The sequence below is a fragment of the Polypterus senegalus genome, chromosome 2 (assembly GCF_016835505.1).
Source record: "Polypterus senegalus isolate Bchr_013 chromosome 2, ASM1683550v1, whole genome shotgun sequence".
Classification (NCBI taxonomy): domain Eukaryota; kingdom Metazoa; phylum Chordata; class Cladistia; order Polypteriformes; family Polypteridae; genus Polypterus; species Polypterus senegalus.
In genome coordinates, this window is record NC_053155.1 from 259,995,595 (window position 1) to 260,067,683 (window position 72,089).

General features: G+C 37.6%; 2 protein-coding genes and 1 pseudogene across 4 annotated transcripts in view; 2 read left to right on the forward strand and 1 right to left on the reverse strand.

Annotated features, from left to right (window-relative positions):
* Nucleotides 1-11,868: 11,868 nt before the first annotated feature.
* On the forward strand, nucleotides 11,869-13,514 carry LOC120524485 (annotated as a pseudogene).
* A 7,361-nt stretch (nucleotides 13,515-20,875) lies between these two features.
* LOC120523808 (52 kDa repressor of the inhibitor of the protein kinase-like) lies at nucleotides 20,876-50,074 on the reverse strand. 2 transcript variants are annotated; one of them, XM_039745431.1, is made up of 5 exons: nucleotides 49,744-50,074; nucleotides 30,873-30,993; nucleotides 30,590-30,697; nucleotides 24,686-24,722; nucleotides 20,876-23,247 (listed from the first exon to the last, which is right to left on the reverse strand). In XM_039745431.1, the coding sequence occupies exons 1-5, from the start codon at nucleotides 49,830-49,832 to the stop codon at nucleotides 21,353-21,355; spliced, it is 2,250 nt and encodes a 749-aa protein (XP_039601365.1). In that variant the 5' UTR covers nucleotides 49,833-50,074; the 3' UTR covers nucleotides 20,876-21,352. The 2 variants fall into 2 exon arrangements, with proteins under 2 accessions (XP_039601365.1, XP_039601364.1); XM_039745430.1 differs by having other exon boundaries at nucleotides 30,873-30,996.
* A 10,320-nt stretch (nucleotides 50,075-60,394) lies between these two features.
* Nucleotides 60,395-72,089, forward strand: part of emsy (EMSY transcriptional repressor, BRCA2 interacting) — an 89,315-nt gene continuing 77,620 nt past the window's right edge. For both annotated transcript variants that reach the window (XM_039745432.1, XM_039745433.1), the window contains exon 1: nucleotides 60,395-60,574. The gene's annotated coding sequence lies outside the window, so the exon portion shown is untranslated. The remainder of the gene's footprint in view (nucleotides 60,575-72,089) is intronic.

The following is a 72,089-nucleotide window of genomic DNA, read 5'->3' on the forward strand; positions in this document are numbered from 1 at the left end:
TAGGAACCAATTTAAATCATCAGTTAACCTTTCGTCAAGAAAATGAACTCAATAGCACTGCTTTCACAAGTGATAACTACATACGCAAAATAAAAAAAAAAATCAGCACTGCATGGAAACAAAAAGCAAATGTAATAAACAAATTAATAATGTATTCTTGACAATAAAATATTACTTCATACTCTTCAGTAATTTCACACACACATGCCTTTGGCACATGAGAGGAAAAACAAACAAGTCATAGAAAGAATGGGCAAACTCCACATCGAGTGCCAAGGCTGGTATTTCAACCAAGGACTAGATAACAAAGTTTTAGTGCAGCGAATATTGTTAGGACTAATTATTTTATGTGTGAAACAGGGGCTCTCAAGTTCAGTCTTGGGGTACTGCTGTGCCTGTGGGTTTCTATTCAACCAGTTTCACAAATAAACAGCTGTCATACTTCTAAGTGACCTAACTGTTTAATATGTCCTTTTCTTCTCTTATTTTGCATTCAGAAAAATGTAAAATATTATTTACAGAAATGTTTACATCATATCATATTGTACCCAAATACTGAAGATTAGTGATGAGCACTGCAGGCACAGGTTGAAACAGCACCAAATGTAAAAGAGAAGCAGCCATTTCAGTATAAAATGTACTTGTCAGCTAATTAATAAGAAAAGGCTTAAAAGAGCAGAGCATAAAAAAAGAGCAACATCTGCAAAAGCAACAAAAATAATAATTTTACCACACAAAAAATGCCTGCTATTGTGAAAATCTTCGACAAAAACAGGAAACGGTTTGGGGGCAGCTGCCAATATACTTGAAATAGACTGCCAACGACTGAAAGTTTGGTTCAATGAAAAACAGACTTCAGTCCAACAATAGAACAAGGCAAACATGGTGCTTTTAAAGTCAGCCAGGGGAAGTGAGGTCAGCGGGGCCAGAAAGGGAAGTGATGTCATCGGTCCTGGAACCGGAAGTGGCGTCATTGGGCCTGGAAAATGGAAAGTGACATCATTGAGTCCATGTGAAAATACTGTATCTCATGGCTGGTCTGCTGATAAAAAAAGAGGAGAGATCAGTGCACTCTGCCACCCCCTGGTGTGGCATGGAATTACCCCATTTTGAGCCATTCAGTTGCTTCCCATGCACACGAGTGTGACACGTTATTCTCCTAAACATTTAGCAAACCGATTTTGTAAGTTCTGGATTGACACATAAAAGCAGAAACTGGGAAATAACAGCTTGTTTAATAAAGGCAGGAATCCAGTTCAAATCGCCAAGGTGGTTGGGATGTTCCGCAGGCCTGAACTTGAGGACCACCTGGCCAAGCCTTTTAATAGTAATTAGCACACAAATGAATACAACATGGAAAAGGTGGCTCTGCTTTAACCTTCTGTGTCACTTACAGCTGTGTCTCCTCGCTCTCTGCACTGCTCTTCGCTAATAGACAGTATTTGGGTACACTGAAGGAAGTAAACTTCACAAGAAAATGTGAATTAAAATGAAAATGGGAAAAAGAATTTAAACATTTAAAGATATGGCAAAAAATTCAAACCTCTGAATTTTGCTTACATGTACATAGACTAGCACTTATTTTTGAATGCAAAATAAGAGACGGGAAAGGCTAATGACAGATCAATCAATCGATCGATCGATAGATAATTAATCCCAAGGGGAAATTCACATATTCTAGCAGCAGCATTCTGATTAAAAACAATATTAAAGAGTGATAAAAATGCAGGTAAAACAGACAATAACTGTAACCGTCCTCATGCATCCACCGTCGCTCTTGAGGCATGTGCACTGCCTGCTCATGTGCCCGCACACAACTCACCAAACACAGCCTCAGTCGCTTTTGTCTCTGCTACAGTCCACATGCACCTCTGAACCACGTTGACTTTTCATTGTTCTTTTAGGTTACGGCTGCTTTTCTTTTTTTTCTTTTTATTAATTTTTATTAATTTTATTGCAATCCATACAAAGCAATCAACTTTTTACAAAAAGAAAAATTGAGTTAAGAACAGATCGATTCCCACCCCTGAGAGAGAGAGCAAGCCAAACGGCATAAAATTTAAGGCTTGTAAACATACCTAAATTAATAAATTCTCTGTGCTTTATGAACTTATTTTAAAATATTACTGATTAGATCCTGCCATGTTTTGAATTATATAACACATCAGTTTCCCACTGACTTAAAAGAGGAGAGTTTGGGTTCTTCCAGTTTATCAGAACCAGGCCCAATAAAAAAGTGTTCCTTTAATTTTTGTGAGCAGTGTATATATATATATATATATATATATATATATATATATATATAGTATATAAATATATATATATACTGCTGAAAAGAATTAAAGGAACACTTTTTAATCAGAGTATAGCATAAAGTCAATAAAACTTATGGGATATTAATCTGGTCAGTTAAGTAGCAGAGGGGGTTGTTAATCAGTTTCAGCTGCTGTGGTGTTAATGAAATTAACAACAGATGCACTAGAGGGGCCCCCAAAAATGAGATGACCCCCAAAACAGGAATGGTTTAACAGGTGGAGGCCACTGGCATTTTTCCCTCCTCATCTTTTCTGACTGTTTCTTCACTAGTTTTGCATTTGGCTACAGTCAGTGTCACTACTGGTAGCATGAGGCGATACCTGGACCCGACAGAGGTTGCACAGGTAGTCCAACTTCTCCAGGATGGCACATCAATACGTGTCATTGCCAGAAGGTTTGCTGTGTCTCCCTGCACAGTCTCAAGGGCATGGAGGAGATTCTAGGAGACAAGCAGTTACTCTAGGAGAGCTGGAGAGGGCCATAGAAGGTCCATAACCCATCAGCAGGACCAGTATCTGCTCCTTTTGGCAAGAAGGAACAGGATGAGCACTGCCAGAGCCCTACAAAATGACCTCCAGCAGGCCACTGGTGTGAATGTCTCTGACCAAACAACCAGAAAGACTTCATGAGGGTGACCCAAGGGCCCCATGTCCTCTAATGGGCCCTGAGCTCACTGCCCAGCAGCATGCAGCTCGATTGGCATTCGCCATAGAATACCAGAATTGGCAGATGCACCACTGGTGCCCTGTGCTTTTTACAGATGAGAGCAGGTTCACCCTGAGCACGTGACAGAAGTGAAAGGGTCTGGAGAAGCCATGGAGAACATTATGCTGCCTGTAACATCATTCAGCATGAGCAGTTTGGTGGTGGGTTAATGATTGTCTGGGGAGGCATATCCATGGAGGGTCACACAGACCGCTACAGGCTTGACAAAGGCACCTTGGCTGCCATTAGGTATCAGGATGAAATCCTTGGACCCATTGTCAGACCCTATGCTGGTACAGTGGCTCCTGGTGCACGACAATTCCTGGCCTCATGTGGTGAGAGTATGCAGGCAGTTCCTGGAGGATGAAGGAATTGATACCATTGACTGGCCACCACACTTTCCTGACCTAAATCCAATAGAACTGCTCTGGGACATTATGTTTTGGTCCATCCAATGCCACCAGGTTGCACCTCAGACTGTCCAGTTGCTCAGTGATGCCCTGGTCCAGATCTGGGAGGAGATCCCCCACAACACCATCTGTCATCTCATTAGAAGCATGCACCGATGTTGTCAGGCATGTATACAAGAACACAGGGGCCATAAAAGTGCTGCGTACAATTTTGAGTTGCTGCAATTAAATTTTGGCAAAATGGACTAGCCTGCCACATAATTTTTACACTCTGATTTTTGGGGCGTCTTTGAATTCAAAGCTCTGTAGGTTGATCATTTTCATTTCCATCAAACGATGTGGCATCCTTTCGTTCCTAACACATTACCCAGTCTGTATCAGTATAGATATCCTGGAGGATTTCTTTTTCCCATTGAGATCTGATGTGTTTTCAAAGTGTTCCTTTAATTTTTTGAGCAGTTTATATATATATATGTATATATATATATATATATATATATATATATATATATATATATATATATATATATATATATATATATATATATATATATATATATATATATATATATATATATATATATATATATATATATATACATATATACACACACATATATATATATACTAGCAAAATACCGCACTTCAGAGAAGTAGTGTGTTAAAGAAGCAATGAAAAGAAAAGGAAACATTTTGAAAATAACGTAACCTGATTGTCAATGTAATTGTTTTGTTACTTTTATATCTATATATATCCATATATATCTATATATATATATATATATATATATATATATATATATATATATCCATATATATATATATATAGCAGAATACCAGCCGCTTGGAGAAGTAGTGTGTTAAAAAGTTATGAAAAAGAAAAGCAAACATTTTAAAAATAACGTAAGATGATTGTTAATGTAATTGTTTTGTCATTGATATGGGTGTTGTTGTCATATCTATCTATTTATATATATATATATATATTTATATATATCTGTATATATATATATATATATACCTACGATTGGCAGGAGAAGTAAAAAGAAAAGGAAACATTTTAATAATAACGTAACATGATTGACAATGTAATTGTTTTGTCATTGTCATGAGTGTTGCTGGCATATATATATATATATATATATATATATATATATATATATACACACAGTTATATATATACATATATACACATACTGTATATATACACACACACACATATATACATACTGTATATACACATATACATATCTACATATATACTGTATATACACATATATATACAAATCTAGGCTGTGTAAGAATTAATCTTGATTAATCGTATATAATCGCACACGTAAATTTGCCCCAAATTGCAAATGTTTTTTTTTTAATTTAAAAGGGTTTTAGTGGGCGACAGAATCAAATAATAGACATGGACATGAATATTGTAAACTGAAGCTGTTTTAATTTCTGAAAAAAAGCTTTAAACTGCATTTGAATTCAAAACAGAAACAAAAATATCATCCCTGGTTAAAATTGGGCAGACTTAAAATAAAGTGGTAGTTTAAGTACTTTAAGTACATTTTCAGAATAGTATTGTCTTTAAATAATAATAACCAAAATTTCAACATAAAGTGCAGTTTTTCTTCTTAAAAAATAAGTCAGAAACATAAAAGGTAATTTGACCAACTTAATCTTTAAACTCTGAGTAACATTAGCCAAAATTATTTTGTACATTAGGCTAAAACAGTGTGATCATTGAACATTTTGTAATTAGATGTAATTAGAATTACTAACGGTCACGGAAGTCCAATGATCCCCAGTAAGAGCCACAAAGTCCGCTTTCTGTAATGCATCTAATTTTGCTTGCTTTTCAGTGTGCACAAAACCATGCTTTTATCAAGGCTTCGGAAGTCGAAATGATCAGTCGTAGGAACGCGCTTTATTCCGACTCTAACATTTTTGTAGCTGTGATGTGTGCATCAGTTTAATGGATGTACCAGGAAATCATGCATTGACAAAAGTTCCCGTTTGCTTGGAATTGAAAGTGTGATTAAATGCGTTATTTTTAACGCGTTATGGAGTACATGCATTGAAGCTTCTCAGCTGTGCTTGTGCTAATAAAGGGAAACATTTTAAAAATAATGTAACATGATTCTGAGTTAACCGAATATTTTTCATACGCCCAAAACCAAGGAGATCTGAAGGTAAAATGAATCGGTAGCGCGTACATAGTCAGTACATCCCTCTCGGAATCGAACCTCAAATTCGGCATTAGAGACGAAGACTACAATTGCGCCACAGCGTGTGGCTTGGCTATGCGAGAGTATGTACTGTAGATCAGGGTATATATATACATTTATATATATATATATATACCCGCGTATCGCAGCGGAGAAGTAGTGTGTTAAAAAGGGAGAAAAAGAAAAGGGAACATTTTAAAAATAACGTAACATGATTGTCAATATACAGTAATTGTTTTGTGAGTGTTACTGAGTGTTGCTGTCATCAAGGATTTGATTATCATTATTTCTTTCAATCAGGTTCGTATTTGTAGGATGTGTTGTGTTCAAGTTACATTCCGTGTTTGTCAATCGTTGTAAAGATGACAGGTTTCATTCATCGATTAGTTTCTTACTGCATCAATAAACAGCTCGTCTTCCTCTTTATCTGAGACCTGACACACTGCATGCACGGGTTTTTTACACTGTCTTCCTTTAGCGGGACATTGACTTTGTCCAACGTGTGCTTTGTTTCCACAGTAGCTGGATTTATGAATATGCTTATCAGGCGCTTCATATTTTTGCTGCCTTTTCAATTGTGTAATTCGGTTTTGTTCAGCTCTTTGGAACTGTTGCTTTTATCTGTGCACTGCGTCAGTTCACGTGAGCCACTCGGTGTACTTGCATCGAAGGTTCCCAGCTGTGCTGGTGCCATCTCGTGCTATGTCCATAGCTTTATTTAATGTTACCTTAGTCCTGGCACTTAAAACTTTCTCTCGCAGTTTCGCTGAGTTTGTGTCAAACACCACCCTGACCATCTCATCTTCCTCTCCATAAGCACAGTCCTTCACCCGTGAATATTTACCCGTGGCAGTTTGCTATTGGATTGCCGCTGACGGACGGCCTTATATGGGCAGGCACTAAATTACAAACGCCAGCGGCAGCCTGTCTATGAACTTAAAGTGTAGGTTTACATCGTGCTTTGTTTCCGAAGTAGCAGAACTCATGAATATGGTTGTATATGTCACTCGCCGCTTCTTATTGTTTCGCTGCCTTCTCAATTATATAATGCATGTTTTCTTCAGCGCTTTTTTGATGTCTTCCTGGTTTTCTATGTACTGCGTGATTACGTGGGAGGCGTGATGATGTCACACGAAACTCCGCCCCACGGCGTTGAAGCTCATCTCCATTACAGTAAATGGAGAAAAACTGCTTCCAGTTATGACCATTACGCGTAGAATTTCGATATAAAACCTGCCCAACTTTTGTAAGGAAGCTGTAAGGAATGAACCTGCCAAATTTCAGCCTTCCACCCACACGGGAAGTTGGAGAATTAGTGATGAGTCAGTGAGTGAGTGAGTGAGTGAGTGAGTGAGGGCTTTGCCTTTTATTAGTATATATATATATATATATATATATATATATATATATATATATATATATATATATATATATATATACATACACTGCTCACAAAAATTAAAGGAACACTTTTTTATTGGGCCTGGTATGAAATCAATTAAACCTGTCTGATAATTTTCTGGTTGGTTAAGCAGCTGAGGTCATTGTTAATCACTTTCAGCTGTATTGGTGTTCATGGACTTAACAACAGGTGCACTAAAGTGGCAACAATTAGAAAACCCTCAAAACAGGACTGGTTTTACATGTGGAGGTCATTTCAAGTTTCTCCCTCTTGATCTTTTTGGCTGGTTTTCCACTCGTGCTAGTTTTGGCTTGAGTAATTATCTCTACTGGCAGTATGAGGCGATTCCTTAACCCTACAGAAGTTGCACAGGTTGTCCAACTTCTCCAGGATGGCACATCCACACGTGCTGCAGCAAGAAGGTTTAATGTGTCTCCCAGCACAATCTCCAGAACATGGAGGAGATTTCAGGAGACTGGCTGTTATTCTCGGAGAGCTGGACAGGGCCATAGAAGGTCCTCAACCCATCAGCAGGACCGATACCTGCTCCTTTGTGCAAGGCCGAACAGGCTGAGCACTGCTCGTGCCCTACATAATGACCTCTAGAAGGCCACTGGTGCGAATGTCTCTACCCAAACAATCAGGAACAGATTTCATGAAGATGGCCTGAGGGCCCGACGTCCTGTAGTGGGCCCTGTGCTCACTGCCCAGCACCGTGGAGCTCGACTGGCATTTGCTCAAGAACACCAGAATTGGCAAGTCCGGCACTGGCGCCTGTACTTTTACAGACAAGAGCAGGTTCACCCTGAGCAGCTGTGATAGACGTGAAAGAGTCTGGAGAAGACAAGGAGAACGATATGCTGCCTGCAACGTCGTTCAACATGACAGGTTTGGTGGTGGGTCAGTGATGGTCTGGGGAGGCATATCCATGGAGGGGCGCACAGACATCTACTGCGTAGGAAATGGTGCTCTGACTGCCATAAGGTATCGAGATGAAATCCTTGAACCCATTGTCAGACCCTACGCTGGTGCAGTAGGTCCTGGTTTCCTCCTAATGCACGACAATGCCCGGCCTCATGTGGCAAGAGTATGCAGGCAGTACCTGGAGGATGAAGGAATTGAAACAATTGAATGGCCTTCACGATCCCCTGACTTAAACCCAATAGAACATCTGTGGGACATTATGTTTCGGTCCATTAGGCGCCAGGTTGCTCCTCAGACTGTACAACAGCTCAGGGATGCCCTCATACAGATCTGGGAGGAAATGCCACAAGACACCATCCGTCGTCTCATTAGGAGCATGCCCCGACGTTGTCAAGCATGCATACAAGCTCGTGGGGCCACACAAGATACTGAAAAGCATTTTAAGTAGCAGAAATTAAGTTTTTGAAAAAATGGACTAGCCTGCCACATCTTCATTTCACTCTGATTTTAGGGTGTCTACACAATTGAGCCCTCTGTAGGCAGAAAACTTTTATTTCCATTAAAAGACTTTGCATCCTTTTGTTCCTAAGACATTGCCCTGTCGTTATTTGTATAGATATCCAACTTCATATTGAGATCTGATGTATCTAATGTGTTTCTTTAAAGTGTTCCTTTAATTTTTGTGAGCAGTATATATATATATATACAGTGGTGTGAAAAACTTTTTGCTCCCTTCCTGATTTCTTATTCTTTTGCATGTTTGTCACACAAAATGTTTCTGATCATCAAACACGTTTAACCATTAGTCAAATATAACACAAGTAAACACAAAATGCAGTTTTTAAATGAGGGTTTTTATTATTTAGGGAGAAAAAAAAATCCAAACCTACATGGCCCTGTGTGAAAAGTAATTGCCCCTGAACCTAATAACTGGTTGGGCCACCCTTAGCAGCAATAACTGCAATCAAGCGTTTGATAACTTGCAATGAGTCTTTTACAGCGCTCTGGAGGAATTTTGGCCCACTCATCTTTGCAGAATTGTTGTAATTCAGCTTTATTTGAGGGTTTTCTAGCATGAACCGCCTTTTAAGGTCATGCCATAGCATCTCAATTGGATTCAGGTCAGGACTTTGACTAGGCCACTCCAAAGTCTTCATTTTGTTTTTCTTCAGCCATTCAGAGGTGGATTTGCTGGTGTGTTTGGGTCATTGTCCTGTTGCAGCACCCAAGATCGCTTCAGCTTGAGTTGATGAACAGATGGCCGGACATTCTCCTTCAGGATTTTTGGTAGACAGTAGAATTCATGGTTCCATCTATCACAGCAAGCCTTCCAGGTCCTGAAGCAGCAAAACAACCCCAGACCATCACACTACCACCACCATATTTTACTGCTGGTATGATGTTCTTTTTCTGAAATGCTGTGTTCCTTTTACGCCAGATGTAACGGGACATTTGCCTTCCAAAAGTTCAACTTTTGTCTCATCAGTCCACAAGGTATTTTCCCAAAAGTCTTGACAATCATTGAGATGTTTCTTAGCAAAATTGAGACGAACCCTAATGTTCTTTATGCTTAATAGTGGTTTGCGTCTTGGAAATCTGCCATGCAGGCCGTTTTTGCCCAGTCTCTTTCTTATGGTGGAGTCGTGAACACTGACCTTAATTGAGGCAAGTGAGGCCTGCAGTTCTTTAGACGTTGTCCTGGGGTCTTTTGTGACCTCTCGGATGAGTCGTCTCTGCGCTCTTGGGGTAATTTTGGTCGCCGGCCACTCCTGGGAAGGTTCACTACTGTTCCATGTTTTTGCCATTTGTGGATAATGGCTCTCACTGTGGTTCGCTGGAGTCCCAAAGCTTTAGAAATGGCTTTATAACCTTTACCAGACTGATAGATCTCAATAACTTCTGTTCTCATTTGTTCCTGAATTTCTTTGGATCTTGGCATGATGTCTAGCTTTTGAGGTGCTTTTGGTCTACTGCTCTGTGTCAGGCAGCTCCTATTTAAGTGATTTCTTGATTGAAACAGGTGTGGCAGTAATCAGGCCTGGGGTGGCTACGAAAATTGAACTCAGGTGTGATACACCACAGTTAGGTTATTTTTAACAAGGGGCAATTACTTTTCACACAGGACCATGTAGGTTTGGATTTTTTCTCCCTAAATAATAAAACCATCATTTAAAACTGCATTTTGTGTTTACTTGTGTTATATTTGACTAATGGTTAAATGTGTTTGATGATCAGAAACATTTTGTGTGACAAACATGCAAAAGAATAAGAAATCAGGAAGGGGGCAAATAGTTTTTGACACCACTGTATCTATATATCTATATATCTATATCTATATCTATATCTATATATCTATATCTATATCTATATATCTATATATATCTATATCTATATATATCTATATCTATATATATATATCTATATATATCTATATATATCTATATCTATATATCTATATCTATAGCTATATCTATATATCTATATATCTATAGCTATATCTATATATATATATATCTATATATATATCTATATCTATATCTCTCTCTCTCTATATCTCTATATATCTATATATATATCTATATATCTATCTATATATATATATATATATATATATATATATATATAGATAGATAGATAGATAGATAGATAGATAGATAGATAGATAGAGAGAAGAGAGAGAGAGAGAGAGAGAGAATTGACAAAGTTGCATGACCATGGGTTACGCATGACACAGCACCCAACCCACCAACTCTAACCTTCCTCATGCGTCCACCCTCGCTCTCGAGGCATGCGCACTGCTTGCTCATGTGCCCGCCCTCAACACATCACCAAACACATCCTAACTCGCTTTGGTCTGTGCTACAGTCCACATACAGCTGTGAGCCACGTTGACTGTTTATTTGCCTACCATGGCGAACGCCGCAAATGTATTTCATGAAAACAACACTTCTTTCAATGTTATACAAATCCCTGCATCTGGTAACTGTTTGTTTCTGGCAGTCGGATATTTCTGGAAAAATGTCATAGATGAAACTGTTGTTCTCGAACTTTGCAATATGTCTGTTACCTTTGTTTGCCAACATTGGGATAACTTCGCCGACGTGCTGTCTGTTGTTCTTAGTCCCGGAAGCATAGTCATACAGTCTGCTCAACAATACGCTGACTACATGAATACTTTTTATGGTGGCGAGGCAGAAATTGTGGCGATGTCCCAAATGCTTCCAGCTACTATCTCCATTCACTTCCGAGAACGTTGTCATGCCTCTCCTCGAGTTTACAATCCGGGCCAACATCTCTCCATATCCCTGCTCTTTAACGGTCCTTTTGATCATGGGCATTACGAAGTTCTCCGACACTGATGTGATGTCACCTTCCCACTATCCTCTTACTGAAAAATATTTTCAAAAGCATTTCACAACGGAATTTCAATGCAACATTTGCTCAAAAACCTTCACACTCCAGAAATATCTTAAAGCACATTTAAACACACACTCCACTGAACAAACGCATCCCACACAGGACTTTCAATGCACCATTTGTTCCAAAACCTTCTGACTGCAGAGATATCTCAATGCACATTTAAAAACACACTCCACTGAACGAATGATGCAATGTGCCAGCAGTGCTTCAAATCAACTGGCGATCTAAAGAAGCACTTACAAACTAATTCCACTCACACCTTCAGTTGCACATTTTGTAATGATGACTTCACGGCTGAGATGGATCTCCTCAATAATGTGCATCTGCTGAGGCTACCACTCAACGTTTGCAAAAGGAATGTTGCTGCAACTAGACAAAATGATACGACAGGTTAATCTCTTCAACTAAGTCTTACATGCAAATGCATGACATTATCACTCACAGGAACCCTGTTGCTACTGTACGAATGGTATTCATGGAAAATCCAACTCTGGATATGAGAAGGTATAATGTCCCATCCTGTCAAACTGATGTTGCTGCTATCTTTGTAGGCGAGGACAGGGAACCTCTTGCACAACGCGACATTTGCATATACCCAAGGGGACATGCTTGCAAGTGTGTCTCTGTACTCAATATGAACTAAGACCCCATGGTTTATCTACTGCTATTCCCTTACGGAGATCCAGGCTGGCACATAAAATTGACCCATGTTGAGGAAAAGCAAACCGCGAAAAGAACACGAGTCATGCAGCTCCAATTTTATGCTTACAAGCTTGCCATGAGATCTTCATTTAGCATCTTGCATTCCAGTGGCAAACTCTTCCAGCAATACGTCATCGACGCATATGCCAGAACAGAAGGTGCACGTTTACATTACCTACGGTCCCATCAACAAGATTTGCGTGTAGAGCAATACAGGGGACTGATGGATGCTGTCGCTGCGAAAGCACAACACCATAACCTCCGACCTGGACAATTGATCATTCTTCCCTCTACCTTTCAAGGCAGTCCAAGGTACATGCAACAGAACTACCAAGACGCGATGGCAACTGTCCGGAAATGTGGAAAGCCTGACTTATTCATAAACTTCACCTGCAATCCTGCTTGGCCGGAAATCTCTAATGCCATTTCCCATCATAAGCATCATAACACAGACCTGACATTGTTGCTCGCATCTTTCATATCAAACTGCGAGATTTCCTAACAGATATTCTGGAGAGGAGCGTTTTCGACAATGTTCTCGCTTACATCTTTGTCATCGAGTTCCAAAAATGAGGATTGCCTCATTGCCATATGTTACTTACACTTGACTCACAATACAAAATAAGGACCAAGGATGATATAGACAAATTTGTCTGTGCTGAGCTTCCAAATCCAGAAATACACCCTCGACTTTTCCAAATTGTCACTAAATGCATGGTACATGGTCCATGTGGAACGCTCAACACCAACTCACCTTGCATGAAAGACGGCACGTGTACCAAAAATCTCCCAAAGGACTTCAACGCCGAGACTCAAGAAAACACACAAGGATACCCCATATACCGCCAAAGACAGGGGAAAACTGCCACTGTTGGCAAATACGATTTCGACAACCGTTGGATAGTTCCTTACAATCCCTGGCTTTCTCAGAAATTCAATGCTCATATTAACGTTGAAGTTTGTGCGTCCATTCAATGTATCAAGTATCTATATAAGTATGTCTACAAAGGACATGACGCTGCATCCATTGTACTTCACAGCGAGCCAGCCAACGGCGTTTTCCAACATAACAAAATACAGACTTTCCTTGACGGTAGGTTTGTTAGTGCTCCTGAGGCTATGTGGCGCTTGAACGAGTACAGTCTTTTAGAAAAATCTCATGTTATAATACGATTACCAGTTCATTTGCCAGAACAACAAGTCATCTTCTTTCATGAGGGTCACAAGGAACAAGCGCTACAAAGACATGCCAACAAAAACACTATGCTCTTAGCATGGTTTGAACTCAACAAGACAGATCCCGAAGCTGTGGAGTTACATTACACTGATGTTCCCCAAAATTACACATTCCAAAAGTCCTCTGGAAAATGGAAAAAGAGAATCAGAGGAGGCACAAAAGTGATTGGTTGAATGCCTGCTGTTGCCATTAACGACACCGAACGTTATTACCTCAGACTTCTCCTTACCCGTTCTGTAGGCGTCACAAGTTTCCACCATCTACGAACGGTCAATGGCGTTGAATGTGAGACTTTCAAACAAGCTTGCCAACAATTAGGTCTTCTTAAAGACGACAAGATATGGCATGATGCTCTTACAGAGGCATCCCAGATATGAATGCCACCATTCCTCCGAGAACTTTACGTTTTCATCTGTGTCTTCGGCGAACCTCACAACGTTCCAATCCTTTGGGACACACATAAACTCTCCCTTTCTGAGGACTTTCTCACAAAATATTCCACACACACTGCTTGCATGTATGCTCTCCTGGAAATTAATGACATGCTGAAACCACATGGCCTCAACCTGCACAAATCACACCTACCCCGCACTGACATTCTTCCACTTTGTTATTTATCTCCCACCTTTGACGCTCAGGCTGAACACTCACACGCTATGCAGCACTACAACAAACTCAACACAGAACAGAAACACGCTGTTGACACTGTTTTACATGCTGCATATGATTCCTATCCCCAACAAACATGCTTCTTCTTAGATGGTCTTGCAGGAACAGGGAAAACATTTGTCTACAAAACCCTGATTCATACCATCAGAGCTAGGGGGGACATTCCTACAACCGTAGCATCTACAGGAATAGCTGCAACATTGTTACCGGGTGGACGAACTGCACATTGTGTTTTTAAAATACCATTGAAGCTGAGTACTACTTCCACATGCAACATCAAACCTACCTCGCCACAAGTTCAACATCTTCTGCAATCCAAATTGATAATATGGGACGAGGCGCCAATGAGACATGCATACGCATTCCAGGCAGTTGACAGGTTATTACGTGACCTCTTGGGTGTCACACAGCCATTTGGAGGCAAAACAATACTATTAGGTGGAGATTTCCAACAAATACTCCCCGCCATTATGTGTGGCTCCTGACTGCCTTCACATTGTTTACCTTTTATTTCTGATCCCGTTCAACAATTATATGGCGACATCGACTTCTCAGCTGTCACTCTGGAACAACTCAGTACGAGAGCTATATTAAGCGTCACCAATGAAGACTCGCTACACCTTAATGAACAAGTGCTGAAACTTATCCCTACTGACGAAATAACTTTCACCAGCGTTGACTTCATCGTCACAGACGATCCTGCAGATCAACTTTCATTCCCCGAAGAATTTCTTAAAAGTCTTACTCCCACTGGCATGCCTCCACATAAACTCAAAATTAAAATTGGTTCAGTCATCATGCTTCTCAGGAACTTCACCCCAGCAAAAGGTCTCTGTAATGGAACTAGACTTTCTGTTACCAGCATTCACCGCAATGCACTGCAGTGTAAGACTACCACATCTGCTACCTCACAAACTGTCCTTATTCCCCGGATTTTCCTGACCCTATCAGATTCAAATTTGCCTTTTACTTTTACACGCAGACAATTTCCTGTTAGATTGGCATTTGCAATGGCTATTAATAAGGCACAGGGCCAACCTTTCAAAAAAAATATGCCTGTATCTGCCAAAACCTGTTTTCACTCACGAACAATTGTATGTTGCTCTCTCCAGAGTTCCATCTTTTCATTCACTGACAGTTGTATCCTCAAACCCTCCCAATTTGGACAACTGTGTCTTTCAGGAAGTGTTCACACATCAATAAATAATTATGCAGCGTATGTGTTGGCTCTCAAACTGCCATATCATTTGTTTTTCATTTTTAACTTTTTTTTTGACACAGAGATCTCACTGGGATAAAGAGACACCAGTGCCATGAAGAAACACCATCTTGAATGGAGCCTAAGCCTAGAGCAGCAGCTGTTTGACACTATTACATGGTTAAAGGAGGCCTCTAGAGAGAATGCCATTCCTGGAAAAAAAAATCTTGGAAAAACAAAGCTGTGCACAAAGCAGACTCTGGCCAGGGGCCCAGGATAAGGAGCTGTTGCAAGGGAGGGGCAAGGGAAACCAAAAGTCTGCCCTATGGCAGATCAAAAGCAGTTGTCTCAGGGGTGCAGTGCCAGCTGGCACAAATAAAGAGCAGCATTGTGAAACAGCAGCAATAATCCCAGGGAAAATGTAAAATCTGCCATCAAAGAAGGAACAAGTGGCAGAAGGAATGGAGGCTAAAGAGACATTCTTAGGGAGTATTTTAAAGTGGGGGTCCTCAGCTGAAACAGTCAGACCAAACGGGACAGAAGGCTCTGGCTTTGACATCCTTTGATATGTCTCTGTGTGGCTCTGATAAAAACAAAACTGGTTTCTGGCCTACTCACTGACTCAAACTAATAGGCTAAATGAGATATTTGCCATCTGGCATTCTACCAAAATACACAGGTATTGTTTTTATATGATGCCCAAGCCCTACCTTAAAATAATCAACGTATTTCAAATATTAAAACATGTCAGTAATAGTGTAAATATCTTCCCTGATCTGCTCTCTCCACTGGTTTCCTGTTGCTGCTTGGTTCTAAATGTAAACTCCAGACTACTGGTCCCTGCCCACTGCAGTTCTTTATTAATTCCAATCACTACATACATCCCTCCAAGAACTCCATGTTCTTTTAATGGCTACCTAACAGTCCACGTTCTCCTCAAAAAAACAAAACAAAAATGTGTAGTATCTGCAGGAGACAATCAGATCAAGTACTTAGATCAACTACTTGGATTACCACAACTTGAAGAAGTGTTAGAACTGGCCAACCCTCTGTTCTAATGGGAAATGTTTGAGCTGTCAACTAAGATGGATGAACTGTCTGCACTTATAGCAGGTCATGGAGCATACAAGTACAGTGGCGTTTTGTGGTTTACAGAGAGCTGGCTTTCACCTGATATTGCTTTAATGCTGGACGGATTAAATCTTATTTGAGTAGACAGAGACCCAGTGCAATGTGGAAAACAGACAGGAAGTGGTCTTGTCATTTATGTGAATGAGGAATGGTGCAAAAGGGAGCTGATTACAGATTAAACTACAGTTTGTAATTCACACAATGAAATTCTGGCTGTTGGAATTCATCCATGTTATTTGCACATGGAGATAAAATACATCATCTTTATTAATGTTTATATTTCTCCCTCCACAAATGGAGACTCAGGAACAGAAATCATCCATTCTGTCAACTCACCCTGACTACAGTTACATGTGGTGACTTCAACCATATGACTTTGGAAGGAACAATCACAAATTTCCATCAGTTTGTGACCAGTTCCACTTGTGGAAATAACAAGCTAGATCTGCTGTACTCAAATGTTAAACATGCATTTAAGTGTAATCTACTGGCTCTGTTAGGGAAATCTGACCAAAAACTGATTCATCTGATTATTAGATAGCAACCTGTTACCCCCAGAATACTGAGGTAGTGGATAATAGCTCTGAAGGTTGCCAGTTCAAATCCCGCAAACACAAGTGACTCTACTCCCTTAGGCACTTAAGCTAGGCCCTTAACTTGCAACTGCTTTGTCCTGGGCATGACGTTAATCTGCATCCAGGACTGCAAGCAGGTCCTCCAACTTACAGGGAAAACTTGCAGGTTGGTGGCAGAATTGGCACTCCAGTCACCGTAAAAAAAAAGCCACATTTCCCTTTGGAGACAAATAAAGTGTTCTATCTGTCTATCTAGTGAAGTTAAGAAAGGGTTAGTGGTTCAAATGTAGCAGGACTTTCTGAAGCACTTGTAAGGAACTGTAAGTTGGCAAGGGTGTCAGAACTAAACACATCAACAGCTGCAGAAAAGGCACCTGAAAGGGCAAACTCCTTGTGCCGAACATCCAAGCAGGAAAAAAAAAAAAAAAACAGACAAGCAAATTTGAACATCTGACCATAGGTGTCAATATAAACTGGAAGCAGAAAAATGTATCAAAAAGAAAACAAAGAATTCCTAAGAAACATTTTAAAACAAAAAGACAGATGGACTGCTATAATATTTCAGATCCTGTTTTTGTACATTTATAGATTTTGGAGTCAAGTCTTTGAATTATTACTGGATTTAGGCCTCTATGTATAAATTATTTATTTACTTGGTTAGAGTGAAATGTATTCACTCACTCACTTTCACTCCGTTTATCCTGATGGTTGTCACAGTGGCAACATGCCAAGGTGGGCTGACCAGACTACCCAATCCTAAGCAGCTTCTTCCAACACCTACTGAGGAATTAATTCTAAGACAATTTAGAAACATTTAGTAACATAAACATACACAATTGTCATGTTCAAGGGAAACACAAGAAAACTGCAGAGGTTTCACCACCATGAAACCATTTTAAAGGATTTAATTTTAAAAACAAGAAAAATGAATCCTGCCAGTGATGGCAAGAATGATGCCAAATATCTTGATTATATCCAATAAGTAATCATGATACTCAAGTAAAGTTCTGCAAAACAAATCAGTAACTAGATGTCAAAATAAAAGTGCGGCTGTGTCCAACAATGGCTCTCAAAATTTTGTGTCCGATTGTTTCCACTTTGTTTTAGTCCTCTATGAATTTAATTCTCAGCATTTAGCTGAATTTCATCTTTTACACAGATTTCAAATCTAGCCTTCTTAGCAACAGATGGTTGTTTAATCGGCATGAGAAGGCTGTGTCTCAGACACAATGGTAAAGAACAAACAGTACAGAAGCCATGATAGGCTAAGACAAAGTGATGAATTCAACCAAAGATACCTGGAGAATGCATTTAGTGAAATGTACTGTATCTTGGTTGCCTGTTGCACAAACAAGCTTACTTGAAAGGAGGATATGCACAGTATTTTCAACTGCTTAAATAAATGTTCTTGGTCATGGTAAAATCACAGTTATCCAAATAGCTTTGTATTACAATTACTACGCATGATGCAAAAAAAGATGCTAGTGATACAAAAATTACTTTAAAAAAAAAAAATCAATTAATAATTGTGCCATGTCCATCTAGGAGCCACACTTCTACAGGTCACTATAAAATCTAATAACTAATGTTTTCCTTTAAATATCTCTAGTGCGGAAAAACACCTGTACTAATATTCTTGCACTAAATCATTCATAATCCTTTTATATCCTTCCTCTTATTAAAATTGTATACAATTATGCATTTAATTGTTTAGAAAGTGCAGTGATATTCTCACTTGCATGTCGGTGTACTACATACAGTAGTGTGCTAAGACTGGCTGAATTGGGAGTGTAATTCAGTTCCTTGCTGTGGTCATGCAATAGGTAGCACTTCCACCCAAGATATGCTCTGGCTCCCCTGAGCCCTGTGATAAAACAGCAGGTCAGTATATGCATGGATAGTTCATTAAAAGGGGAACAACTCAATAATCTTCATTTATTACTCACTATTAATTAACTAAACAAACACCAGGGTAGTGCGAATGACTATGCTGTAAAATATAAGCCATTATATTCTATAGCCATTAATACTGCTTCCTATTTGCCAAGAAACTATGTTAAAGAATGAACATAATCATTCTGTTCAACAGACATTAAAAAAAAGTTTAATATAAAATTTCTCATCCACTATTCTTTTTAGTTTTGTATAGATTTTAGAATAATTTTAGCAAATACATCAAATAAACAACATATACATATTAAGCACGAGTCATACATACAAAGGATTCAGAAACATCACTTTCTGCACACTTAACCGTGTTGAAGATTTAGTTTTAAATGGATAAACTCCCATCAATCTGTACTCAATAACTCATAATGACTATTTGAAAACATGCTTTCAGAAAGGTTTGCAAATTAATTAAAAATCAAAAATCGAAATCTGGCATTCATACAAGTATTCAGACCCTTAATTCAGTAATTTATAGAAGCCCCTTTAGCAGCAATTGAAGCTATTAGCCTGCTTATCAACAAGCTTGGCACACCTGGATTTAGGAAGTTGATCCCATTCTTCTTTGAGATCCTCTCAAGCTCAGCTGAAATGGATTGGAAGTATCTGTAAACCACCATCTTCATGTCTCTCCACAGATGCTCTATGAGGTTTAAGTTTGGGCTTTAGCTGGACCACTCAAGGGAAGTCACAGACTTGTCCTAAAGTCACTCCAATGTTGTCTTGTCTGTATGCTTCACGTCACTGTCATACTAAAAGGTGATCCGTCACTCTAGTCTAAGTTTGTGTGCACTCTGAAGCAGCTTTTCTTCAGGGACCTCTCTGTATTTGGCAGCATTCATTCTTCCCTCGATTATGACCAGCATCCCTGTCCCTGAGAAGTACCCCCCATAGCACAATGTTGCCACTATCATGTTTCACTTTACAGATGGTAAGCAGTGCCTGGACCTCACCTGCCTTGGGGCTTGGAGCTCTGACCAAAGAGTTAAATTTTTGTCTCATCAGACCAGATAATCTTTTCATTCATGCTCTCAGAGTCCTTTAAATACTGTTTGGAAAACTACAAGCAGGCTGGCATATGCCTTTTATTCAAGAGTGGTTTCTGAAAAGCCACACTACCATATAAGCCTGATTTTCAGAGTGCTGCTAAGATGGTTGTCCTTCTGACAGATTCTCCCATCTCAGCAGAGGACCTCTGAAGCTCTGTTAGTGTGACCATTGGGTTATTGTTCACCTCCTTGATCAAGGCCCTTCTTGCATGGTTGTTCAGTTTGGCTAAATGGCCAATTCTAGGAGGAATCCTGATGGATCCAAACTTCTTCCATTTCACAATTACTGAGGCAACTGCTGCTGAAAACACAGAAAAGCTTTTGAAATGTTTTTATACCCTCGTCCTGAACTATGCCTCACTACAGTTTGATTGCTGAGGTCTAGAAGAGTTCTTGAAATGCAGGAGTTGTTTTTTTTCGGACATGCAATGTGAATTGTAGCAACTTGTATACACATGTATGTTATTCTAAACCTTGTCTAATCAGTTCAGTTTGCCACAGCTGAACTCCAGTCATGTTCTAGACACATCTCAAGAATAATTAATGCAAACAACATACATCTGACTACAATTTGGAGTGCCACATCAAAGGATCTGAATACTTACACAAATTCAAGATTTCAGGTTTGATTTTTAATAAATTTACAAACCTTTCTGAAAACATGCTTATCACTTTCTCATTATGGGTTATTGAGCGTGGACAAACAAACAAAAAAAAAAAACAACTTTGCCCAATATTTTAGGACTGACAGGTAATTATCATTGATTAAAGCCAAACTTCACCTATATTACATTCATTATGTATTTCAGGATGTACTTTTAACTATGTATTTGCTTAAAAGTGGTCTGATTCATAAACAGCTGAAGCCTATCAAGCGCCAACCACTTTTTGATGGCAGTATACTTCCATACATTGTACATACATAAACATACGATTTGAAAAGTAATTGTGAAGACAACCACCAATGCACACACTTATCTTTAATACTTCATTATGTCTGCACTTTAATTTAGGCAATGCTTTTGCTCCAAGTTTCTTTTAGCCTTTTCAGCTAAATGAGACAATGTACCAATAAACTGCTTCTTATTTACATATTACAAAAATGAAGTAACGCTGATAATAGTTTCAGAACAAATTATCTTACAAAAAGGCATCTTTCAAAAACCATATACAAAGCACTACAAGCGATGGTGAAAGCAATGCAGACAATGATAAAAAACAGTCAGTTATGCAGACACTGCTAAATGGAAATGTGATAGCAGTTCATTCCCATCTCAGGGACAACCAATCCAAACATAACCAGCACACATGCATTCATATACATTACATGTGCACAGACTGACAGAGAACAATAAATTTATTTAAAAAAATGGCCCACAATGTAGTTGTAAACAGTAAAACACTGGCATTTCCTTTTTACAAATTAATCTGCAATGAATCCGTTACTGCTGATCCGTTTTCTCTGGGTACATCTTTGTATAAGTGTCCACCATTAAATCTAAATCATGCTTAACATCATAGTTGATATTAAGAAGAGCTAAACTTTTAGACCTGTGATTTACAGGAGTATTAGAAAGGTATGCCTTTAATCTTTTGCGGCCACTCTCGTATTTATTATTTTCAACTTTTATAATTGGCAGAGTGCAAAGTACTTTTAGGAAAGAGTAAACATTGGGAAAGAACTTTACTTCTGATAAGTGCAGAGTTTCATAAATAGTTGATGGAAGCTCCACATCCTTTCCTCGATGTTTCCACTTGATTCGCCAACAATGGAGCTCAGCTGGGAGTGTATCTGGATTGGGAAGATCATTTCTGTACATATCTGCATTATTTTCCTCTGAAGTGTTAAATTTCAGCTGGCCCATTACTGAAGGGACTAAGGACAGACACTTAAGTGCTTTCAAGTGATTATCAGAGAAAATATCTTTCAGCTCTTGAATGATACGCACTACTATTGGAATGCTTAAATATTCTTTATAGAAACTTTCAGGCACTACCTCAAAGCCTGACTCCATTCGATTTCTTCTGAGGCACGTCCTTGGAAGCTTTACTGGAATTTCTAATCTTGCAGCCAATATAGTAGCCTCTTCAAACCAGAATTCATGGTAAACTTCGATGTTGTCCATAATCTCATTCAAGGAATGCAGGACTGCTGTTAAACTGCTGGCAGCAAAAAATACATCCAGGGTCTGTCCTTGCAAATTTTTCCCAAAGGCTCTAGTGAAGGACAGCGCATTTTTTAAAATCACTAATGTAACAACAAATTCAAAGTCTGCCAAACTCTCAGAAATCATGTATGCCTCAAAGGAAATGTCATTGTTCCACCTGAAACTTTCATTTTCGTTCACACTGTCCACACACAGTAGCAAGGAGTCCAGCAGATCAACAGCTGTATCAAAAGCATCATGCCTTTCTATCCATTGAGTGCGGCAAAGCTCTCGAAGTTCATTTGCTTTATCTTCATTATTTTGATAAACAACAGAAATTGAATTCTCCAATTCTGCCAAAAGAAGTGGGGATTTTGAGAAAAATGTATCTATTTTTTTCAAAGTCAATAGCACAATTTGAACACTGGGAAGTGGTAAACCTTTTGCCAACCAGATATTAAGGGAACAAGAAGAACATGGAGTACATACTGCCAATGGATATTTCTCCATGAGCTTAGCGCCAACGGCTTTTATTTTGGCTGCATAGTGTCCAGAACAAACATGAGCTTGACCTCTGCAATATTCCATGTTAAGTCCCCATTTTTCTGTGATTTCAGCATGTAGCCTTTCAGCTAAAGTGTCTTCATCTGCTTCACAAGGAAAAAATCCTATGAACTCCTCACGCAGATTGTTTGCCTCGTCTACAAACCTCAAAAACAAAGGAAGATGGCATTCCCCTGTGACTTCTACTACATCATCTGTGACAAGAGAGAAAAAGCGGCATTCTCTGACTTCCCTAAGGACTTCTTCACGAATGCAGCTCTCACAAATCTCCATCATTTGCTTCTGCTGCAAAATAGGGCAGTATTCCACATTCACTGCAGTCATTTCAAATCTTTTCCTCAAAACTTCATCACCTGCATTTATGCGGTACTCAAGGAGAGCTTGAAAATTACTGGGAGTGAAAGATTCACTGTCTTCTTCCTCATCACCATGTCCATCCAAGGGGATATTCTGCTTTCCCATCATGACTAAGATTTCAAACAACGACTTAAGATAATCTTTGATTTCCTTTTCTTCTGGAGTTAATGGTACTAGGTCCTCCTCACTTTCTTCACACTCGTGAGTCTGATTTTGTAGACTGTTTTCATTTTCCTTGTTCAACTGTTCCTGTTCAGCTAAAATTTCAACTAAAACATAAAAGAAAAATATCAAATGCTATGGAAAAGATTTAAAATGACTGCAACACAACTCTTTTATGTAATGCCTTTAATGGTAAGTAACACTATAAGGAAATCTGCATGTAAAGTATAGATGAATAAAATGCATATTTAAATAGTCTAAACACGAGCATGTTAGTGGGACTTGAATTAGCAGCATTATGTTGGTAGTGAGAAGTTAAGCAAAATGACACCTTTTATTGACCAACTAGAAAGATTACAATATGCAAGCTTTTGAAGCAACTCAGGTCCCTTTTTCCATCTTACCTGAAGAAGGGGCCTGAATTGCCTCGAAAGCTTGCATATTGTGATCTTTCTAGTTAGCCAATGAAAGGTGTCATTTTGCTTAACTTCTTACTACATCCATAATAGCTAACAGGGTACAACACCTAGTACTACAGCATTATGTTGGCAAATGTAACTCTATGCTACTAAGATGTATTCTTTTGATACCATGCCCTATCAATACCATTATATCAGTTTATTGTTGGTTAGTTTTTAATGCATATGACATTTTATAATAATTTGATCTTCACCAGTAAACAGCAATACAATTAATTTAAATACAATACACAATTAAAAGCTCACACCAACTATGTCAGTTACAATTTTTCAAATAAAAAATGTACATGTTTCTTGGGTAGGGGCTGAATTCTTGTTTTTGTTTTTTTATCTTTATTTCTCTGGTGTTGCTTCTAGATTGATTTAGAAGTATCTTGTTGCATAAGTTCTACAAATTGTATCTACTTGGTTGGATACTACATTACCTCCTTGAAATAAAATTAATAAACTCATTTTTAAAAATATATATACACGTTTACTTCCAGGATGAATTCACCTCTGTATTTAAGTTTCAGCAAAGGGAAATACAGCTTTTATTTCTCAAATATCCAAGCATAAAACAAAAGTGGAGAAACCTTAGCATTATTATTCCTATTTTGTTTCACCTGATTCACTGTTATGTTGATGCTCAACAGAAGATGGAGGGAGGGAAGGAAAAAAAAACACGCCTCCATGTACTATACATGTTATTCTTCAATTGCTTCTAGGAATTGCTAGCATTGTCTTTCCTTCCTATACAAGGGTGAATTTCACACAAACATTAGGAAGTTTTTCTTTACACAAAGAACGAGATACACTTGGAATAAATGACTAAGTAGTGTGGTAGACAGTAAGATGTTAGGGACTTTCAAAACTCGACTTGACGTTTTCTTGGAGGAAACAAGTGGATAGGACTGGCGAGCTTTGTTGGGCTGAATGGCCTGTTCTCGTCTAGATTGTTCTAATGTTCTAATGTTCTATACAAGTTAACTAAGGTCATCCAAGCATTTCATTAGTTTTGACCAAATCACACTTTTATTTTACGATAGTGTTTAAAACCATATTATATCAAAATAGAGATACTCACGCCTTCTTTCTTTCATCTTTCTTAGTTCTTCTTCAGTCTGCAAAAAAAATTTACAATTAAATATAAATAAATTAAAAACTTAGTTCCTTGAGCTAGAAAAAATGCATACTAAATCTGAACTGCATATAGGTTTACATCACTATCTGTTAAACACATAAAATTCTAAACAACATGCATTTCATCAGAAATACCACTCGACCTTGACTTGCTTTGTTCTTCAAAACAATCTAGAGTAGAGATTAAAAGATCTAAATTTGTTCCAAGTTGGAATTTCTTGTCTAACTGCTCTATAATTGTACAAATTCTTCAAGAAAGCAACATTGTTTACCATTATAAACATTAATTCAATTATTTTTAATGTAAAACATGGTAACTTTTACTCTAGCGCAAAATAATTATCAGCAATTATTATCAATAACATAATGTGTAATAATAATGATTCCAAATATAAACCATTTTCTTTAGACATTATCACTATATAAAAAATGACTTCTGGTGAATGATTGCCCACCATGTTCACCAATTTGTTACATGAAATGTATTACAATAAAATAAGTAATGTAATATAAAAGTCAATTTCAGACAGTGAACAGGTTAGTTATTAATTAAACAGCATACATCTGTCAGATATACAATAGACCCCTGCAAAATCACGGTTCAGAGTCGACGGCCTCAGTCATTCGTGGACTTTTCCTTAGAACATATCTAATAATTGTTAACAGAAACAGCAAATAGCTTCCGCAATTTTTATGGCTTTTATCGTGACAATACTGCACTGTAGAGAGAACAGGAAGCAACTGTAGAGGAAAACACGGCTTGGAATGGTGAAAGTAGCCAATAGAATTTGAAACTGCAACTCCCAGAAGTCCCTGCAGTAGCTCTGATTGGTCTTCTGCTGAGGGTGCTGGGGTTGTTGGTGTCAAAGGATGTCAGTGCGGCTTTTAAAAAGGGGGCTGGTGACCAAAAGCAAAAAAAAAGTTTTTGTAATTTGTGTTAGAATTTCCTGTGTGTCTGCCTTCTGTTGGGTTACCTGTACTTATTAATTTTGCCCTGAATCATTTCGTGGTTGGGGTATAGATTGTCTTCCGTCTGCCTGTGTACATGAGGACTGTAAGTGGATTCATGGCCATCCTGCAAAGAAAGACCGCTCCTGAACACGTCCACCAGTCTTCACCATTTCAGGAACTAGTGGTAGGACTGTCTTTACATTCACATTCAACGTGTGGATCTCTGGACTATCTATTTTCATCATTACATTTCATCTGTTGCCATTTTTCATGATTTACTGTGTGTGTTTTGTTGTATTTAATGTGTAATCGCCGTAAGGGAAACAGGGGTGGTATCGTTGTTTTCATTTATTTCATCTGTTTTCATTACATTCTTTATTTGCTGTTTGATTACTGGTTTGCTTTGTTTTTATCTCTGTTCGTGAGTGCGTGCGGGTCGGGCCAAGGCTGGGTGCGTCCCTGGAATCTCCACCATAGAAATAAATAAATCACAGTCTTTTCGACAATGTGAATCTTAGCAGCACCAGACCGCTACAGCGTTATTTATTTCTCCTTGCTGCCGATTGACTGTGATGCATCCCCAGCTGAGTGTTTTTGTATTTTCCATTTTGTTCCTTTTAACCCTTAAACCGCCACACCCGGCTATAGTCGTTTCCCATTGCCATTTGCGAGCATGCAGGAGCTGATCAGTCAGTGCCATACACTTGTTGAGCAGCCAGCTCAAGACCACTGCCAGCCCCTTGTGAGCGGGGGGGCTGAACACACCCCTAGAAGACATGGACACTCCTCAAAAAAACCCTCTTAACACTAGAATCACCAGAGCCTATAAAAAAAACTTGCAGATCTGTCCCACCTTAAATTGCTTCACACCTCTCCATCAGCGTCTTTGTCCCATAAATGTGTCAATAAGCAGCAAACAGCGCCTGCTATCACATCCCCACACCCCACACAGTTTTCTCAGCTCAAGTCTGTTTACCTGCATGTCAGTTGATTAGAGTTGTATAGAGTGAGAAGTCAAGCAAAATGACACCTTTTATAAATACTATGTCGTTATTTGGAACACATGCATTTCATGTGCGTTCCGTGTCTACAACGATCTATGTAAACACATCGTTAAAATAGAAACCTTTTCATGTTTTAGTAATAACTGACAAAATGTAGACATGAAGTGTATAATGTGTGAAGCCTGAATTCCAAATATCAAATAAACACTTTCACAAAAAGTACAAATATAACAGAACAAGTACGCTTCTACTCCATAATAGAATCCGCGTTAGGGTGTGACATTGACACTCATTTGGTACGATCGCTTCGGTGGCGCAATGGTATCAACTGTTGAGTGGTAATCGAAACTTCACGGGTTCGACCCCGGACGAGTCCGTTTTGAGAAGTGAGCTGCTCTTGTTCTTATTGTTTTAGAATAAAAACATACATTTGATTCCAGTCTGTAACAGCTGCTGTAAATTTATGATACTTGTAAGGTTAGCTTTTTTTTTTTTTTAATTTTTTTATTCAGTTTTATTCTCTCAGTCGTGTTCACGATCCCACTTAGATCCAAACCCCAAACATGCGCATGTGACACTGCTAGGGAGTTTTAGTTAAAGAATACGTGGCTGCCGCCAGTCGGGCATCGCTGTACTTTGTATATGTACATGGGAAGCTCTGCAGTATACTTGTGACTTTACGCTGTAGGAAGTAAGTAAATAAACGAAGGTAAATAAGTAAATAACATTCGATCTGGCTCTTATATACTAAGTACAGCGACGGCAGCTTCAACCTTCAGCTATAGACTATAGATCTGGATGGTGCATGTGCCCAAAACATTAACATTTATATGTTACTTACATAAAAGCCAGATCGAATGTTATTTACTTTTATTTATTTACTTACAGTGTGTTTGATCGACATGCTCAAAAAATACATGTAATGCCATGAAAAGTGCCTGCTGACACTTTAGTATGCAAGCAATGGTACGAGAATGCAGTCAGACTTCTTTTTTGGGCACATGCACAGGTCTAAACACTAGCATGGAGAGTCACTTGCGTACTGAACAGTCCATAGCTGAAGGTGGAAGCTGCCGTCGCTGTACTTTGTATTAAAGAGCCAGATCAAATGTTATTTACTTTTATTCATTTACTTACTTCCTACAGTGTAAAGTCACAAGTAGACTGCAAAGCTTCCCGTGTACATATACAAAGTACAGCGACGGCAAAAGTGCATTTCTTTTTCTCCAATGTAGAACCGTTGTCATGATCCAAGTTCACCTCTGTTATAGCGCGTCTTCATGTGAAAACAGCAGTGTCAAATGCGGGGTGGTATTGTGAACACGACAGAGAATAAAACTGAATAAAAAAAAACAAAACAAAGCTAACCTTTACAAGTATTATAAATTTACACCGGCATTTACAGACTGAAATGAAATGTATGATTTTATTCTAAAATAGTAAGAATAAGAGCAGCTCACTTCTCAAAATGGACTCGTCCGGTCTCGAACCCGTGAAGTTTCGATTACCAGTCAACAATTGATACCATTGCACCACCAAAGTGGTCGTAGCAAATGCGTGTCAATGTACACCCTAACGCGGGTTCTTTTTCTGCAGTTATATTCTTGAATAGAAGCACATTTGTTCTGTTATATATGTACCTTTTGTGAAAGTGTTTATTTGATATTAGGACTTCAGGTTTCACACATTATACACTTCATGTCCACATTTTATCAATTATTACTAAAACATGAAAAGCATTTCTGTTTTAACAATGTGTTTACATAGACTGTTGTAGACACGGAACACACATGAAATGCATGTGTTCCAAATAACGACATAGTATTTATAAAAGGTGTCACTTTGCTTGACTTCTCACTCTATACAACTCTAAGCAACTGACACGCAGGTAAAGAGACTTGAGTTGAGAAAACTGTGTGGCGGTGGGAGGATGTGATAGTAGGCTGCTTGCTGCTTATCGACACATTTACAGGACAAAAGACGCTGATGGAGAGGTGCAAAGCGATTTAAGATGGGACGGATCTACGAGTTTTTTCATAGGCTCTGGTAATTCTAGTGTTAAAAAACGCTGATAGACTACTTTCACATTGCTCCCTTACTTGCGGCTGCTCTGTTGCGTGATATGCTTCTTGCACAACGCTACGCATACTTAAAAGCCTGAACAGCACCTGTCCTTTTTGGCTGATTGCTTTGTTTCTCTCTCCTCCCCCAGACATCCTCTGCTCCTGTTGTGCTCCCCTATAATATTTGTCTATTCTTTAATCGATAACTAACTGCTTACTGAGCTCGTTTTACTTCTGAAAGAGACATATTTGTTTGAAGTGTTTGAATAAAGTTCCTGTCTCTACAAGTTACCGTGCTTCTGTGCAATTCTGTGACCCAAGCGTGACACCCTACAGAACTGCAGCTTCACTGTACCTGGGATTGAGTCACTGCACTAGACTAGCCTGCAAGCATCAGCGCTTACCTTTGTGTGCTTGAGTGCAGCCAGTTCAAGCGCAGTTGGCTCAGTGATTTACATCCATGGGGTCAGTTGCACTTTGTACATACTGTTCCAGTAGTTTTTTTAAATAGTTTTTACAGTTCATTAGCAGTGTGTAAAATGATTAGTGTTGCAGTAATTGTGATGCACTTTGCATGAAAAAAATGTGTTCCATTAAAATTTCACTTTTTCTTTGTGAATTGTGACGTTTACTCAAAGTGCAGCAAAAAAGTATTTGTTGTCCAAGGATGCATTAACCCCCAAGTATGTGGCAGTTTAAGGGTTAAAGCCCCAAGAAACGCCGAAACGCCCTGCACCTTCTACGGCTTCTGGCAATGAAAATGCGCTGGCATGAATTCTAGTCCATATAGCGGTAACATCGGTATTTTACATTCTAGCACTGCGGGTGACATATCAGTACTGTACTGTACAGTATATGCAGGTTTACCTTTACATTGCTTTTTTTAGGGAATGTAGTAAGCCAAGATTGAAATTAAAGTGTTTTGGGGGCATATTTAGGATTTAAACTATAAAAATAGACATTTTTTTTTAACTACATCCAAAATTCACGGTTTTTCACAATTCACGGGTGCTCTAAGAATGTAACCCCCGCGAAATTTTGAGGTGTACTGAACTACAGTTTTTTTGTTATATAGATATTGGTACATATAGCACAAATTTGGTACAGATTAATTAATTTGGTACAGGAACACACCAACCATTATACACTACAGTGAGAAAATGACAAAATAACCACAAATTTTGAAGGATATATACAACCTTTGAGATATTCAAAATCGTCGCAATTTTACATTGAGGAACCTTATTCTGAAATTGCTCCACAATTTCCAGGCGTAGCCTTTTGCAGACTGGTACACCTCTGTCCATCTTTACTTAAGCGAGCCTCTGCCTCTCTAAGATGCTTTATTATACCCAGTCATGTTACTGACCTGTTGCCAATTGACCTTATTAGTTGCAAAATGTTCCTCCCGCTCTTTCTTTTTAGTTCCACTTACTTTCCCAGCCTTTTTTTTGCCTGCGTCCCAACTTTTCTGAGATGTGTTGTTGCCATCAAATTCAAAATGAGCTAATATACCATTTGATATGATTTCTATGTTATATTGTGAATAAAATATGGGTTTATGAGTTTTGCAAACCACTTCACTCTGTTTCCATTTACATTTTATAATGCATCACAACTTTTTTGGAATTAGGGTTGTACAAAAAGCCTGTACATAATTAATGCAGACATGTAGACAGATTTTAAAAAATATATACAACTTGTCTCACTGACAAATAAACATTCAATACTACAGTTATGTTTACAACTATTAGGATATGTTTTCAAACATACCATACAAAATAGAAATAATTAACATGTGTGATTTTACTGAAAAACACCAATACATACAAATTCTTTAATTCTCTTTCGGTGTCGACTATGTGGATTATTAAGATGACTGGTCAGGTCAAAAATAGTAGGTACAGCATTGTCCTTCAGAACAGTTCTATAAGGACTCTGGAAAGTAAGCACAAAGATATGCAATTTAAATTTGAACAACTGCTTAATATTACTTTAGAAGTTATGAATGAATTAATATTAGTTTAATAATTAATGTCAATTATTATTCATTAATATAATTAATAAATCTTTGGAAACACTCTTTTAAAAGGCCAGAAAACTCTTAACTTACACTTTTACATATCATTGAAGGTTCAAAATGCTTTGCACATAGTCTGTAATGCTTATTTAGTTGATCTGAAGTTTTATCTTCCAAATCAGCTCTTCGACAATTTTCCACCCACAGTTTACATCTGCTTCAAAAACAATAAAAGAATATATTCAAGATTAGATGTATTTTAAACTATTCCTCTTTTATCTAAAAACCTAAAATTACAGTAAACATGTGCAATATCTTCATTTATATAAACAATACTGCTATATAACTGTGAACTATTAACATAAAAAATATATATAATATTATTAGACTCAGAAAGAAAGAAAGCAATAAGATTTTCTGTTTTACATCACTGCTTACATTAACAGGTCTTGTGTCATATCTTTCATGATGGAAGTGTACAAATGTCCCTGCAACAATTTGACACAAGTTCTCCACTACCTGAGTGAACAGTTATATTACTGTATCTACTGAGCTTTCAAAGAATATAAGAAAAATATGAAAGCATCGGAAATATCAATAAATACCACTCCTGTCATACTATGTAGAAAATACTTGATTCAAAGCTTAATCAAATATGAACAGACACAAAATTTCAAGATTCCTTGGAACACCCAAGAAATTGTAAAAATCTTAACTTCTTTCCCAGTTAAAAATAAGTGGGGTTATTGCTGGGGCTTTCAGATCAAATTTCACTAGCTGAACAGAATTTGCATGTATTCTAAAAAGATATCATTCAAAGGCAAAAAAATGATACCCAAATGTAAAAGAACAGTAGTTAATTTTACATCATATTGCCTTCAGCATTAGACATGTTATGCAATACTGTGGAAATTCTAAGATAATGTGTTTGCACACCTTTTTCATAAAATTGAATAGTTAGCTTGTATCGGCATTATTAAAATGAAGAGTCTTCTGTTTCTTAAGCATACACCTTCGCAGTGCACTTTAGGACAGATGTTCTATTCCCTGCACTGCTTTAACATATACGGTTGTATGAAGAATTAATTTCTAAATATTTTGTCTGACATGCTAAAATATCATCCATTGTAGTTCACTCTTGAACCTGAGATCCCCGACTTATTGTTGGATTATGCTAGCAATGTTATGCATCCATCAGAGCAAGAAAAAGCTGGTTTAGCACCTTATGAATGACCATCTAAAATAAGTACCATACCTTTGACTTTCCTTCAAAAATTATCATGCCTTTCAGTGTTTCTTTCCTAAAGAAAAATGTAGGGGTGGGCTGCCTCTTCTACAAAATTACACAAATATAATTGCATTGCTTAGTATTTAAAGAAATCCACACCATGAAAAATGTGTACATGGTAATGGCTGCTTGGTTACTAGACAGATTATTGCTGCCCTTGTCTATATAGGTGGCTTTGTGGCCAACAAGCAGTCAAATGATACTTGTTTTGGTGCTCCACCCCCATGTTTGGATTCCTTCAGAAACACAAATCAAAACAAGTCTCTTATAACAATTCACAAAGAAGAGGCAGACAACCCAGCTTTCAGAGGAGTAGATTTATATAATTAATTAACACATAAGGAAAAGGCTACTTTTACTTGAATAATTTGTTAGAGATTTTGTATGGTCCAACTTTAAAGGTAATGCTCACTGTGTACTTTGGATGTTTTAGCAGATCATGCAACATCAATACAATATCATATGTTGTTTAAATATATCTACAGTATATAGTTTTTTTTGCATTGAATGGTTACATAGCCACAGACTTAATAACCAGATTTCCTTGAGATTTTCCTGCACTAATAAACAAGTCACATTATTTGTTCATTACTGTGCAGACCCCTAGTCCAATTTATTTGTTCAGCTAAATGTCATGAATGGCTTTTGGACAATGAAGGAGTATGGATAGCCCTGCAAACAACCTTCATGCCAAACACGCCTCTGTATTTTCCAAACCAGCCCTATCAATTACAGGTTTGTGGCAGCACAAGAAGTAAAAGTGTTACACAAAAACAACAGACTGATATCCAATTTATATATATTTACTTCATTATGGGCTGTTAATATTTTTTTCTTTGAACTTTGAGCTTTGTGTTCAGATAGTGAATCAACCAAAACATTGTCATATTATGTGGTTTCATCAAAATATTCAAAAACTACAACTGTTGTTATTTCATCTTAACATTGTTCCCATGACACGTATTATTCAGGTTGCCTGTACAATAGTTAACTGCAATTGTAAATGGGAAAATGAGACAGATTCAGTTGAGTTTAGTTCATTATGCTATTCTAAATAAAATAACTTAAAATACAATGGAACATTTAGTACATTCATTTGTTTCACTTATGGAACACATATAGACTCCAGTCCCTCATTTTATACAAAAAGACAGAGGCAATGATATTACATCTGGAATCTAACAGCAAAATGAAGCACAGCTGGGAATGTTTTTAACATGTATAACCAATCACCAGAGATTTTTCTTTTGTTTCTTATTTGCATTACAGGCAGTAAAAGGTATTGCTAGCTGCACTTTATCTTTGATTAGGTCAAAACAGAATATTGTTTTTGTGAACAGTTGTATTTTCAAGTTGCAGGTTCATTTGAGTTTTCACTAGAGGTGTAAAAAATATCGATACACTTGAGTATTGCAATATTACATTTTTTGATATTGCATCGATTCTCAAAAACATAGTATGGACTTTTAATTACTAGTTTACATACAAAGATTCAAGGCACACAGTTCATTTTGTGTTGTGTTTAAACCCCTGAACACAAGACAGCAGATAACGTAACAACATAAATTGAGACAGGAAGTAGCGTAGGGGTAGACGTATGCAGGCTTTCAATATTCAGGCGCACGGATCTAGCAGACAATGTGGATAGCGCAGTGACAAACCGAGCTGACTAGTAACACGACGACCGATGGATGAATCCAGAGGAGTTATGCTGGCCCCTGCAGAAGTATGGGCTCATTTTGGCTTTCACAATAAAGAAGGCACTAAGGAGATTGACAAAAGCCATGCCGTATGCAAATTGTGTCATGCCAAAAATCAAATATTTGGGGAACACAACGAATCTAACAGCACACTTAGCAAGACACCATTCTGATGTACAGCTAAAGGAGCAGCAAACGGCAAGCGGTAAAAAAATGGGTCCCTCTCAACTCACACGCAAGTTCACACATCGAAGTTAGTATCAACCTCAACTCGTGCAAACAAACTCAGTCAATACTCTACTTCATTTGCAAAGATATGCGCCCTCTGAGTGTTGTAGAGAATGAAGGGCTCCGAAATATGGTGAATACAATGGAGCCTCGTTACACCATACCCTCTCGTCAACATATCACGGACATTGCTGTGCCCAAGTTGTACGAGGAGGTAAATAAGAGGGTACTAGAATCTCTCAACTCAGCTGTGAGAGTCGCTTTGACACGCAATGCTTGGACAACAAGGTCCACTGAATCTTTTGTAACAATAACAGCACATCACATAACAGATGAGTAGAAGCTGGACTCGTATGTGTTACAAACAAGAGCTATGCATGACAGCCACAGGAGAGAACATCGCAGCATTACTAAAGGAGGCCGTTCATGAGTGGCAATTGGAAGCGAAAGAGCCCGTCATTGTAACAGACAATGCATCCAATATGAACATTGCGACCTTACTTGCAGAGATGACACATTAGTGCTGGGTGGTATGACCAAAATTCTATATCACTGTATTTTTCAAAATTATACCAGTTTCACAGTATTCAACAGTATTTTTTTCCCATGCATGAGTGGATGTTAACCACATATTCCACTGCAATTACTGCAGTAGACTGGTTAAGAATAACCTATTCCACTGTCATGAGAATTGTACAAAAAACATTTTAATGTGCACACAAGTATTAATACAGGTTTGCATGGCCCCATAAAGTGATAGTTTTCAAGGGGGTGGCACTAATGAAGAGAAGGAATCACATTGCATGACAGTTGCAGTCAAAATATAGAGCCTTTTTATTGAACAAATAATGCAAACAACTTAAACTAAAATTTTGACAACATATTTTCAACCATCCAAAGAGGAATTTAGACTTAGTAAAATATCCAGAGGTGCTTGTCAAAAGTTGTATTGCACTGAACATGTCTTAGAAAAGGAACAAATAGTAAATATTTTCTTTAAACCAGCTACACTTTCTGTTAACATTAACAATCTCCATCCACAGACACGTTAAAGTGACTTTTTAAACAACTTTACCATCATTAAACTGCATAATATTTAAACTAATAAAAAATAACAATAAAATAAATAATAGTGCAACTTCCAGTAATAATACTATTACTTCAAGCCCAGGTACATTACACAGTATTCACCAAATAAAAATAAAAACAAGTGCAACTTGGTGATGACATCTTTACCAACTGAACCATCATTAAGGCAAACTGCATTAATATGGACCTTGCTTCAAGCTAAGCTATATACATAAATAATGCAACTGCAACTGCCATGGTGAAGAAAAAAAAAACTATATGTCGAGAATAAAGTCGACATGTTGACTTTATTCCCAACATTTCCACTTTATTCTCGCTGTTTATGTTGAGATTAAAGTTGACATTTCCACTTATTCTCATTTATTTTGTCATTAAAGTAGAATGTCATAAACTAAAATTCATCCTAAAATCATTGTTTAATTTACTAGATTTTCTCAAACCCCGTCATAAGTTAATGTAGCACATTAAATCCTATGTGTTGTGTTCCCTGACCCAGTTGTTAATCGCTACGCGCTTCTTAAACTGACCTCCTCTGCACTAAGAGGAGGCACAGGCATCATATTGGATCACGCACAGAATACATTCACTTCATGATAATCCTGCACTCTGAAAATTGCGAATGCTAAGATAAATACTTGATATTATTTTCATGATGAAATGGGTTTAAAGCAGGTATTAAGCATGCACGGTAGTGTGACGGTAGTGCTGCTCCCTCGCAGTAAGGGGTCCCCAGGTGTACGTTCTGTGTAGAGAACTTTATGGCAGATGTGACGAGGCACCAAAAAACTGGATGTATGAATGGGTATTGCACAGGTTTAACTTAAATATTGTGTAAGTGCTGGGTTCGTGATCTGGTGGTCAGAGACACGAACACAGAATTCAATGGATGTTCTTCTGAGCTGTCCCTGTCTGACATACCAAACCCCCAGTTCCAATCTTTCCTTTTTCTTTCTCCACGTAACCGATCAGCACACGATAAACATCTTTATGAAATTAAAACTAGTTATAAACTTAAACCACGGGGTGTTCAGAACTTTAAAAAAATCTTCTTTATACATGTTTAATTACGTCATCCATTCAGGGTTGCTCCCATCCCAGCAAGTATTGTGTGTGAGGCAGGAGCAAATCCTGAACGGGGCGCCAGCACATTGCGGGGTGAATAAGAGTAATACATGCACTGGGGTCAATATAGCATAACAAAACCCTACATCCTACATGTCTTTGAAAGGAAACTGAAGCACGCTAAGTAAACCCACCAGAAAAACACGCAAGGCAGCAGTGCAACCTCCACACCACCATGATTAATACATGCTTTAATGCATTTAATCATTAAAATTATATTGAAGTATTTATCTTAGCATTCTAAATGCTCAGGGAGCAGGAATATTATGAAATTAATGTATTCTGTGTTGTGATTGCTGCCTGCGCCTCCTCTTAGTGCAAGAGAAAGTCAATTTAAGAAGCAAGTAGCGATTAACATGGCTCGGGGAACAGTTAACACAAAGCATTTAATGTGCTTCATTAACTTATGACGATGTTTGAGAAAATATAGTAAATTAAATATTCATTTTAAGATGAAGTTTAGTTTACAATGTTCTACTTTAATGACAAATTACAAGAATAAAGTCAACATATCGACTTCATTCTTGTCATAAGCGTCGAGATTAAAGTGGAAATGTCGAGAATAAAGTCAACATGTCGTCACACTATTACACAGTACCCAGGTACATTACACAGTATTGAAAAAAAAAAATAAAACAAGTACAACTTGGCTTTAGGGCTACAACTAATGATTATTTTGGTAGTCGACTAATCGTTCAATTTTTTTTCGATTAGTCACGATTATTTCATGCCTGACTATTTTGATGCATGCTACCTGTGGTTGGACATCCTGTTCTTGGTTTCAGTGCATGTCTTACCTCATCTGCTCACGTCTGTCCACCTGCGAATGTTACCCTGATGTCTCTGCATTAACACAATTAAAATTAATAATAATCAAATTAAAATAACCAGTGAAACATATGAATTTGAAAATACTCAGGTGATTTTATATTAGTGCGACCATCACAATAAAAAAGAAATACTGTACAATAAACAATACAAACTAAAGTGCGCATAGTCTTTAAACACAAAAAGTGCATTTAACTTAACCAAAAATGGCCACTGGTGTGTCTTAAAGTCCAAAAGTTTAAATAAAGCTTCAATTCAAATAAAATAAAACAATAATGTACAGTTTATAAAAGATTCAGTTTATATATTCCTGATTGTAGTGCAGGAACATGAGCATTTCGACGTGCTCTGGTGTAAGGCTGGCTCTCTTCTTTTAAGACAATGTTCCCAGCTGATGAGAAGAGACGCTCAGAGCGAGTAGAGGTAGCAGGAATACATAAGAATGATTTTGCAGACACAGAAAGATGTTTTAATCATCACACACTGAAAGAAAAGTGTTGTAGTTTATCACATCATGTACTATATTATGCCAAAAAAAAATAATAATGGACTAAAATATGTAACAAGGTAATTACTGCCAGCACACCGGAGCCAAGTATATTCGGAAAAGTACATTTGTTGAGTCGGTTTCCAGTGCAATTTGGAAGCACGCCAAAGCCAAGTACAGTGGTGTGAAAAACTATTTGCCCCCTTCCTGATTTCTTATTCTTTTGTATGTTCGTCACACAAAATGTTTCTGATCATCAAACACATTTAACCATTAGTCAAATATAACACAAGTAAACACAAAATGCAATTTTTAAATGAGGGTTTTTATTACTTAGGGAGAAAAAAAAATCCAAACCTACCTGTACATCGACTGTGAAAAAGTAATTGCCCCTTGAACCTAATAACTGGTTGGGCCACCCTTAGCAGCAATAACTGCAATCAAGCGTTTACGATAACTTGCAATGAGTCTTTTACAGCGCTCTGGAGGAATTTTGGCCCACTCATCTTTGCAGAATTGTTGTAATTCAGCTTTATTTGAGGGTTTTCTAGCATGAACCGCCTTTTTAAGGTCATGCCATAGCATCTCAATTGGATTCAGGTCAGGACTTTGACTAGGCCACTCCAAAGTCTTCATTTTGTTTTTCTTCAGCTATTCAGAGGTGGATTTGCTGGTGTGTTTTGGGTCATTGTCCTGTTGCAGCACCCAAGATCGCTTCAGCTTGAGTTGACGAACCGATGGCCGGACATTCTCCTGCAGGATTTTTTGGTAGAGAGTAGAATTCATGGTTCCATCTATCACAGCAAGCCTTCCAGGTCCTGAAGCAGCAAAACAACCCCAGACCATCACACTACCACCACCATATTTTACTGTTGGTATGATGTTCTTTTTCTGAAATGCTGTGTTCCTTTTACGCCAGATGTAACGGCATTTGACATTTGCCTTCCAAAAAGTTCAACTTTTGTCTCATCAGACCACAAGGTATTTTCCCAAAAGTCTTGGCAATCATTGAGATGTTTCTTAGCAAAATTGAGACGAGCCCTAATGTTCTTTTTGCTTAACAGTGGTTTGCGTCTTGGAAATCTGCCATGCAGGCCGTTTTTGCCCAGTCTCTTTCTTATGGTGGAGTTGTGAACACTGACCTTAATTGAGGCAAGTGAGGCCTGCAGTTCTTTAGACGTTGTCCTGGGGTCTTTTGTGACCTCTCGGATGAGTCGTCTCTGCGCTCTTGGGGTAATTTTGGTCGGCCGGCCACTCCTGGGAAGGTTCACCACTGTTCCATGTTTTTGCCATTTGTGGATAATGGCTCTAACTGTGGTTCGCTGGAGTCCCAAAGCTTTAGAAATGGCTTTATAACCTTTACCAGACTGATAGATCTCAATTACTTCTGTTCTCATTTGTTCCTGAATTTCTTTGGATCTTGGCATGATGTCTAGCTTTTGAGGTGCTTTTGGTCTGCTTCTCTGTGTCAGGCAGCTCCTATTTAAGTGATTTCTTGATTGAAACAGGTGTGGCAGTAATCAGGCCTGGGGGTGGCTACGGAAATTGAACTCAGGTGTGAGACACCACAGTTAGGTTATTTTTAACAAGGGGGCAATTACTTTTTCACACAGGGCCATGTAGGTTTGGATTTTTTCTCCCTAAATAATAAAAACCATCATTTAAAAACTGCATTTTGTGTTTACTTGTGTTATATTTGACTAATGGTTAAATGTGTTTGATGATCAGAAACATTTTGTGTGACAAACATGCAAAAGAATAAGAAATCAGGAAGGGGGCAAATAGTTTTTCACACCACTGTATATGCGGCGACATACATTCATTGAACTCCGCAACCAGGAAAAGTTGTTCCTCAGTGCAATTTGCCAGAACGCCAGAGCTGATCAGTCAGTGCTATACATTCGTTGAGCAGCCAGCTCATGACCACTGCCAGCCCCAGCAGAACTGCAGCAACACTGTCTCTGGGATTCAGCCGCTGCACTAGATGGGCCTATAATCATCAGCGTTTACCTCCGTGTGTTTGCATGCAGCCAGTTCAAGCGCAGTTGGCTCAGTGATATATTGAATTTCATCAATGACTTCAGTTGCCTGCAGTTGGCTGGCACCCTGCCCGGGGTTTGTTTCCTGCCTTGCTCCCTGTGTTGGCTGGGATGGGCTCCAGCAGACCCCCCGTGACCCTGTAGTTAGGATATAGCGGGTTGGATGATGGATGGATGGATGGATGGACTTTAGTTGCATATTGAACATATAGTAATAAATTTTTGCAGTAGTGTTATTTTTTTTTTTTTTTTATAGTTTTTACAGTTCATTTGCATTGTGTAAAATGATCAGTGTTACAGTAATTGTGATGCTCTTTGCATGAAAAAAAAAATGTGTTCCATTAAAATTTCACATTTTCTTTGTGAATTGTGATATTTACTTAAAAAGTACAGCTAAAAAGTACTTGGCATCCAGGGGTGCATTAACCCCCAAGTATGTGTTGGTTTAAGGGTTAACTATCCTTGTCGAAACCTTGATATACACATTATAGTACAAACATCAACGTTAACACATGACACTAACTTTACTCGCTAAAACTTACCTCTCGGGAGACGGCGGCATCACAGCTCCAGGATGCTTGCATTGGTAGGACTGTGTGTGTCTTGACAAACAAAAACAAACAATACTCCCCACAGATGTTCATGTAGTGCATTGCAGTTACAAAAACCAATGTGGTTGTTTGTGACTGGAGCCTCTATTGAAGGTTCTGTTTATGACGCATCGACTATTTTTTGTCGACTAATCTTTGCAGCCCTACTTGGCTTGCAGTATTATCCAATAGTATAGAAATGGTATTCACACATTTGAACACAATGGTCCACATCCAACCTTTTAAAACCAAAGCATCTCCAGACAACAAACACGGCTCCTTCTTTTGGCAAAAGTTCTTCTTTGTCATCATGTTCAACTTTATCGTTCGCTACAGCTTCAGTTTCGGAATGTTCTCTGTCCATTTTCACCGTTCAATACCTCCACTAACGCATTTACTCAGTTGCATGCATATTTAGCGCTGCAGCAGTGAAAAAGGTCCCCCCCTTAAAAAATTTCCCACTGCTCCACGTTCCGAACGTGGCTTAGGCTATTTAAACCGGTGTTGCAGTATAAGAAAAATCCATATCATAACAAAAATCAAAAACGGGTTTTTGGTATGAACCGGTATACCTCCCAGCACTATGACACATGTACGATGTTTTGCACACAGCTTGAATCCACATGTGCTGAGGAAGTGATCAAGGCACTCAAGCCAATGAAACATGCCACCTTGGTAATGTCAGAGGAGCTCACTCTATCTATCGTGGCACCACTTTATGCCAAGCTTGCTATTAGCTCAGAGGAAAGACTGGATGACATACAGATAGTGAAGGATATCAGATAATAGCACAAGATCTGGGAAGGAGATATTATGAGAGGAAGACACAGTGCATGGCATCAGCTCTTGATCCTAGGTTTAAGTATCTACCTTTTCTCTCTGAAGCAGAGATCGATGAGACCTACTCCAAAATGATTGATGCCTTGGTGGTTTCCATAAAAAAGCAACATAATGTAAGTAAATAAATTAATAAATTAGGCAGTTTGTTTTTATTTATATACGATGCAATTTAGTTTTAATAGCTGGACATGGATAATTATGTAGAAAAGTAGAAATGTGTACTAGGATGAAATTGGGTTCAGAAATTTGTATTGTGGTAGTAAATTTATTGTAAAATTAATTTTGATATACTTTATTAATCCCTCAGGATTAATTCCCTTTTCTCATGACCTTTGGTGGTCAGAGCACCAGTTTAGTCATAGTACTATGCCCCAGAGCAATTTTCAAGTTAAGGGTCTTGCTCAAGGACCCAACAGAGTAGGACCCCTTCTGCTAGTAATGGGATTTGAATCAGCAACCTTTCAGATACCAATAAAGATCTTTAGCACAGAGCCACCGATACTAGTTTGATTTGGTGCTTTGATGTTTTTCAGCAGCAAGATGAGGTATACAGTCTGGTGGAGGAGATTGACCAGTCAAAGGAGGCTGATCACCCACCTTACTACAAGTATGGCTCTTCATCCATGCCACTCATGAAAAGACCAAGGAGCTCAAGTGCACTGGCTGACTTGCTTGGAGCTACATTTTCCCCTGCCAAAGATAATGTTGCACCAATATCTGCACATGATTCTGCTGCAGCTGAGATCAAAAGTTTTAGAGAAGAAACCCCTTTGCCACTCCAAGAAAGGAAGCAGTGTGATTAACTATAAATTGATGTAGGGGTATATGTGCAAGTTACTTATTAGTGCTAGTAGGCATTTGTAACTGCATCCACTATTTTAGAAAGGTGAAGCCACACTGGAAAGCGTATGTGCTCTAACTCTGTAAGTCACAACACAGCTTGGAGTTGCAGTGTGAAAGCTCATTTGTATATGAAAAAAAAGTTATTTTACAAATGAACTGAGAAGACAGCATATTTTAACAAAATACTTAGTTAAAAAATAAAACACATAATCAAACATACTGTAACAGTGTGTATTATGAAGCAGTCTAGTTTGGCTGTTCTGACACAAGCTTTTTCTTATTAAAATGTTTATACCTTTTTAAATAAATACATTGCAATATTTATTTTGCTTGTATTCTTTATAACAGAAACAAAAGAAGCAGCCCAAAATAAAACTTAAAATCAAACTGTATCTAAAGAAGTTATAACTAAAATGTGAATGAGTAGTATGCTTATATATTGGTGTGATAATGATTTCAAATGGTTGTGAATTCCACCATGCTTTCATGCAAGGTCCTTTGGAACCCAAGTTTTGTTCTGTGTGCTTTACATTGCTATGTGATTACCAGATTTAAAATAATGCTGCTAACTTAATTTTGGTATAACAATCACATACTTTTCTTTGTTAAGCTCTTAGAGAGTTCCATACAGTAAGATCACAAGGTTACTTTTTCTTAATTAGCTTGATTATGCTCGATGTTGCACTAGGATGACAGAAAATTCAGGTCAATAAAACTCAAATTCTGTAGAGAGGGTTCTAAAAATGACAAAGAATACTGCACCTTATTTAAAATTCTCCTATTAACTTACACAGCTGTTCATATCAATATGCCAGGCTGTATTTCATCAATCGTTAAATAATACCTAACAGTTGGGCAAATGAAATCTTCTGACACCTTCACAACATTCCAATTAGGCTGCGCATAACAACTTTTTATGATGAGAAGAGATCTAAATTGCTTTAAACTCTTTAAATCTCAATTAAATACTGAGTGTCATATGTTGTGAGTGCATGCCTTATGTATTATTTTATTCACAGCACATTTTTATGATTCATTAGATTGTACTGGCTGGGGACTCAGAGAAGGAGAAAGGTGCTGTATAAATAAAATGTATTATTATTATTATTATTATTATTAATGAATAATTCTTTGAGAGAATTGAACTTTGAGAGAATACTGCAGATTGCTCACGTTCATAAATTTTCCAAGGTATTACCTATTCCTTTAAATTTGACTACTACACCTACATTTGGTTGAGCAAAACTCATCTAGTATTTTTGGCTGTACAATATCTAACATAGGCTTACACATTGTTGCTGTAGGAGAGGGAGAATGTATTTTTTGTTGGTTGGATTGTCACTTGGAGTTTAAAACTGATGTTGTCACTTTTGAATTATAAACCAATATCAAGGATATAGACCTATGTACTCCTTCAAGAATTATGAATAAACAAGTATAAAAATACACAACCGTCTAAAGTATAAACGACAATCCCAAATGCTCTTGTTTTTCTGAATCTGCTTTGCCATTATAGATCCTCAGTGAAACAGTAAGTACACCAATAACATTTAAGGTAACTTAAACTCAAACAGGATGTAGGTGCAAGACAAAGGGCGTACACTTGTCGGGGGGCATAAGCTCCAGAATTGGAAGTGTCAAACAGTTTTCAGAACCTTGCAAAACTGAACAGAGTCTCTGAACAATATAAGGTGGTAAAGAGGCATGAGGGGAACCAATGGGCCATGTCAAAATCAGTTCCTAGAAAGAGGGAGGTTTTGATAGTGGAGAACCCATTGATGAAAGGGATTAAAATGCAAGTTTGCTCAAGAGATAGAGAGCCTTGCACAGCATGTTTAGGACAAGCCAAATTTAGAACAGTACATGAAAGGAAATACAGTAGTGTAAGAACAATATGCATGGTAACTTAAATTCTTGCCCAAAGTTAAAGTGCAAAAGCAATATAACTAATATATTAACATTTTTTGCATTAATGTAGAATTATCAAAAATAAAACAATTGTATTTGAGTTGTATGTAGCCGAGTGTAGTTACATTATACAAATAACAAAAACCTGCATAAAGAGCAAAGGTGGAGATGAATATAACATAGATCTGTACACATTTACAGGAAAGATAGACAGAACAGAAAAGGAGGGGTGGTTGCTGCTTATATATTAAATAGAATGTATGTGCCTATCTTGTTCAGTTGAATGATGAGCAACATCTTAGTAAAAAAAATCTGGATTCAACTGGAAAGCACTATTAATAAAAGCCATATTTTAGAAGTGTACTACAGACCCTTCCAATGCAGACAGTACTTTCAATGCGCATCTCTTTAAAAATATTAAAAAAGCAAGTTTTGAGGTGGTGATTATAGCCATGGGGGACTTCTTATACCCCAGTATTAACTAGAATAACCTTACAATTAGCAGAATACAAGGGCAGGAGTTTTTAACATAATTAGTGACTGTTCTATTAACACTGTATTTTAAAGCACTAACATTTGGTGAAGCCTATCTAGATTTGGTATTTTGTAATAACCAAGATAGAGGCAATCGATCCACTAAGGTCAATTAACCATAATATAATACAGTTGTCAGTGTTTTGGAAGAGTATGGATGCAAACACTACAACTGTTACATTTAACTTTGGTAGGACATACTTTGAACATATGCGGCAGAGTATAAAACGGATAAATTGGGATAAGCAGTTAAACATAGAGACAGTCTAGGAGCAACATAACAAGTTTAAAAACATTTTACCTAACACCTTACAATTTACAGTGGGTTAATAGAGAGAGAGAGGTTGGAAGCATGCATTGACAGCACATTGCCGCACCCACGAAATAACGAACCACTTGGATTGAGACCCGAGTGCAGCAGGAGACAACTCAGCACCACACTAGAACAGTGTGAGGATTTTTTTTTTACGGTGCCTGGAGTGCCAATCCTACCACCAAACCCCAGGTTTTACCTGCAAGTTGGAGGAACTGTTTGCAGGGCTGGTTAATGCAGGGCTGGATCAAGATTAACATCATTCCCAGGTAGATGAAAAATAAGTTGCAATGAAAAAAACAGCTGTATAGGGTGTGTAAGACTAATAACTCCAATGTAATTTATAGGGTGTAGGACAGCATGAGAGAAACCACTAAGGAGGACATTTGGGAAGCTAAAAGGATGTTAAGAGCAGAATAATGCAGAAAAATTACCTAAAGAGAATCTTTCAGTATTTTAGTAGTAAAAGAACAGCCAAGGAGAAGGTGGAGTGTAACAAGAATAGTAACTGAGAGTTAAAATATACACACAAAGTAAAACTGTGAATGCTGTAAACTTGCATTTTTCTGAAGTTTTGACATGTCAGGAAGTAAATAATCTCATCGCAGTAACAAAGACCACTAAGGAGGTACTGAGTGATTTGAAGTCGTAGAGGCAGAAGTAGTGCTTAGATTAACTCTTTGAGGGCTGAATATTTTTCCAAAAAAACACAGTTTTCTGAAAAGCACACAAAGCAGTGGTTTCCCATGTAAATCAACATAAAATGTCTGTTGCTACGTGCTGTGGCTGCTGTTGATGCATGTTCGGCATCTCTGGCAGCAGTGCCTGGCTGTCTTCGTGGGCAGCGGTGGTAGTCGCAATGTGACTCAATATGGTTTGTACCTCATAAATGGTGGTCTTCCCAGGCGAACAATGCTGTAGGCTGTATCAGCTACACAAATGTGTTCAGCACCACGATCAGCTGGAGACCGCTCAGCTGATGCTGGCTCCTCAATTTCGTTTTTGATATCCATCTCCAAATCACTTGCATCAAATTCCAAGTCTGACAAGTCAGAGTCTGATTCAGTGATAATACGTAAAACATCCATGCTTTGCACATTTGCTTTGGTCTTTTACTAGATATCGATGCAATTTTAGAGGTTGTTTGCTCTTCGCTACTCATGTATGTGCAGAGAATCGAGGTTAAATCAACAACGCTACTTAACTTTACTTCCAGCAAAGAGAATTGAACTAAAACATAAGGGCAAGTTTTGTTGCAGTTTACAGCCGATTACCATCCTCTACCCCTGAATTTCAACAAAAGTCAACATCAGCCCTGAAAGAGTTAAATAGGCTGACAAATCAGCAGGAACAGGAAATAATTTATCTTCGAGTCCTTAAGGAGTTAAGTGAATACATATAAACCCTTGATGTACATTTTTAGAAAGTCACTGTGAACTGAGAAAATTCCTAAGGACTAAAAAATAGCAAATAGTAATCTGTTCTATTTAAAAATGGTTACTGGACAGATCCAAGAAACTATAGGCCAGTAACCTTAACATGCATCATGGGTAACTTAACCTCCTTAGAGTTAACAATTTTTCCTTAAAACGTAAAAAGCATTTCATTTTTTGGCTTGAAAAATTACATTTTTATATAGTCTCATCTTTCTACTGTAAAATGTGCAAAACACTAAAAGCACAAAGTCAGAAATGTTGAAAGTAGAATGATAAAAATGATACAAACAATAACAATAATTTGAAGAGAACACTGCACATGTGAGACTTTCATATTCATCTGAATCACTTTTGGTTTCTCTGACCGTTTCAGTTTCACTGCATGAAAACAGATTCACCTCGTCATCTCTGCTGATGAGAGATGTTTCTTACAAGATCTCATTATAAGGCTAGGAGAAGACACGTCTACACCGTTGCCCGGGTAAGGCTTGGTCCTGCTGCTTACTCAAGACAAGCCGATACTGTTGCCCGAGTAACACTCTGCACCAAAGTTGTTGGCACTTTTACAGACCAAGTAATCCTTTGGTCTTATGCAAGACGTTTCTATACCGTTGCCTGAGTGACACTCTGAACAAATGCTTTTAGCACTGTTTTTACAGCCCGAGTGACACTCGGGTCTAATGCTAAGGAGATTAATAGTAGGAATTATTAAGGAAAAGATTGAACAGCACAGGAGAACAGGAGTGTTAGTGAACAGTCAAAATGAGTTCAGACAGGAAAGGTTGTGCCACAAAAGGATACAATCAAAATGGTGCATAAATTATTTATATTGACTTTCATAAAGCATTTGATAAGGTCCCACATAAGAGGTTGGGCATCAAACTAAAAAGTGGAAGTTCAGGTTGTATTGTGTAGATGGTTGCAGAAATGGCTAAAACACAAGAAGTGCAGGGTTAAAGTGCAAGAAACCTTATCAGAATTGGGTGATGTTAAGAGCGGTGTCCCTCATGAGTCACTGCTGGGGCCGCCACTATTTATAATATATAAATAAATGATCAGGATAAAAATACAAATAACAAGCTGCCTATGTTTGCACACAATACCAAGCTAGCTGGATTGGCAGATAATCTAGAATCTGTTGAAACACTACAGAAGGACTTGGACAGCATACAAGCTTGGGCAGATTTGTGGCAGATGAAACATAATGTAAGTAATTGTAAGGAATTACATGTAAGATGCAAAATTGTTAGGTATGAATACACAATGGGACCATAATGAGTACTACCAATATAACACTAGTCTCGCCGAGCCAGATGTACAATATATTTATCTGGAGACAACAAGGAGTGAATTTTGCCTAAAACTAGGTGGGAACATGTGGACAGCTAACTGGATGTAAAATTTCTAAACCAATCCAAAACCACATGAAGGGGCACTGAAAGTAGGGGTAGTAATTTTAAACTGCTAAGAGCAGTGGTGCTCTCGTTAACCTGATTCAACAGAGTTGAAGCAATCATTCGATTACGATAAACTGTCTACAGCCAAAAACTGTACTAAAGAGAAGCCCTAATTTATCCAAAAAATCTTGTCTTGTGTTAAAAATAAACATAATCGGATGCAAGTGAAAAACCATTCTATAACATCAGATTATACATTGCCATTTTCTCTTGAACAGACTGCAGCAATTTAAGCTACTAATTTCTCTCAGCATCAAGTCTTTTGCTCTATCCCTGAAACTCTGGTGATTTAAATTCCACAAGCTGGAGAAATTGAAGACGGGCATTTAGGAAGAAGTCCTGTGGACGCAGCCTTTGCAGTGGCAGATTCTGCTGTCATTCACTACAGACTGTTAAGTTGTCCCCTAGACCTGCAGACTGATTCATGTGAAATAATATAAAATAATAAAAAAAGATGTATTCTAGGCCAAGATTCAACCTATGAATGTTGCAGTCAAGCTCCATCTTCACTGGGTCACATGTTCTGGGAGTGCAACAAATTAACATAATTTTTGACAAAAATCACGGAATGCCTATCAGACAGCCTTGGTGTCACAATCACTCCTAACCCATTAACAGCTGTGTTTGGCGTATTCTCAGATGGGCTTAAAGTGGAGAAGGACTTAGTCAACTGGAATAATCCCAGCCCAACTGTAAAGTCAGTGGGTAACTGCTGTCCTATACTATTTGAAATTGAAAAAATAATTCTCACTTTGAGGATGTTCAAAATGTTTTTAAAATATGTCAAGATCTAATTAATACAATTTTAAAATAAGCATTTATATCATGGAAATGGTTGTTTTTAAAGATATGTTTTTCTCTCTCTCGGGTGGGGGTTGAATTCTGGTTTGTTAAGTACGACTTGATTGTATGTAATGTTATCTTCTTTGTTGTATAAGCTAGACTTGACTGTATGGAATAATACTTTCTTCAAATAAAATTAATAAAAAAAAAACAAAAGATGTGCACACATATATAGGAAACACTCTGCACCTGGAGCCACAACTTCAAACAATGGAACAAGAAACAGGCCAGTCTCACTCTGTTGCTTCGTGGCATGGCCAATGTATGCCCCAAGATTGGAACTCTGTCAGTGCAATTATCTATATTGTAATTACTTATTGCTAGTTTGATGTCAATTTCATGTGTTTTGTTTGTGGTATTTGTTCTGTCTGCATCATTTGTTGTTTGAGGCACAGTGGTGCAGTGCTTAGGACTGCTGCCTCACAGCTCTGATAACATTTTTGGCCACAAGACAATTCCAGCATAGTTGTCAGACACTTCAAAGACCATTACATCATTATAATCCACTGAAAACTAGTATTGTTCCTCGTTCCCCATTGACTTCAATGGATTTTGCAGAGTTTGGCAAAATTACGGAAATGGCCGGAACTTTGCCTAACTCATGGCGAAGTGACCCTCACGGTGTTTGTTCATCACAAAACACGACAGGATGACTTCAGGAACCTTTAAAATTGCCCTGCGATGGACTGGTGTGCTGTCCAGGGTTTGTTCCTGTCCTGAGCCTTGATAGCTGGACCAGGCTTCAGCGCCCCGCTGCGAACACGGTCAGGATTAAAAGGAATAGAAAATGACATGACAATACTTCACGTGAAATCACTGCTGCCTACAACCTCTAAAAGTCATTTGCAAGCTCGTCCTCGTGCGTATCTCCGATTTTCTTCTCACAACCCAAACAAATATAGATTAAGCTCACTGCCAATTCCAAATTGTCTCAGTGCGAAGGCGTGTACTCGGTGCTGCCCAAATGACTATTTACCCCGCTAAGCGTGAGAAACTAACGGCATGGACTGCCACTTATATTAGAATGTAAATTGTGATGCGCACGCGCAGAGACCTTCCTGGGCGGAATCATTGATAGTGATGGCGGCAGAACTCCGCCTACTTTCCACTGGAAAGGCCTAACAACACGAGCGCTAATCCCCTCCTGCACAGAAGTAGACACTGCTTTACATTAAGTGCTCGAGTACTAGTAAGCGGAAATGCCAAGAAAAGACCTCATGGCATGTAGTTTGGCACCTCATTTACTACTACATGCTTTCCAGCCCTGTAGTAATACCGCGTGCCGTCTTCACAACTTTCCGCAAAAAAGGCGTGTACCGCTGTTATATGTAAACCAAAGCATTACTACCATAACAAATGTTTACATAAAAAATCAAATGGTACGGTTCCCCGAGGGTAAACTTTTAACAAAGAACTCACCGTATTGGATCTCTGGGAAATCTGAAGAAAGCCAGATCGGACTGGGTGCTTTTCCTGGTGCAGTTCGGAGCAGCGCAGAAATTGGGCATTCTTTCATTTAAAGGTACCTTCCCAAATGTGAATTCAAACAATGAAGTAATATCACCCTAACTTTGCAGTACTGGGTTTCAAATGGATCCCCAGTTTTGCGTTTACTCAACAACGACAACATGCACTACACTGCTGTATGTGGCCTGGAGGATTAGCGCCAACCGAGAAGCAGCGGAGAAAGCGATCCTCCTCTTTCCCACAATGCACCGCCGGGAGATCGAGAGAAGGAGGGAGGCAGGGGAGGACACGAGCGATCTGAGAGATCCTATCATTTCAGTAGTTGTCCGCGTCAAATGCTCCGTGGTGACTTGTGATTTTGTTATCTCTCGCACCGCATTATCGAAACAGCGCGACATCTTCTTAAAATAATATTCAATCGCAAAGGGAAGAAAAGCTAACGCTGACCAAATATTTAACAGTTTTCTTTTGTTAACTTAGTGTAGGGTTGGAGGAGACAAGCAGAGGACACAGACACCAGGGCTTCGCAGACCATAGTTTGGGAGTGAAACAGCATAAGTTACTTGTGAAATTTACACAATAGAAACATTGTATTATATACAGCGAAAAATTTAAAAACGATATTCTCTGAATACCCAATAGAATTCTGTTAATTCTCTTTCTAATAACTGCTTTACAAAATTGCTCGAAAAGTATCAGTTTAAAGATTTTATTAAGCATTGAATGCATAATGTAGTCAAATTTCACATACACAATTGAACGTTGTGAAACAAAACTGAAAACTACACTGAAGAATGAAAATAAATACTGTTTTTGCCCAAAATTATTTTACGTATGTTAACAAGGGCCATTATAAGACTATTGGATTAGGTTATTGTCACTTACAATAGGGAAGTATACAGGCTATAAGATGATATATAAATAATTTTGAGTAGCAGAATGAATTGCTTTATGTATATAGTGCAAAATAGAACTGTATGGATATACAGATTATATTAAATTGTAGTGGGGGAAAAAGTGCAAATGCCTATACCTAACATACAGTAGAATTAAACATACATCAGTAAGTACAAGTACAGGGTAGGTAAGATCAGGTTATATACAGTTCAGTGATCTCATGGCCTAGTGGAAGAAACTGCCCCTGAAGTGGATGGAGCAAGTGGCGAGGCTATATTTGCCAGAAAAGAGAAATGAAGATGGGATGAGCTGGATGTCTGGCATCAGAAATAAGGGATTCAGCCCTCCTCAGACATTAGGTGGAGTAGAGGGTATGAGGTTGAAATTTTTGAAGAGGTACTGACAGTCCTTTGGAGGAGCTAGTGATCCTATTATACAATACAATTATATGATACAATACAATATGCAGAGAAAGTTACTAAACCCACATCCCGATGCAAACAGTAAAGGATACTGAGAGATAATGCATTAATATAAATACTATCCTCATAACCTAGGACCAATTGAAAATGAAACTGGATAAATTAGATTTTATCCAGTTTTACTTATATTAGCAACATTTATAGAAAAAAACTTTGAATTAACTTTTCCAATAACTTATTTGTTTTTGTTTATCTATATATTGATGAATGTATTATTTGTTATGTGAGCCTCTATCTTTGTTTTTTATATGTCTGCTGCTGTATACTTCTAAATTTCTGCCAGTTTATCTCTTTTAATCTGTCAAGTGTTAATTTGTCATTAGTCTGTATTCCGAAATTTGCATGTGGGAAAATATGAATCATTTACTTTGTGTGGGCTCTAAGCTGTTTATTCTGTTCAGGGGCACAGAGAACTGTTATCTATCCCAGCGGCAATGGCCTCAACAAGGAAACCAAACTTGGATGGGACATCAGGCCATTGAAGAGCATACTCAAACACATACCCATGCACACTAATGATGGGCCAATATAGAATCTACAGTTAACCCAAGATGAGAGGAAAACCAGAATACTAATAGGGAGACCCACACAGGCAAAAGAAGAACATGTAATGTCCTCATAGAGAGTAACTCAGATCTTTAGAGACATATAGTAATAGTGCTAATCACTGTGCCATTAGGCCACTTACTTTTTAACACACAAATTATAGTTGGCCTAATATTGTTTCTAGTGGAATGCCTTTTGTATTCCTTATGGGATCAGCTTTTATCCGTGCTTAATGATTTGGTATATCTGAAGCTACAGTTTTTGAAACAATGTTGTAAGCCATCAAATCTAAGAAAGAGCAAAGCTGCGAAATAACCAGATAAATGAAAATACTGCCCCAAAAATTTAAATTTGAAATGAATCACTAATATTACTTTTTTGGAGAGGGAGAGAGAATACATGGATAAGATTTCCACTCACACTTGTATCCATACAGGGCCAGTTTAGAGTTAGCAGTTAACCTGAAAGATATGGTAGGAAAACCCACACAGACAGAGCAAGACTGTGCAGACTCTAAACAGAAAATCTCCACATTTAGGATTCAATTCATCATAATGTAATTTTGATTCATTTTTTACAGCACACTAATTGGGAATTTCAGATATGACATAATGGATGAAGGAACAAGCCACCCAATGAAAAGACTTTGTTTGCCTGAATGAAGAGTTGATTGCTAAGTAAGACATTTATTTGGATTTAAAGCCTGCAGCCATTGCAGGTTTCCACTACCACAGAAACCAGTTTCCCTGCAGTACATTGACAAATGTATAGGCACCACACTATGGAAAACAGCAATTTGTTTGATGAGGGATTGTGAACTGAAAGTAGTGGAACGGTATAATTTGTGAGTTAACTTGAGGTACTGGTGATAATCAATGTATAAAAAATATAATGACCTCAGAAAAATTACTTTTTCAATAATTTTGACTGTAGAACAAGTTTTACTATATACATTGTTTGTTCAATCTACAGTACATTAGCAGCATACACCACCATGTGCTGCTTTACAAACTTAATTAGACTATAGCACACCATCAAGGCTGCCAAACCCATGTCCACAATACAAACAGAAATATGTGGTGGTGCAGCAGTTAGCTCTGCTGATATTTCTAGGGATCTGAACTGGATTTCCTGTCAGGGCACTATCAGCATGGAATCTGCAGTTCACAGATTTTCCCTGGATGGTCTGGTTTCTAGTACATTCCAAGGATGTGTAGGTTCAGTTACCTATGCACTCTTAAATAGCCTTGTCGTGAAGGCGGATGTTGGTGTATGTGTGTCCCTTCAAGGTTTGGTTACTGTCTTATACTTCATGAAGCTGGAATATGACTTCGCTTCTCAAAACAATGTAAATGAAAAATGTATGTATGGAATTCTCTGTTGCAGACCCAATGATGGTAGGACTTGCATCAACCTTCACAAAATGGTATTGGAATGAGTAGGTGAAAAAAATAGAATGACTGATAGAGTGGTGCAAGAATAGAGAAGATGCGGTATTGTTATAAACCTTTAAAAACCTGATATCAGGGACAAGGAATAAGGAAAAATGGACAGCTAAAAACCAGTGATGAGAAAGTTGCAAGCAACACTGGGTGTAAGTAGCTTACAAACGCATGTTTTAATATTGTTTTTAATATTGTATTTCTCAGGATGGACATTTAAAAAAATATAGAACTGCATTCTTTAATGTTTAACAATGTTATTCAATTTTAGTGTCACTGGGCCCTTCTTTGTATATTAAGAATATTTGAGTTTTTGCATACATTTTTTCTTTTCAAGTTAGTCTTAGTTATTTCCTTTGAATTATCCATGCCTTCAAATATACTGAAATAGTATTTAATATTTTAAAGCCTTCAATATGAAAACATATACTCCTTATTTCTTTTGGTTGAGGCATTGGACAATTTATTTTAATGAATATGTGTTCTTTTCTAGAATGGGAGAGGTCACATTCATATGTCACACTGCAATTTAAGATATTTTTAAATTAATTGTTATTAATCCAGTTTCAGTATTTAATAATTACATACACTGTCTTTACTAATTTGTTTAAAACAGACCTGGGCACTTTTAATCAGCAGGATGCTCTGCTGCATCTCTTTCTCTGAATAATCTTTCTACACATTAATTTAATGTCCAAGTTCTTCATTAAATCAAAAAAATGAAAAAAAAACTATATGCAGAGTTTACTTGAATAAAACCAAGTAGATTTTAAAATGAGAAGAATTAGATTTCTTTTGCTCCAGTTGTACAAGAAAAATATAGGAAACACACACACACACACATATTCAATAGCAATTTCAATAAAATAAAACTTACAGGAGGAATCTTATCAGCATTGCTAATGAGTCAGCTTACAGAATAGAGATATGACAACTGGTCTCAAGTGCAAAAAATTGTTTCTTAATGTGAACAAGATGAAAGAAATTATTATTGATTTCAGGAAAGGCCCATGCTGTCCACTGCACATTGAGGGCTCTGTGATGAAATTGGTCAAGAGCACAAAATTCCTTCTTGTTCACCTGGGAGCTGATCTTATTTGGTCAGTTAACACCACTGCCAATAGCCAAGAAGGTGCAGCAGCATCTCCGCTTCCTTTGGTAGCTGAAGAAGGAAAGCCTATCTCCACCCATTCTCACCACATTCTGCAGTGGCACCACTGAGATTGTTCATGCCAGCTGTATCAATGTCTGATTTGGGAACTAACCATAAGGTCCAACAATGGGCAGTAAACAGAGAGGAAAAGATCACTAGGACCTCTCTGCTTTCCATTAAAGACATCTTTATAATGTGATGCATCCATTAAGACTATAGCATTGTGAAAGACCACTCCCACAGTGTCTTTGTCATCTGGCAGAAGATTCTGTAGCATCCAAACCAGTTTTGGCAGGTTCTGCTACAACTTTTACACCTTATTTTTCTGGACTCTGAACTCTGCTGCCCCCATTCCCTCAGATCTGTTGTTAATAGCTTATTTACAGTATATGCAGTATAATTGTAACGCTTGTTTATTTTGTTGTTTTTTATTATTGGTTGTTGTTATTTATTACTGTATGTTTCAGATTATTATTATCTATTCACTTACCACGTGTTTCTTTGTTTATTTTTTATTGTACTAGGGGGCTTCGCCTGCCAACCACTGTGTTTGGTTTTCCGGATACACACTTTTAAGATTTTTTTTTTCTTTGAAATGTTGCTATTTCTTCAGTTTCACTTTTATTTCAGAACTTCTGTAAAAACAATATTTGGAATCTTTCGAGTCCCAATATGCTGAAACTTTTAAATGATGTCAGTGAGACATGTTTAATGACTTTGTACCATAATTCAGGTTAGGTTTCTCTGTTTGGAATTTCAGCACAGACAAAACGATCTACATCATCAGCAGTTAATAATTTTTTTTGTAAAGTAACCAATAAATGCATGTGAGGCAAACCCCGTTTTTGAAATTCTCTGACTTAAACTTCAAAGCCTTCTTCAAATGCCTACTTCTGACATATCACCTATGTCCATATCTTTGATTTCTATTCGCCTTTTCGTTATTACTCCGAGTAATAATTTCTCTTTTTCTGCGCTAATGCGATCTTTACTTCCTTTGTTTTGACACTGTCATTTGTTTCTGCTTTCATATTCTGTATCTTATTCTGCATGTGTTTCGCACCTATGTTTTTTTTTAAATCTTTTGAATTCCAGTTTTCATTATCTCAAACCTGCTCTGCATGTGTTTGGCCCTCTTGTTTTTCAACCTCTTTATGACGTTTTACTTTGTTTTCTACTCTGTCTTTTATTTCTGACGCTTTGTCCTTTTTTTTTTCAATGGCACCTGAGGCCTCATGCATAACGCCGTGTGTAGAATTCACACTATAACATGGCGTAAGTACAAAAGCGGACATGTGCTTATGCACAAAAAATTCCAGATGCATAAATCTGTGCGAACACCAGCTTCCATGTTCTTCCGCTACATAAATCCCGGTCAGCATGAAAAGTAATGTATGTGCACGCGGCTGCTGTCCCACCCTGTCTCCTCCCAGAATTATGCCTCTTTGAATATGCAAATCAATATAAATAGCCCTTAAGCTCAGCGTTCTGTGAAAAGGCAATAGCAAAAGCACGGGGTAAAATAGAAGTTTAGCGAATACCAAGTGGAGACAAAGAAAAACTTACTATTTGTTGGTTTAAACAGTGGTATAAACAACAGAAGGAAGTTGATCGAGTGACATAGAGTGTCGGAGAAACTCGAAAGCTCAAGTTCACAAAGTCGCACAGGGCCCGAAATAAAAAAGTTGTCACATATCAATGTCGCCGTGAAAAGGTGAGTCGTAGCCCACCGTCTGAGTTTCATAAGAAAGCTGATTAGGATACAGAGAAAAAAAAAGGCACACAGTGGTGAAAAAGCATGAAATGTCAACTTTAATCTTGAAATTTCCACTATAATCATGCACTTTATTTTGTCATTAAAGTAGAACATCATAAACTTCATCGTAAAATTGTTTAATTTACTAGTTTCTCAAATCCTATCGTAACTAAAGTAGCACGTTAAATGTTTTGTTTTGTATTTGATCTTCTATGTGCTCTATGTGTGTGAATCACTACGTGCTTCCGGGCTTTCTCTTCCTCCGACAGGACACAGAATCCATTACATTTGTAATATTACGGCTCTCTGAATAGTTAAAATACTGAGATGTATACTTGATATCATTTTCATGATGATAGGAGTTAAAGCATGTTATTAAACATGGGAACACTGTGGCGCAGTGATTGTGCGCGACCTTTGATGAAATAATTTATTGCAGCAGTACTGCCTCTTTCAAACGTACTAACCCCCAATTCCTGTCCTTACTTTTCTTTCTCCAAATACCCAATTGCCACACAATCAGCTCTGTAATAGACCTTAAGCCATCTGTAAGCTTAGAATGCCGATTCTTCAAAACTTTTAAGGAACGTTGAAATATCTTCATAGTACATGTTTAATTATTCTATCCTTGCAGTGTCACACCAGTCCCAGCAAGCATACAGCGCGAGGCAGGAGCAATCCGTGAACAGAGCGCCAGATCCTTACTAGCGCAGCGACCCCGTGTCCTCACGTTTAATTATTAACGATATAGATTATTTAAATGACATTAAAGTTTTATCTGTATAATATAATAAACATTTTGCTGCATTTCATCTTAAAAATGATATTGTCATCATATGTAAATACGCGCTTTATAAAGTGGCGCAGGTTGTGCAATATTATAACTCTATCTCAAGTTTACAGTGAGGTAATTGTACTAATAAGTACAAACAGTTCTACAAGGAGCACTTGATGGACTGATTGACTGCGTTTATAGTTCTTAGGATGAAACTGTTTCTGAACTGCGAGGTCTGTACAGGAAAGGTTTTGAAGCGTTTGCCGTGTTAGAGCATTTCAAATAGGCAGCATGGCCGAGGCATAGTGTGCTTGATGCTGTATACTGATAATTCTCTTTCCGATCAGCTGCTCCGAGTGGTGCAGTGAGAGTAATATGGAAAAAGATCCCCTAACGCGAGCAGCTGAAAGATGAAAAAGAAGGTGCAGTGAGAGTAACAACGCTAAAGCAGCTATGGTATTTGGAATAGTTTGGCCATTCCGTGGACCATTATATTGTTACAGGTTAATTACAATCAGATGCATTAAACTAATAAACATCCATCCATCCATTATCCAACCCACTATATCCCAACTACAAGGTCACGGGGGTGCAAGGCAGGAAACAAACCCTGGGCAGGGCGCGCACACACACACACACACACCAAGCACACACTAGGGACAATTTAGAATCGCTAATGCACCTAACCTCATGTTATTGGACTGTGGGAGGAAACCGGAGTACCCGGAGGAAACCCATGCAGACACGGTGAGAACATGCAAACTCCATGCAGGGAGGACCAACTAATAAACAAAATGCGGTTAATTTCAGTGTTTTTATAAAGCTGCGTCAGGGATGTTGATCTAAAAAATAAAGGGAAGCCACACAGAACAGTAGCACTGCTTTGACGCTGGGTGTCGCCAGTCGGCAAAATGGAACGCAGAACTTGCGTATGCCAGGATATGAGGTACCGTGGAAATGTGCGTAGCTTTACGCCAAGTTTAGGTTTTATACATCGCGATTTGAATGTGGAAACAGGCTTATGCAACATTTTTATGCGTATGTACTGTTTATACGTGAGGCCCCTGGTCCGTGATGATTACTTTCCCTTTTTTGAGTAATAATTTCCATTTTTTGCGCTACTGCAATCTTTTGTTTCTTTTTTTTATACTTTCTAATTTTCCTACTTTCATATTCTTTAACTTTCTTCACATGTGTATTGCGTCGTTTTTTTTTTTGAGCCTTTCGAATTCCACTGCTTTCATAATCTTTAACCTGCTCTGCATGTGTATAGCACCAATGTTTGTGAACGTTTTTATGAAGTTCTACTTTGTCTTTTACTCTTTCTCTTTTAATTCTGAGCCTGATTGGACGTGCTTTTTTTCAATTCCACTTGTTCCGGGCTGATAATTATTTTCGTTATTTTCAGAATTTGCACCTTGATTATTCTTTTTCTTTTCTGCTCTTTTCTCTGCACTTCTTTCTTCTTCGCTTAGTCATCGACATTTCATTTATAACGTATTGTCGTTATACGCTTTATATGCGCTGAGACCCTGAATCTATGTGTGTTCAAAGCTTTGACACGACTGAGTGTTTTGCTGCCCGTGTTCTTATTTGGTTGTAAGTAGGGCGTGTCTTGCAGGAATCTCATGTTCTACATCATCGTGAGATGGCCCTGGGTCAATCTCTTGGTACAAAGTCTCATGTTTAAGGTCCCCGCGAGACACTCCGTGGCCATTCTCTTTCGTCTCACGGGTCTTTTAAGTGTCTTCCGTGATCTTAACGTGAAGATCACATCTCATCTCCCGTCTTTCTTTCCCAGGATTTTTTTTTTTTATAATAGAGAGATTAGTATAGTTCTTTATGTGTCTTACACTTGTTCTGATGCTTATATATGTTGCACCGAAATTTTATTTTGTGCCACTGTATGCTTAAGTACTCTGAATGCAGGATATGGCAATAAAGCCACTTGACTTGACTTACCATAGAAATGTTTTTTATTTTACCATTTCATCCATTTTCTAACCTGCTTGTTTAGACTGGAGTCGTGGGGAGCAGTAGTTATCCAGGCAGCACTGGGTGCAAAGCAAGAACCAACCTTGGGACAGAAAACCAGTATATCGCAAGTTACACTCACTCAGACTGGGCCGATAATGAGCCCTGTAATTTGTGTTGTCTACAAAATAATATAGAGAACGTTGATTAATAAAATCAAAAGAATCATTGATACACATACCATATTAACACAATTATGTCAAAAGCACTTCTTAAACAAATTTCAATAGCACTTATTTAACAAATGAAACCTTTCTTTCTATTTGTTGATGCACCCATGTATTACAAAAATGTTTTTGGATTTTACATAATATGGATTACAATATACAGTAAACAGCCTTGTTTTTAGTATTGAGGATTTTCAGAATCTGGTCTTTATTATAAAATCAGTTTTCAGAAACATCATTTTGTACAATAAGTAAAGATAAAAAAATTTAACCCAAATGATAAAAGTACTCGAAAAATTGATTGAATTCACACTGGCAGGGACTGTCTGTCTGCAGAAGCCGTATATAAGTGCGGATCATTCGTTTTTTAGCCAGTCATTCATTCATCTATCTTCAAGCCCACTTAATCCAGTTTATGGATGTGCTAGCACACTGCGAGACACGTTTACAAACACACGCACACCCACGCTAGACCTAGTCGGAGAAACCAGTTAAACTAACCTATACATCTATAGGATATCATAGAGAAAATGAATATCAATATACAGAATATGTTACAATCATTGACATTTAAACTTGACATTAAAGTTTAGTTTTCATGTGACTAAGATAAAAAGCACAATGCCAGCCTGGGCACAAACGTATTTACGGTTCATGCGGAGCTCGGTGCTCCTTTTAATGGCTACTTACGGCACTCGAATTTTACAGACACTGATTTTGCGTCTCAATGTCAGACATTACGGTTCTCTGAATAGTTAAAATACTGAGATGCACAGAGCACTAAATGAGACTTTGCGGACAGAACCATCTTGTTGTGAATGTGCTCTGATTCATCTTGTGCAAACCAAAATCAGTGTCCCGTGTATGTTTTTTTAACGCAAAAGAATGCATTTTCTTCTACATTATGTGAAGGACACAAATTTAACAAAACGAACTTTGTTTAACTTTATTTGATACCGTTTATCTTAGTGTCTATTTATAAAACAAAACGGATACGCCGTTGTGCTAAAGTAATATTTATCGCGTTCAGCTTCGCTAAAAAGGCAAAAACAACGCTATAAAATGGCACAAAAAGTAGCCTCTAGAAACGACAATTCCCACAAGCCTCAGCTGCGACATTCCAAACTGCGAAAATTCTGACAAAAAGGGGCTTTGGGAAGCTGCCCGACGAGTTCGCCTGATAAAAAGCGAACAATGAAGCGTAAACATTAGTATTTTCGCCAGACCACAACACTAAAGTTGTTCCACTCTTGTTTATGTTAAAAGGTTTCCCTTTATGTTGTGACATAAATTGTTTTAATGATCTGAATTGTATTTTCAATGAATATGGCCAGCCTGTGATCGGGGTCCTAGTGTTCTGGCGTCGATTAATCATGGCGGATTGGAAGAGGAGAGAAGAATCCCATCTAAATTATCAATAGAAAATCAAAACAGAATCAAACAGCGGCTTAAAATGAATCAAGTTAAATAAAAGAAAGAGTCCTATGATTAGGATTGTAGATATCGTTTCATGCGTTTTCCATATTGAAGGGTAAGATAGTTTTGTTTCATAAGATTTGTCTTCATGGATGTTTTTTTTTTTATTTGATGGCATTTTGGTTTTGTAGAAGAACTCTTTGACAGGTAGCAGCGTACGTCTTTTAGCGATGCAGCGCCTTGGAGTATGTATATGCACTCCAGTTTTGGACTTGATCATGCAATTAATGTGGCTGTAGACTTAATTCCAAAATCTGCTGTTTGTTTTTATGTGATTGCGTGCCCTTTGAAAACAGTAATGGTTAACAAAGCATATAGCAGCTCCGAGTGCAGAAAAAAACTTTGCTTTGTGTAGAAGTGAGGAGTCAACATGGAAAAAACTGTAACGTCGCTTGCCTTTTTGTGTAGTTGCACGAGACATTTACTTTGTTTAACAGCCGACGTTACTAGTTTAGGAAAGAAAAGTCAATGGCACCCAGGCGAGTAAAGATTGTAGACGGTCATTTTCGAATTCAGACTAGAACTGTGCAGAGTATATGGCTTACGGCTAATAAGAATGGCATGTTCTTTCTTCCGCGTGTCAGTTGATGAGCCATACCGAAAGGAGAGTATCTCACACTTTTGCGTAATTTAAATTTTAACAACAAATAAAAACATATACTTGTCCCTAACTTTCTCGTCTCAGGCAATCGCTATATTCACATCCCAAGTACAACTTTGGTCAGTTGGGTTTTCACGAACGTGCTGAATAAATTATGACAATACATTCAATGACACGTTTGACAACTTTAAATCAGGCTGGCTATTGAGAGGTAGTGAACATTCGTGTGTACTTTGGGGTGGACAGAGCTTCCGCTGTCAGCTGCACCTGATGGATGCTTTTAGCTCTTACCTGGATACGCAGGATACAAAATGAACTGAGGGTGATAACAGTTGCACGCGTTTTATGAGAAAAACTGAAACGGATTCTTTAAACTATCTCTTCAGTGTATTTCTAAGGGGATAAGAAAATAATGCAGTAAAGGCAGCTCAGTAATGAATGTAAGGTGAAGAACACCTGCCACAGCCATATGGATAAGAAATCATGAGATGTACTGTCAAAGTGGAAATTAGAAATAACCAAAAAGTGGAGAATATTTTTTACCAGTACAAGAGATAATCCAAATTGGTCTTTTCATTATTATCATACTAATAGAACAGTTAAGGAACAAGTGGAGAGTTCAAATCAATCTGTTCAGTTCCTACTTCCTGCAAACAAGCTGACAGTAAACTTCACTAGTGCACATAAGTCACTCTTTTCTGAGGTTTCCAACTAAAAAAAGGTCACATATCTATGGGCACTGGTACAGGAAACAGCCCTGTTTTGGGTACCCATCCATTTTGTACACACTAACACAGGGCTAGTTTGGCATTGACAGTCAACCTAATCAACATGCTCATGCAGACATGGAGAGAACTTTACAGGCTCAACATGGATAGTGACTGGTTGTAATATATAAACAAATGATGCTAATTCATTGAGACAGCAGTTGTAGCTACTGTGCCTCAAGTGCCATCCAGTTATTTAAAAACCAGGTCACAAGTTGGTTGAGTATGTGCCACAGGTTAGTTAATGGAAATAATTGTAAACAAACAGTAGAGAAACATGTCTCCAGTGTGGCCATGATGAATGAGGAAAATTGTGATTCATTTAAATGCTTGAGTTTTAACATATGTATTAGCTTAGTAGGCAACTACAAGCTGACCCAGTGTAGATACTTCTGTGTGGTGCGCTGTAGTACAATGGTGTCCTGTTCAGGGTTGATTTCTGCCTTACACCTGCTGCTGGTAGGATTGGGACAGATGCCCAGTGACATTGAATTGGAAGATGCTGAAGTGTCTGATTTTAGAGAAGGTTATGATTTTGTATACCTAGACTTTAAATAATTATCTCTCATTAGGAAACTTTTTAAACTGCAGGAGACAGCTACAGTATACAGATGTGTGCATAAATGGCAATAACAACAATTGTAAAGGTTTATAGCATAAGCAACCTTTTTGGATTAAGTCAGCTTCTGTGGGGATGCAGCAATTATGCCATTGTCCTTTTGCTTAGATAAAGTAATTGCAAGGAAGAGGTTAAATGTTCACTTGACACTGTTTTTCTTGCATATGCAAATGCAGTAGATTCAGTGGAATCTTTAGAGAATGATTTTGAATAAAAAAATCTGATTTGGGCAGATATGTTGTAAATGAAATTTAATGTGAATGAACAATATATTACACATAGTTAGTAAAATGATTAGAAAAAGTAGACAATAACTACTTTTTGACATATTACATCGGATGTGCTAATGGACTCATCACTTCCTATAACCAGGCTGAATATCTTTGTGTTTAAGAAGGTTGATTGGATACTGAGTTGTATGGCACACTGTGTGCAGTAAATGCAAAGAGAGGCTAAGTGTATCATGAACTTGTGAGGCTGCGTACATTTTTTGGGCTTCATGTTACTTGAAAGACATTATTTACAGAATGACCTGACTGATTCAAGGACTAAGGGAATCAAGGAAAAAACGAAAGAGATTAACAGTGATATTTTTATAATACCAAAGGGATAAAGTAGGACGATTGAATTTTAAAACAAAAACAGATATTCTTCAACAAGGGAGAGAGAGTGTAGATAGAAGCTGGTTAAAGATACATTTTGCAGAAATCTTATGAAGTTGATAGAATAATGAATACATAGAACAAGTTAACAAATTAAAAGAAGCACTTCGAAGACTTATAAATTGTGATTTGACCATATTTTTTATGAGCATCAGTTAGGGGGACAACAATGTTAAGAAGTGATATGAAAATCATTTTAGGATTGCTTAGTATTGTAGAAAATCTTATAACTAGAGCTTTTGTGTCTAAAGCTGACATAAAATGCCTATTTGAAAGCATTAGGAAAGGTGAGTGCTGCATTTCAAGAAAACGAAAAATCATCAAGTTATGGTTGTCATTGATGGCACACATGGGCAGCACTTGTAAAAGCACATCCTACTGCATCACTGCTTGCAAGAGCTCCTGCATTAGCTTTTAATTACAGCTCGGCCCATCTCATCCTGAAGGCATCGTTTTGTCTGGTTTCTACTGCCACCTTTTGAATGAATATTGAAAGGGCAGCAAGAATCCAAAACAAAAAAAAGTTTCTATCCCATTTTGTCTTGGTATTTTTGCATTCACATGCAATGTTGGGCTTTTGAGAAGCAATTCTACCCTCCCCAAAATTGTAAAGACAATTCCTCTAATGTTTAAGAGTGAGTGAAAATCAATCCGTGGATAAAGGTAAGACACCTCTGTAAAAAAATATTTTTTTATCTTTTTTTGGCCATGCACCATGTGATAGAACACAACATAGTTCTTCTAGTTGGAGACTGAGTTACATGTTTTCCATTTCCTTATACTTATGAATGTCATTTACTTGTTGCACTCCATAATTATAGTGTTACAGTTTTGTAATACCTGGGTGCATGTATTTGCAGATCAGTTGTTAGAATTCAGGAGTCTTCCATAATCAGGACAAATGTGGATTGTTCTTGAGAGCAGATTATTATGTACTTTTTTCTTGTACAGTATTCAGCAAAATGGCAGGTCATATTTAAGAGGACAAGATTAAGTAAAATGGCAGGCACTTCAAGGTAAATTAACTTTGCAGTAAATGGTAGGTGGTATTTAATTCTCTGTCATTCCCTCCAGCGTCTCCTCTTCCAAAATTTTCAGTATTTTGAGTAAAGTTTAGGGAATACTGTGGTAAGGCCTCAATTAGAAGCCATGTCTTAATGAATATTACTTATAAATCAAAAAAGAAATACTAGTAAACTATGTTTATAACAAATTAGGGCTTTTTATTTCTAAGAATAATTTATCTTTGTCACATGTGCAGCTATTTTAAAATAAAGACAGATTGTCACTTTAACAGAGAAAAGCATGCCATTCCTTTTGGAATCAGTTAATCATCCTATGCTGTGTTAAGAACAATGTGATTTAAAGATATTTTCCAAGGCAAGATCTTAAACCATTGTGTCTCTGAAACAAGATTTTCCTTTGCCTTAAATATTGAGAGTAGCTCTCTACCAAAACTGGTTGTTGCAGTCTTTAAAATTTAGAAATGGATTATTAAAAACTGTATTTGCAATAAAACAAAAACATAAGAGGCATTCTTGCCGGAATATCACGTTCCATACTTTACATACAACCATGAGACATATCAAACTGTCTGAAGCCAGCATTGTCATTGTTACAAAAAACTGCTGATTGTAAATGTATAGTCAAGAATTGTCACACCTAATGTCTGTCAGAGAAAATCTTGCGTGTCTGGTTCTGATCCTGGTAAAAGTTTTCTGTTCTCCATGCTGAAGTCTATTTAGTTTAAGCTATAGCACTTTGTTTTTCTTGTTTTCTGTTATGTTATTCAGTACTGTACTTGTGTTGAGACTAGTTGTTGTTTTTATACTGCCTGTAGGAAATTGTCCAGTGTCGATATTGCCTTTATATAATGATATTAACAGTAAATCCAGCTTAAAACTAGTTATAACTGTGTTTTAAAGGTTTATAAGGTCATCATTAACAGGTGCATAGTATAGAATAAAATTCATACCTGCATGAATTAATCAACTTACAATACTTCACCACTCTCTGGTGAGTTGCTTTGAAGAACAGTGTCTGCTAAATGAATAAATCTAAATGTAAATGCGAGGTAGCCTTTACAGTCCACAATGGTTCTCTCCATCTTACATTAGGTAAGTGAATTAACATTATCAATATGAACATCCTACCAAAGTTTTTATACTTTTTCTAGATTATCACATTTGTATAAATAAAATCCTTCTTTAAAAAGAAAAGAAAAAATAATTGTAACTACATTCATATGGAATATAAATAGGCTGCAATCTAAAAAATCAATTTTGCAAAGATCTAAGCCAGAGTGTAGAGCTGACAGTAGTGTGTAGATAGCAGTTCAGTGAAATTCTTGCTTACATATGCAGAAATAATACATTTGTACATGGTAGTAATTTGATCAGCAAATCAAAAAAATTAGGAAAGATCCTTCATGTGTAGTAAAACTAAAGTGACTTGATTTTCTGGTGATCCATTTTTTGGCTTTTAATCTACTGATTTGTCTGTTTTCCTGCTTTCTGACTCTTGTGTAAAAAGTCATGAAATAATTCAGCTAAGGGTTTTCTACGGTATCTGTTTACTTTATTTACAAAGATCTGTTCATTGCTTTATAGAGCTGCTGTAACTTAAAGGTGTTTTTAAAGTATTCTCAATGAAGTGTTAAAAAGTCTAAAAACTTTCCATTTTGAAAACTAGTCAACCCCCCCGGCCTGTGCTACGCACCAGCCACTTCACATCTCTGCCACTTGTGTATGTGAATGTCACTTTCACCAAACAACAAATCTTTTAATTCTTGCGGATACGCCTCTTTATTGGGAAGAAACGCTACTTTTCCCTGATGGCAACATGAATTAGATGATCTACAAGTCTCCGACTTAAAGTTTAAATCCGAAATATATGTTCAATCACTTTTCACTGTTCCGTTATTTCACCGAGTAATAATTTCCATTTGTTTGCACTAATGCGATCTTTACTATAATTTTTTTGAGACTTTCAAATTTTAGTACTTTCATTATCTCTAACCTGCTCTGCATGTGTATTTCACCAACGTTTTTGAATTCTTTACGATGTTCTACTTTGTCATCTACTCTTTGTCTTTTTATTTCCTGCCCTGGGCATGGTTAAATCTCTTGGCACAAAGTCTCGTCTCACGGAGCATGAAAGTGTCTATCTGAAAAAGTCATGTCTTGTTCCAGGCTAAAAAGTCTCATCTCGTCCCAGGATTTTTTTTATTATAATAGAGAGAGAGAGATGTATTATGTTTATTGGGCATTTCCAATAGTTTCAGTATTGTTTCCATAAAATATGGATTTCTTAACATTAAGACATACATTTATAGTCAACTGTAAGATTGTGGCTAGCTGGGTGTACGCCACATGCCGAAAGAGGTTTAGGCTCATGTAGCCTTTCTTATACTACAGTAATGAAAGCAAAGTCTTGAGTTTAAAGCCAGTACCTCCAGCCAGCATCAACAAGAGTGCCTGAAAGGGACTGCAATATGTCACATCTGCTTCTCTAACTAGTGTAATCTTATGGTTTCTTCTTTAGAAAACATGATTTTATCTACACTGGCTATATAGTGAAAAGAAATGCATGTGTAACAGTAACAAGCGGTGAAGTAGAGGTTCAATGATTGTGATTTTTGTGGCTGACTTTAGTTGCCAGTTTGCTTTATTGAAAAGCATTCAGGATCAATGTTATTTGCTGATCCTGGTGTGAGACGTGGGGCTAAACCATGTGCATGTTAAAATGTATTAATTTTAAGCAATGGTAAAATTTGGTTTTAAAAGTAATATACATTCCTTAATTCATAATTTAACAGAGAGTGGCCTATTTTTGGCTTTCAAGAATGCTGATATCAAGTTGGATACATTGTTTTCATGTTTGAACCCTTTATCATATGAGCATGATAAAAGCTATACAGCGGTGTCATTGGCATTTTAGTTAACAATAGCATAAGAAACTATGAATGATGAAGTATAGGCAAAGATGACATCTAACATAAGGATACAGAAATAGTAACAGGAAGGTATGTAAATATAAGAAATTCTGTGTTATGGTATTTTTAAATTGTTAATTTTGTGCAAAAGTTGCCCTTGGATGTTAATTATTATTTTTTTTAAGAATTTGGGGTCCAGGTTCTTCTCACTCTTCAACCTGTAGAAACAGAAAGGTGCCAAAAGTAGCTTGCAGTGTATGCTAAAATCTGCTGAGCTCAGGAGAAGCAAATTGCATATCATTTTTTTTTTGTCTGATTCAGACCTGTGCATATTAAATTATATCCCACAACTTTAACAGCAAACAAGTCTTAAAATTACTCCACATTTAACCAGTGAGTACCTGGCCTAACATAAGACTCTGCAATGGATGATAAAAGTACCATTAATTATTCGAATATTAACAGAGAAGTGGTAGAGCTTCATTGGAGACAGAAGTTTTGAGTGAAGATGGGCTGTGACATTCAGAGTAGTTGCATATCTTTCTCTGTCCTGTATTAGTTTTATTTTATGTTAGATTATTACGCAGGTTTGTGTCTTGAGATTGCAAGGTAGATTTTGGAGCACCAGCATTAATATTTTTTTTTAGCTTAAGATGAAGAGAGTAAGCAATTTACATATTTATAGTTATGTCAACATAACAGTTCCGTTGTTTTTGTTTGTTAGCTTTTGATGTTATATTGTACAGACAATATTAAGTGTCTTTAGGTAAGGCTATTATTTAAAAGCTTCACAGCTGTTGGTCTTAATTGTTTGACACAGAAAAGTGCAAATAAATAAATAATTCAATCAAAAATGCTAAACGTTGGGCAACCATGCATTTTCCACGTTTTACTGTAGCTTACCCAAAATAACTAAACCATTATTAATAGCTAATACTGATTATCCACCTTAATGGAAGGATAAGTGTCACTGTAATGTGCCATCTGTTGGAATGACTAATGCAAAATATTTTATTACTTACATGCATTACAAATACATTCCAGTAGATGGTGCACTGCAAACCTTAAAGCCGATGTCTGCATTGATTATTTAGATTTCAACCTGTTTTAAGCGGGTTGTACAGATATTAAGTAATAAATGGAAGGCTAAATACAATTGCTGCTTTAAATATGATAATTCAGTTTACCAATAGTAGCAAACAAACAGGCTTTCCATCTAATGCAGGGGTTCTCAACATCGGTCCTGGGGACCCCCTGTCACTACAGGTTTTTGTTCTAACCAGTTTCTGTTTTTAATTGAACTCCTGGGCTAATTAAGTGAACTGATATTTCCCAAGTTCTATGTTTAAGGAACAATATATTAATTAGAAAACTAAGTTTGCTAAAAATTAAAATGTGCCAAGCAGTCATATAGGAATAATGTATTTTTTTTTCTTTTTAACCGTATTTTCATCTTGATTTTCATCCTTCAAGCTGTTCTAATTGATTAATTAATCCATTATGTACTAATAAGTGGGTCTGACTCTAAAGTAGCTGCAGCCTTTGATTATTCAGTGTTGTTTGTCTGGGTGTCTGCTCTGCTTGTTTTAAGTTGTCATTATTAAGATACAATGAAGGGGGAAAAACTGCACAGAGAAAGGGCAAAGTATAATGAAATCAACAAAAGAGAGTTAAGCATTTAAATCTAGAGCAAAAGCAGAAATATTTATAAATGTCTTATAAAGATAAAAATCATGCTGCTATGCTTTTCTGAATGTTGAATAAAAGAATAAAAATACCAGCTAATGAAATGAGATCAGTGTTATCAGGTGTTGTCACTGATTAGGAATCTGGTTGGAACAAAAACCTGCAGCCACAGGGGGTCCCCAGGACCGACGTTGAGAACCCCTGATCTAATGCCTGATGTTGCCAGGATAGGCACTGGTTCCTTATCACCTTGAGCAAGATAAGCTGGTTTGAATGGAATGAAGGAAGGATTCACAGTTACTAAACCTGACCAAGAACCAGGAGGTCTTTGCATGAATAATATAACTATTACTGAAACACAAATTAGTTGGCCTTGGATCAGAATTGGCCAGTTTTTGCTTTTATTGTGAAATTGGTTCGTAAAGGCTGATCAGGTTTCCTGGAAACTGCTGAAGAAAACTACTGTTTGGAAGTATATTAAAAAGTTTGAAAGTGACAGGATTGCTATGTGTAAAATTTGTAGTGAAGAAGTTAGTTGTGGTGGATTTAAATGTTTTTTGCGTGATGCTAGCAATCTTGTCTTTAATATAAATTATACTTTTAAATGTCTACAACACCCAGGGCTTTCAATTATGCAAAAATTGAATTGAACTTAACAGAATTCTAATGTCTGCAGCCTCCACTTGAGCTGTTCATGTGTAATTGGAATTGGAATGGCATTAAATTGGAAATCCAATTCAGAGCAGCCAATTTCCCCCCCCAAAAAAATACAGGTGATTGGAACCAGCCTTATAAAGCTCAATTGGTGCATCTGTAATAACTATTTTTCATTTGGACATAGAGGTTAGGAGTACGTGCTGATACAGCATATTGCCGCACCTACCACATGACGAACCAACTCAGTATCCCAGATTAAGACCCAAGTGCAGCCATGTAATGGGTGACACCTCAGCACCACACTAGTTCAGATGGAATGGAATCAGTGTGAGGCTTTTCATGGTGGCTGGAGTGCCAATTCTGCCACAAACCCCCAGGTTTGTCTCTGCAGGTTGGAGGGCCTACATGTAGGGCTGGATGCAGATTAACGTCATACCCAGGACGGAGAAATTGCAGGTTAAAGGCCTTGCTCATTGGCCCAATGAAGTAGAGTCATGTTTGACGATTATGGGATTTGAACCAGCAACCTTTCTATTGCCAGTGCAGATCCCTAGCCTCAGAGCCACCACTCCGCCCTATTTGGACATAACTTCAATTAAAATAATTAATGAACAAATCAAATTAATTCAAACAGCAAATGTCATGAGCTTGTTAAGTTTTAATTTCCAAATCTCTCTCTCGTTTTTTACATTTGTTCCAGCTTTAAGGCTACTTTGTGAAATCAAACTTTTTGATGTAATAATATTGTTATTTCAGTATTCTTCTAAAACAGCCCTTGTCTGTTTTCAAGCTACCTCAATTTGGTGTTCAGACTTAGTTATTGCTTATGCGTGTGTCCTGTTTAGTTTAGCTTAATCCTGTATGTTATTCTATGACCACTAACACCCTGCTCCAAAAATGTATTTAATTGGACTGCTTTGCACACTTGCTCTACCTTCAACAAGCTGTTTTCTTTTTTTTATCGCCATAGCCTATACTTCTTGCCATTTTTTTCTCCAATTTTGCTTTGGATTGTTATTTTTGTCACTTAGTAGCAGAATTTTTGAATTGCTGTTAATGAAAGTGTTTGTCAAATTTAAACATAATGAAGGGGGAATACTTAAATATCATTGCCATGCAACATTTAGTCCACTCATAACTCATTTTCTGAAACGTGAATAGACTCCTTGTGTTTCAATAAAATATAGGTGGTCACTGACTTCATGTCTTTTGCACCGTATCAGAAAGGCACATTCCAGAGTAGGGGGCTGGAAGAAGTGCAGGGTTCAGGGATTAAAGTAATACATGTGCTTAATGTGTTATAAGTAATTGTGTGTGATCTTGTGTGGGATTTGTGTATGCATTACGGGCATGTGAATTGTCCCAGTTCTATTTTACATTTTGATCATGTCACTTTCCCTGCACAGAAAATCATGATTTTTTGAAGAAGCAATATTACACAAGTCATAAGCACTCCATGATTGGAAATTTGACCAAAGAGACAAGACTGGTCAGTCTGTCAGACTTGGTTCTTTAGTTAATATCTAAGCTGTTTCAATATCTTCTCAAAATACTTCATGGCCTGGGATATTTTAACTCTACGTGCCGCATGAGTTTGAGGGCGCTGCTGCTACACAAGCAGTGTACTGTCTATACTTGTGTGCATACTTTAACTATCTCTGGAGGATTCCACTATGTGACAGTGCAAGAAATCATTATGGTGAGAAAACAATGTCCGGTTTCACTGTGTTGTGAGTTGAAAGAATAAAGATGTTTAAAATAAAAATTATTTGCATTATGAAGCAGTGGTAAAGGTGCAAAAAGCAACAAAAAAAACTAACAGCATCACATAAGATGGGATGTAATGCCTTTAAATGTATCCCGTCATGATGGGGAAGATGCAACGCTTGTATTGCCTATGCACAAAATGGATGATGGAAAGCACCATAAAGACATTCACATGTCAGCATTTAAGTGTGATGATTTGCTTCATGGCATTGAACCATTCATCAAACATCAAAGCATGCACATCGGTCCTGTTGGAGGTGCAAGCCTGCTATCACATTGATAGTAAACAATGATGCCGATGTCATGTAACAAAACTTGAACATAGATGGCACCCGTGTTTTTGCTGGTACTGCCATGTGTCATGTTAATTTCTGATGACGTGCTCCGAGGATGCATCAAAAGAATGCTGAGCATGAAGTATAAGTCAGCCCTTAAAGGTTGTCAAGATTTCTGGCACAACTGTATGTCTCGGTAGTTTGTTCCAGATTCCCACAACTCTGTTTAAAGAAGTGCTTCCTGGCTTCAATCCTAAATGTTTTCCCCATAAATGTTCACTGGTGTTCTTCAGTATGTCATTTACCCTTATGCTGAAAGAATCCTGCTGGATCTATTTTATCAATGCCTTTGAGAAATTTGAAAAACTGGGCCTGTATTTTTGAAACGTCTCAGAATTACTCATAGGAATTACAGTTAAAGTGAAAACTAGAATTACAATTTACAATTTGTCCTTCCTCATAGTAGTACTTAAGAAGTATTTATGGAGCATCCTAGTCCCAACTCAAGGAAGTAGTAGGAATTCATATCAGAGAATGAATGATGTCACGATTTTATGACACCCTTCTCCATCATGGCTTCTCTATTGATCCATCAGTGACAA

What these genes read in the sequence shown, in the direction of transcription:
- LOC120523808 (XM_039745430.1), bottom strand. Translation starts at nt 49,832, where the DNA reads ATGCCCAATTTCTGCGCTGCTCCGAACTGCACCAGGAAAAGCACCCAG. An exon ending in TTTCCCAGAGATCCAATACG is followed by an intron (nt 30,997 to 49,743) that starts GTGAGTTCTTTG and finishes TTGTTTTTGAAG; the next exon opens with CAGATGTAAACTGTGGGTGG. An exon ending in AAAGATGAAAGAAAGAAGGC is followed by an intron (nt 23,248 to 24,685) that starts GTGAGTATCTCT and finishes TTTATGTTTTAG; the next exon opens with TTGAAATTTTAGCTGAACAG.